General features: G+C 42.7%; 1 protein-coding gene and 1 long non-coding RNA gene across 9 annotated transcripts; both read right to left on the bottom strand.

The window, feature by feature from the left end:
- Positions 1–8,128: 8,128 nt before the first annotated feature.
- On the bottom strand, positions 8,129–17,295 carry LOC127300916 (uncharacterized). Of its 8 annotated transcripts, XR_011748599.1 has the most exons (12): positions 16,468–17,295; positions 16,146–16,359; positions 15,843–15,944; positions 14,914–15,180; positions 14,552–14,775; positions 14,122–14,208; positions 13,682–14,033; positions 13,532–13,592; positions 12,990–13,166; positions 11,657–11,901; positions 11,022–11,152; positions 8,130–10,251 (listed from the first exon to the last, which is right to left on the bottom strand). It is a non-coding gene; the product is annotated as an uncharacterized lncRNA (long non-coding RNA). The 8 variants fall into 8 exon arrangements; XR_011748598.1 differs by having other exon boundaries at positions 8,129–10,251; positions 12,990–13,592; XR_011748595.1 differs by having other exon boundaries at positions 11,657–11,747; positions 11,858–11,901; positions 12,990–14,033.
- Positions 17,296–17,563: 268 nt separating this feature from the next.
- LOC139833736 (uncharacterized) lies at positions 17,564–45,527 on the bottom strand. Its single transcript, XM_071824083.1, has 10 exons — positions 43,842–45,527; positions 43,506–43,694; positions 41,664–42,939; positions 41,038–41,129; positions 30,736–30,873; positions 30,400–30,582; positions 28,465–29,832; positions 28,209–28,383; positions 27,939–28,022; positions 17,564–17,793 (listed from the first exon to the last, which is right to left on the bottom strand). The coding sequence occupies exons 1-10, from the start codon at positions 45,525–45,527 to the stop codon at positions 17,564–17,566; spliced, it is 5,421 nt and encodes a 1,806-aa protein (XP_071680184.1).
- Between the last annotated feature and the right edge of the window lie 14,415 nt (positions 45,528–59,942).

Genomic DNA, 59,942 nt, shown 5'->3' with positions numbered 1-59,942 from the left:
AGCCGGCCAATCCTATTCATTGCTTATAGAGATGCCTATCTCGCGCTCCGCATACCCCTCTCGTCTATGGGCCTGGCCCAGGAAAAGTTCGGCTCCTTCTCCTCATGTACTGACACATGTTCCCGTTCCATTCCTTCCACATTTTCTTTCGGTTTTTATTGGCTCTGCTGGTTTTTTCTTCTAGTTTGCCAATCGGTTTTCTGAAGAAAAAATAAATTTTGAACTTTTTCGATTTTGAACATTTTTCAAGTTTGTACGTTTTCAGATTTGAACTATTTTCGAATTCAAACATTTTTCGAATATGCATTTTTTTAATGTGAAATTATTTTATTCTGAATAATTTTATGTTTGAACAATTTTCAGGTTTGAACATTTTTTAGATTTAAACATTTTTGGATTTGAACATTTTTTGAATTTGAACATTTTTCGAATTTAAACATTTTTCGAATTTGAACATTTTTAATCAGAACATTTTTCAAGTTTAAACAATTTTTCACATTTGAACTTTTTCGATTTAATTATTACATAAAAAATTTCTTGTTTCAAACATTGGCAAACCAACTTTTTTTGAGAATAACATTGTCAAACCAACTAAGGGACTGTTTGGTTCCCAGCCACACTTTGCCAAGCCAAAATTTGGCAATTTGGCATGTGTTTGGTTCTTGCCACACTTTAGAGCTGTCACATTTCACTATTCATATGGCCCACTTGTCATAGAGTGAATTTTTTGCCAACTTTTGCCACACTTTGTGGCTTCCAAAATCCTAGCCACACTTTTGTGGCTGCCACACTTGCCAAAGTTAGGCTTGGCAAAGTGTGGCTGGGAACCAAACAGGCCCTAAAACAAATAACTACGTACTAGTGTACTACTAACCTACTACTGCATTCATTCACGCACCGAACATGGGCCAAGCCCATTTTAATCCCAGACAGCGGATTCCCTAAGCGGGATACTTCGCAGTCATCGCTTAAAGCGTTCTATCGGAGCTCCCGGCGTAGCCTCATTATTTATCGTGCGTGCAAGCACCACCTGGGCTAGGCCCGATCTGAAATTAGACTAAACCTGTTGCAAAACGATTTCGACAAACTTAGACTAGGAATAGAAAAACTAGACGTGTACGTAAGAGGAAAACTAAAGTGACTTGACCAGGCCCAAATAGTATTCGTGGATGCTTTCCCAGATCGATGGACTTCGGACTTTTGGTCCTTTTTTACTTGCAAAATAGCACAAATAATATGAAACCGCTTCATGCTTCATAGTTTGCTTTTAATTGCACCAATCATCAGATACTGCCACGGAGTCCGAAACGTGGGCTTCACTTCTTGATGCAACACTATCTGAATAGCTTGTGCTCCTGCCGTTATACTTACTAGCAAGATGGGGCGCGGCGGCACGCCGCGCCGGTGAGAGGACGTTGACAGTTAAATGCATATGTGACATTGACTATGTATGGAAATTTTATCAATATATATATGGTGCACATAACTATGAGTGGGAACCTATAGTTCAGTGGTAGATAATAAAGCAGTTGATGTTGCTTATGCAAAGCAAAACAACACATGCTCGTGCGGTCCCACATTTTTAAGGCTTATATGGTCTATGATTCAGCCAGTATGTCTAAAGCAGACCGCATAGATCAGTACGCCAACCTTGTCAGCATCAAGACTCAATACCTATTGAAGCAATCACCTGTATCTTTATAGAAATCATTAGTAAATGCTATCCAGTGTGATGCGGGCTAAGCCCGAGGGTGTGCCCAATCTTCACGGTTTGACCCGGGTGAGTGTGATTGCGGAGGGGGATTCGCGGGGAAAGTGGATGAACGCGAAGAACACGATACAAACACACGCACACACACAAATAGGTTATCCTCGTTGGCCCGAACCACCAACCGATAGAATTGCGAGAGAAAGACCAAAGGTAGAATCTCTTGCAAAAGATCGACAAATCCAAATAGAAGTCCAAAGAGTAAAAGACCAACTAAGAATAGAGTTGCAAAGCAAGAGATTCTCAATTGATAGAATTACTAGAATGGAAAAGATCCGGATTAGGAGGGGTACAATAGATGATCACACCTAAGGTGGGGGTTTCCCAAATCCACAAAGGGATAATAGAGGCATAAGCCAATTCATCTAAACATCATCTCTCCCTCATGAAGGTGGGGGGTAGGTGTCTATTTATAGGCAAGGGGATGAAGGGGTAAGTTACAAGCCAAAGTGGGCCGAGATCTGGCTGAGGTTCGATGGGGCGGAAGTTCCGGCCGTCCTGGGCGGAAGTTCCGGTCCTGGACGGAAGTTCCGGCCATCAGGGGCGGAAGTTCCGGTCACAGCTCTGATGTGCGAGCATCTTCAGTCTTGACAGCATCTGGGCGGAAGTTCCGGCGATGTTGGGCGGAAGTTCCGGCCTGGAGCGTCCAGCGCTTCTTTCTCCTTCTCTTCCATGCTTCCGTGACATCGGTCTTGCGTCCTCGGGTCTCCATGGCATCCTCTCTTCTCCCCGTACTTGTCGTCGAGTTCCTATCATCAAGATATGACGGGGTATGAAGTAGTATATCGTCCCAAATAGGCGATTCGAGGCACGCGTAAAGGAGAAGATTCACCTTAGCGTGTCGTCTTGGCGATGAAGCACATGATGCGGTGAAGACCGAAGGTCGCCCCGTATCATCTCCCCCCACTTGAAAAAGAGTCGTCCTCGACGATAAATCTTCATGAATGTGTAGAGGAGGTAGATGACACCAACGCTTGAATGTTGCTTCACTTGTCAAGAGCCCTATCAATAGCACAAGAAAAGCCAAGCAACACTCAAAGCATAGCCAATGTTCCACGGGTTTAGCAAGAGAGCGCAAGTAGAAGGAGGTCACCTTTGCATAATGTCGGTGTGCTCTCATCGATAGATCTTGGGTCGTCGAAGTATGTGGGCGGAACCACTCATTGACGCTCATCCACAAGTCACATGTACCTTCACACAACAAAGGCCAAGCAAAGTATATGTGTGCGTGATAGAGGAGCATATCATCAATGACATGTCCATTCATGTTCACAACACCGTTAGAACAACACAAATTTATCAAGAATAATGCATGTGCAAGGTCAATGTGTAAGAACTCCGTATGAACATCTTCCAAATGTGGAAACACAAAAACTCCAAATTGTGAGACGACCGCGGTGTCCATCTCATGTAGAAAGTCATTGTCATTGTTGCTCTCAAGGCATCGGAAAGAGAAATTGTTCAACATCCTTGAAGCAACAAGTGGAGAATTTGGCAAAAACACATACGGAAGAGTGTCCAAAATATCATCAACATGTGTGCACACAAACCATTGGAAAGAGAAATTGGTCCTCATATTTGGTGCAACACACAACATATCTTCCAAAACATTCATCAAAACAACATTTACACAACCGTGCGTGCCAACAAACCAAAAGAAAGAGCAATTGGTCAACTTGTTTGAGGCAACACCAACGGTAAGAATCACATCATCATGCTTGCAAAAGAACCATAAGAAAGAGAAATTGTTCGGCATGTTCAATGCAAAGCATGGGAAAGGTATTAGAGCCGGGTTCGATCTTGAACTTACGTGTATTATGCTCTCTAGAGCTCTCTTTGTCAACTCGTGTTCAATCGAGGTTGACATTGGCATTCTTGTACCTACACACACAATAGGCAAAGCAAAGAACGTGTGTGCATGGTATATGAACACATCATCCATCATGATGGTCCATTTCTTTTGCACATCACCATTAGCGTTAAGCAAAGCATCATAATAGATATGGTGAATATGCGGGGTAAACACATGAACATTCTCATCATGGATATAGGCAAAGTCTCCAAAATTTGAGAGAGCTATGGGGGCAATCTCATTTACAAGCATATTAACATCATTGCAAACCAAGCATTGGAAAGAACAATTGTTCAACATTTTGGTTGCATTAATGGGAGAGTATTGCAAGCATCTAGCACAAAACATGTTCAACATTTTATCATTGTTGTCGACAAACCTAGGGAAAGAGCAATTGTTCGGCAAGGTTGTCACAACACAAGCATTATTATCATTATCATTGCAAGCAATACATGGGAAAGAGCAATTGTTCGACATATTGCAAGCAATAGGATAGAAATCGAAACACTCATAGCATGGCATGGACATATTATCATAAGCAACTACTTCCACATGATCAACAATGGTGGTATCACAAGTATCACAAGGGAAAGTGAAAGAAGCATATGACATGGCAATAGGATCATCCAACTCATGCATGCACTCACAAATCATCATGTCCACTAGTGGGATCATGGCATCATCAACACCTATGTTGGTACCTTTGTAGTCCGACTCCTTTGAAGTAGGTGTGGTGGAAGAGGTAGGCTCCATGTGGCCTCCATGTTCATCTTCAATCAAGCATGGTGTGATAGCATCATCTTCATGCACCATGTACATCTTCTCCATGATCGGGAACTCGTCCTCCATGGAACGTATTGCAACATGAGAAAACACACTAGAGGTAGAGGTTAAGTTGTTAGAATGTGAAATGGCCTCCATAGACCTATCAACTACCTCTCTCAACTCACTCGGTGTATCACTCATGTCCTCCAAATGGAAGCACTCAAACTCACATATGGGGTGGAAGTCACTCAACTCACTATCACTCTCACTCAAGTGGGCTAAGTGGCTCTCATGCTCACATGGGATTGGTACTATATCATCATTCAAGCATATAGGAGTAGGTTCGATTTTCTCATCTCCATGCGCCTCCATTGGTGAAGGGATCATCCCATGCTCACCATTCTCAACTCCATCGCCTCCCATGTTGACACCATTTGATGACGCTATGGTGTTGTTGAGAGCTAGGCTCGAATCATCGTCACTCTTGGCTTGGCCTTCTCGTGCTCCATCTTGAAGTGTGGTCTTCATAGTCGTCATCTTGTCCATTTCCTTGCACCATTCTTTGAAGATAATGGTATCTTGAAGTGTCTTGTTGGCGATTTCGGCATCCAATTGGGCGAAGTAGAGCTTGTGGGCTTGTGGTGTGTTGCATTCCCACGTCATGTGCTCGTTGGATGTGCACACATCACAATGGAGATTGGGGCATTCCCAAAGATGACCGTCTTGTTTGCAACGAAAGCATTGGGAGCTACTTGATCTTGTTGGATAACGCATTGTCATGTTGGCATAAAGATGGGTAGATCGTCCTTCATCTTGAAGTGTAGACTCCACGGTCTTCATCTTGGGGCTTGAGCTTCTTGTAGGCGCCATTATGGTGGTGGCGGTAGGAGGGGGAAGCACCATGATATGTGGTTCCTCTTTCTTCGTACTTGGCACCATCTTGCTTGTTGGTGTAGCGCCTTGTCTTGCACCATTGGAGATCTTCTCATGTGTAGGCGGTCTTGGAGATGCCATTTTGGTGGTGGCGCTAGGCTTTGTGGACACCATATGGTTGGTGTTGTTGTTCTTTGTAGCCTTGGCCGCTTCATGTCGAGGCTCTCGTCTTATCATCACCATGTCTTGTTGGGTGTCGTCGAAGATCCTTGGGAGGTGTTGGTCGATGGCGAACATGAGGTGACTTGTGTCGGCGAAGATCCTTGGGAGGTGTTGGTCGATGGCGAACATGAAGTGACTTGTGTCGGCGACGGTCATGTGGTGATGCATGTCGATGGTGGTCATGGGGTGGTGATGGTCGACGACGATCATGAGGCGACGTATGTTGATGACGATCCTCGGCATGCCTAGATGATGGTTCATGTGGCTTGGCACTTTGCTTGTGGCGCCTTCTTGAGCTCGGAGGAGAGTGTCGATGGCGATCATGGTGGTGGCGCTCTTGATGTTCCATATGATGAGCTCGATGTAGATGATCGTGTGCATAAGCACTCTCATGGTTGCGCCATCTTGAAGGTCCTCTATCTTCATATGTAGTTCCATTTGCCAAGATGGGGAACTTGTAGGCACCGGTCTTGTTCAAGGTGGAGTCGAAGCTAGGTTCCACCATGGTGTCGATGTCGTGCTCGAGGTAGTGCTCGGTGCCATGCTCCATCATGGTGTCGTAGTCGTAGTCGAGGTAGTGCTCCACCATTTCGGCATGGTCGTAGTCGTGGTCGAGGTAGTGCTCCACCATGTCGGCGTGGTCGTAGTCGTGGTCGAGGTAGTGCTCCACCATGTCGTCCATGTTGTAGTCGAGCTCGGAGTGGTGGTCCACCATGTTGTCCATGCTTGGCGAGTCATGGTCGGTGTAGAGATGCTCGATGTCGGTCACGTCGCCAATGCATGCGGAGCTATTGTCGGTGTTGAGCTCCACATGGTCCTCCATATCTTCGGTGCTTGCGGAGCTATCACCCTCATAGTACTCCATGTCGTCCTCCATAGGCTCATCCTCACTATACATGTTAGTCTCTCGGATTGGTGTATATATGGTGGAAGGAGAACTACCAAAAGGTCAAAACTCGCAAACCAAAATCGAGAAAATGGTTCAAGTTAGAGAATAACCGATATGTACTCACACACACACTCAAAGCACACGCAAAAGGCTAAGAACTCTATATGGTGGTAGGTGAGGAAGTGGATAGCAAACGAAAAGAACCAAAGAAAATGTCTATTGTCAAATGTGGGTAAGATCCAAAGTCAAATGTCAAAAGCGGTGATCTATGTCAAGGAAACACGGAAACACACACAAGGAAGAACAATGGGGTTAGCGCGACCAAGGAAGTGAGCAAGTAACAAAGATGGTCCTAACGAAGACTATTAGCTCGGTGTCGCGCCAACACAAGAGAGACCGTAGCTTGGTTGCATATGAGAGAAGCAACTAGATTTGCACAAATGTCACTCTTCTCTTTTCTCTCTTAGTGCTTACAAGCTTTGCACTCTTTTGTATCGGTGGACACACACTCTTTTTGTATTTCTTTTTCTTTTTTTTCTCTTTTTTTTCACTTTTTTTTTCTATGCTTAGAAGCTTTATTTTTCTCTATGTCACACGTTTTCTTCTTTTGTGTATCTTTCTCACCGAGCTTGCTTCGGAGCTTTGCTCAACACAACGCACACACACACCCTCTCACGGTCGTGACACTTGTGCAATGCTTCGCAACACTCGGAAAGCCACTCTCAATGGGATAGGTACACAAAGAAAGAAACGGGGCTACAAGGGGTGGGGCAAGTTATACCTATTGATGTTAGGCGGTGTCAAGCACACGAACTTGCGATGATCGAGGTGGTGTCGATGATGATGTTGAAGTTGCGCCGGAATCCGGGGTACCAAAGGTGTTGTCGCGGTGTTGGTGTAGGCGCGGAAGCGTAATAGACAACCAATGCACTCCAAATCGGAAACCGAACACAAAAGTCAATGCCCGAAAAGTTGGGTCAAAAGGAGTGGGCGAAGTGGTCAAAATTTTGGAGTCAAGATGGTGGTATTATGGTCAAAATTTGAAGTCAAACGGCCTCCGGAAAGTTGTCAAAAGTTGGGTCAAAGTTGGGGGTCAAAAGTTGCTGAAAACTGGGTCAAAAACTGCGCCGAGCGGAACTTCTGGTCAAGTTCCAGAAATTATCAGCGTGTATCCATGGGTTACTGCGAGCCAAATCGCGCAATTCCGGAAGTTGGGCGGAAGTTGGGCGGAAGTACCGCTGGGGCGGAAGTTCCGCTGATACTGGCCGGAACTTCCGGTCTGTGAAATTTTTCCTGCGATCTGGAGCGATTCTGGCTGTGGTTGCGTGCGAGCGCGTGGCCAGGGAGAGCGGAGCGGGATCTGGCGTTGACCAGGGAACGAGTCGTGCGGCGCGGGCGCGAGCGTGGTGGGGCCAAAGGCGCGGGGCGAGCGGCTGCAGGTGGCTCGCGTGCTGTGGCGAATTGGGCGGCGCGAGCGCAGCGATGAAGACGACGATGACCAGATGGGATAAAAAAGAAAAAAAAATTGGCCGGCCGGAAGTTCCGCTGCCTGACGCCGGAAGTACCGAAAATACCAAATTGTTTAGATCTGGATCTGGGCCGATGAACTGCACGAACGCGGGGCGAAAAATGGAGCAGAAATCGATGGATTTGGAGGGGCAAACGATGGAATTTGACGGAGAAAATTGGAGGGATGATAGATCAACACCAAAGACAACAGATCTGTGGACCAAAACCACAAACAACGCAACAAATCCTGAGATCCAAATTCGAGCTATTTTTTGGGGAAAATTTTTTGGGCAAATTTTTGGGCGAAATTGGTGGAATCGGAGGGTCAAATCCGTGGCAACCTTTGCTCTGATACCATATGATGCGGGCTAAGCCCGAGGGTGTGCCCAATCTTCACGGTTTGACCCGGGTGAGTGTGATTGCGGAGGGGGATTCGCGGGGAAAGTGGATGAACGCGAAGAACACGATACAAACACACGCACACACACAAATCGGTTATCCTCGTTGGCCCGAACCACCAACCGATAGAATTGCGAGAGAAAGACCAAAGGTAGAATCTCTTGCAAAAGATCGACAAATCCAAATAGAAGTCCAAAGAGTAAAAGACCAACTAAGAATAGAGTTGCAAAGCAAGAGATTCTCAATTGATAGAATTACTAGAATGGAAAAGATCCGGATTAGGAGGGGTACAATAGATGATCACACCTAAGGTGGGGGTTTCCCAAATCCACAAAGGGATAATAGAGGCATAAGCCAATTCATCTAAACATCATCTCTCCCTCATGAAGGTGGGGGTAGGTGTCTATTTATAGGCAAGGGGATGAAGGGGTAAGTTACAAGCCAAAGTGGGCTGAGATCTGGCTGAGGTTCGATGGGGCGGAAGTTCCGGCCGTCCTGGGCGGAAGTTCCGGTCCTGGACGGAAGTTCCGGCCATCAGGGGCGGAAGTTCCAGTCACAGCTCTGTTGTGCGAGCATCTTCAGTCTTGACAGCATCTGGGCGGAAGTTCCGGCGATGTTGGGCGGAAGTTCCGGCCTGGAGCGTCCAGCGCTTCTTTCTCCTTCTCTTCCATGCTTCCGTGACATCGGTCTTGCATCCTCGGGTCTCCATGGCATCCTCTCTTCTCCCCGTACTTGTCGTCGAGTTCCTATCATCAAGATATGACGGGGTATGAAGTAGTATATCGTCCCAAATAGGCGATTCGAGGCACGCGTAAAGGAGAAGATTCACCTTAGCGTGCCGTCTTGGCGATGAAGCACATGATGCGGTGAAGACCGAAGGTCGCCCCGTATCACAGTGTATGCATCCTTTGGAGCCAGCTATCAAACGAATGAATGACATGTTACCCTGGGGCGGCCATAACCGCCATCGCAATAACTATGAGGACTAATGTTTCCTTCGTCAGATGCTCAACATTTGTAACCGTCGGTGAAGCCGGCACTTAGTTGCCGTGGTAAGCTTCTAAGTTCTCGCCCGATCAGTGGCATCAATGACCCGTGTGATGGCAATGGCTCTATAACCCAAACAAATTAAGGATCGAATACCATCTCACTATTAACAACATAAGAAGAAACAGGCTCACAATTCTTCTGAGAAAAAAACCCAGAGACCATCAAGTTATATTACAGAATGGGCTACCATTGGCTAACGACTTGATACAGATGTGGCTAATTATTTGTTTTCAATCGTCATATACTCGTTATATAGGATAGCATCCATATATTCTCTCCAAGCTCTGGCACTTCCTGGACCGTCTGCTCTAGATTAGATGCTATTTTATCCCCCATCATAATAATGTTGACAAAGAAGTAATAAGTTTTGTGCGTTCTAAATGTATGAATGCAAAAAAGAAAATTATCAAACTCTCCGCCATGATCTTCCATCGTGTGCCTGAAGCTATAGCTTCCATCCTTACTATCTTGCCATATATGAACAGTCTGTAAAGTTTACAAACAAAGCAGTGAAACCCATAGTTGCGCACTTGCCTCATCTATGGTGGACTATTGTTGGTAATATCTAATGTGCACGTGATCAACTTCGGCAAGATACTATGGCAAAATAAAAGAAAAGCTGACTTTCTAAATATTCAGACTCTATCCGCGAGCACTTCAGGTGGAGCTCGTCAATATCCCTTTTATGTATCATCACTCTAGTTTTTTTTATAGGTTCAACTTTGTAAAACCGAATGGTGAAACATCATTGCATCTACAAATTAATTATCAGTATTGGTTTCCTATTTTACCATTAGAAGACATTTTGACTACCAAGGTAATGAAGGAAGTGAAACATACTGCGGAAACACTCTTAAGCAAACCCGCTTGGATGTCCTTCAAAAGTTCAGCAACCTTTTCAAGTCAATTGCATTTCTCAATATCCTGCAGAAGGAAGTGGATATATGAGACAATCTTACATATCAGATGAAGAAGAGATATATGCATAAGAACCAGAAATAATTAAGTTCAACTATATATTTGATTACATGTCCATCTCTTTACTAAGAAAATCACAACAACTATTGATTGTAGCACAAATTGAAAAGGACGATGATGAACATAGACTTCTCCACTTTTGGAACTACCTTCATAGACACATATATAGCTATGCACTATCATGTGAAGAAAGGAGTTGTTTCTTTTTAAATATCTTGTTTGGAATATGAACATCATACTTTGCTATTAAAAATTATTCACAACATTGAATATATTTGAGTGATTACTATGTCATTTAAATGGATCTAAGAATTAATTTCCCACAAAATAAAGGTAAGAGAACTGATTTCCTTTGTGCACCTAGGAAGTTGTTTCAGAAAAGCAAATACGCGGGAAAAAAGAGCAGCGCTTGATCAGGGAAACAACCATCCAAAACCTGTAAATGTCTAAATTTGTTCACTGTTCCTTTTCCTTTTAATCACAAATCGGTCAAGGCAGTAGTATCTTCATTTAATGTACCAAAATATTTCTAACATTTTTTCATTTGCTCTGCTGCTTCTTGGCTATAATGAAGTATAATTTCAAGTGTTGGCAGTATAAACAAAGGTTAAGTATTCCATTTTTATATGTATTATTGTAGTATTTAACATAGAAAGAACAAACAATTATGCATTTCCAAGCTATTCATATATACTGCATAGGTAAAATAATCATACATGGATATGGAGGTACTCCATATTATAGCATGTCTCGGGAACAATTACTTTGGTCATTTCAGCGACACATATACTTCTATTTGCTGTGGTTGAGCTAGCTTTACTTTGATGGAGATGGAATTAGGTGGTTGCTGCAAGAAAAATAGAAATTGAAATCAACATCTTTCTACAATGATATCTAGCTTATTGAAGTGACACTTTTCTCGGACATCCACCTAGTAAGGTGGAGCTTTTTTACTTAGGAGGAAATAAGTAAGCATGATAAAATCTAATAGTAGGCCTTATACTTAGGTGAAGCCTTGAACAGAGAATTATCCACTTAGAGTATGAAATCTTCGAGAGTATAATAAGAACAATAATCCCAACATCATAAAAAGGACATTACATCATGATAGGAAAATCTAACTTTGTTGTTTAGTTCCTTTAGCCGAGAGTTGGGACTTCTGCAATCATCTTGCTTACACATAAGTCATTAGGATTATTTTGCTGTAATATTGTTCGAGAGAGTGGAAGATTTTGAGAGGATAGTCAGGTTCACAACAAAAACAAAAGAAAGTGTTGGGAAATAGGCAGGAATCAGACGTGGCATTCAGTAAATTGTACATTTGTACATTACTACTAGGACTTGTACTTACCGACGGCCAGACGCCAAGGTGGAGTTCAGGACAAATAATTTTTCAGGATTGAAGGGTCACACAGGATAGGTAAAATAGTGTGTGAATGATCCTGCGGATAAATGCAGTTCATAGTGAATTTTGTACGCTACAGTTTCCTCTGTTATTTGAACAGGTCCCTCACTTATGTTATCCCACAAATTCAAGAGTCTTCTTCCATACCTTGATCTCCTACCAGTTATCATTCAATGATAAACCAATGAAACCTAGCAAAAAATGAAACAAGATCGAACCAATTACCTACATATATAGTCTAAAAAGGCAATTCTGGAACTTCCTTTGACCAAGAAAATAAGAGAATATTTTTGGTACTTCGTGTTTGAGTAGTTGGTGGCAGCGCTTAACAAAATAAATGGATCAAGGTCGGTACTGAAATATATAAGTTTCTTCTAAACCGAAAGCATCAGAATACACAAGTGCGAAGAAATTCTGCAATTAAGCATATATATGAAAATTCTCTTAATGTCCGCATTTGGAACATATAAAGCAAATAAGAAATTAGTAGTTCATCCATTAAACAAAAAGGTACAGAAAGCAAGGCACCAAGTTTAATTCCACAAACGGCTGTCATGCTACTTGCTCAAGGCAAACATAATGCACTATATGAGCATTCTAATTTTTAATAAAGGAATGTAATAAGCGAACAATTCAATGGCAGAGGTAAAAGAAGAGAACACGAAGTTCATGTGAGCACACATCATAAGGGTCCAGAAATTTCTCGTGATAAAAATGCCGCACCATGAAGACAGCAAAGCGAGGATGGGGAAAGCAGTCAGAACTATTCTCCTGTAAACAACCCGAGTGGTTGAGACTTCTCTTTCTCCCCCTTCCGATGAACTCGTGAGTTCATCTGGATTCGATCCTCCCGACAAGATGCTGGGGATTGTAACCTATGAATTCGTGAGAGCCCATCTATCTATCGAGCGGTCTGTGACATATTGGATACTAAAAAAAGAACAAACAATTTTACAGATTAAAAAAAATGCAATTTAACTTCCATGCCTGATCCAATAAAAAAAGAACCAGCAATAATGTCTGGCAAATAGTCCTACACCACTACGTGCTACAGAATACAGAAATTGGTTTTCAGGCATCAAACAACCTAATTTGGTAACAATTAATCTATCTGATTACACGTATCAGAAACATGCATCTCATCCTCTAAATTACCATGAATTGTATATGAAAAATAAAATTGGCGCACGGGAGTCTCCTTTTGGAGTTTCAAAAAATGGCTAAGGTTGAAGAGTCAATCTAGGGATACAAAGCAAGAACGCACATTAAAAGGACGTACCCAGTGCTGAGAGCTCCCGCACTGTGCGGGGTCTGGGGAAGGTGTTAGTGGCAAGCCTTACCCTCACGAAGTGCAATGTGAGGAGACCGCGACTCGAACCTGGGACCTCTCGGTCACAGGCGGTGAGGCTCTACCGCTGCACCAGGCCCGCCCTTCAAAGCAAGAACGCAGATTACCCTGCCAATTTAAGTGGATAAGACAAAGACGGTTATCTGGAAAAAAAATGTCATATATATGAAAGCGATAAAAAGACATGATAAGTTGTCTACACATTTTCTTGTTATGCAATCCCATCTTTTCAAACAGTGTTCATAGGTAATATTTGTTCCACCAATCCAATTCTTGTTTACCCAAGCAATATGCATTATGACCTTCACCCTATTTACTGATGACACATAGAGATTTCAGAAAAAGAAAGTGCATGCCGATTTATTCAAAATAGCAGAAGATTTCTTCGATAGTAACCCAATATCCAAAGCAAGAACTACAAACTTAAGGGAAGGCTAAACACTGTTGGATCGAAAACTGTATTGGTCCTGTACTTCTTTTTCTGTGCTGAATCTCGCCCTCACAGTAGGTCTTGTATGCCACTTGATAATTGACCTTTCAACTCAAACATTGAGGGCGTAGTGTGAGATCAAGTTGATAAGCAGTATAGTATCAATAGCATAGAGTCCCTTCCAAGAACATACATATTTATATGTGTACCCCATATTCAAATCTGAACCACGAGTGCATCAAGAAAGAGAACATGACAACACCCATTGTCTGATGTAGGACCTGAACCTGAAGAAGAGCAGCCTGAAAAAGGACAATAAACAGAGCCAGCCTGCAGATCCGAAGATTAATCAGTAGAATTACTAAGACCGATCACCTTTAAGAAAGACCAAAGAAATCCAATAAGCCAAGATGAATTGCAAGCCTCCAAGCGTCCATGTCAACAGAAAAATCACAGGCTAAACCAGCATGCTCTCGTCAAGAGAAAATGGCTCGACAACGGGCAGAAGTAGCAGCTGGACAAACGGTTCGAGCCAACAGAAGTAGCTGGGGACAGTTTGCTCACATAGTCAGAAATGTACATAACATGCAGATACCTAACACCCATTTTCATGAATGGATTTGGAGAAAATACCTGAGATAGCGGGTGACCTGTGCATGTGTATCCATCCATTACTAATCTACTGCCAGTAGGTGGTACTGCCCAAGTAAGAGCACCGACCTATGTATAAACAAAACAATTGCCAATTAGTTACTTGTGTTGTTTCGCACTCAGCTTTTTGAGGATCAGTTACTTCCGTGGTTTTAACTAAAACTGTATATGAGTAAGACTGTAAGAGTTTCAGTTAACAAAAAAAATTCAGTTTCAGGAAAATTATATATCCTTGATGCAAACCGAATAGTATGTGTTAAAGTTAAGATTCATCGACAGATAGTCCACACCATAGCTAGATAAACAAACTTGATAAATCAACAGCTTGGAACATACAATATTTTTTATGCGGTAGCACATCTCAACAGCTGCGTACATTCCTAGAATTTTGTTTAACAGGGCAATATCCTACCTGGTCCATCAAAGCAATTGCAGTCACAGCCAAACATGGCAAAAAAATTAGACCAATGCCAAAAGAAAAACAACTCCGTCCTCGTTTGAAATCCAAGTGCTAGTCAAGCCAAAATAAATTAAATATTTCAGAAAACCAACATTGGTATGTGTTCATGCCTCGACACTTAGATTAAACACATCAGATCAAGAACATCTCCAACTATCTAGAACAGCGGGAGCAGCCTGCAAACATAAAGAAATGACTGAAAATTAATTCATGAACACATGAGAATGGCAAAATAAATGCAATCTTGTCTACAGGTCAAACCAAGGCAACACGTTACAGAGAATTGATGGAAGAAGAAGGGGTCGGGTTATCACCATCAACGGAACAGCAAATGGAGAAGCCGTCGGTGGGGAAAGCAAGGACCAGTGGTGGGGAGAAGCCCTGGACAGAGAATCTAATAAGCGCAACTGCAGCATGCTCCTCCTGACGGCCTCACCCACGACCTGCTCCACCGGTTGACAATGTCCAGAAGGATGTATGCGCCCCTTGCCGCGGCCTCCAGGTACCAGGTCCCGGCTCGCCTTCTGCGCCTAGAAGAGGCCTAGCCACGCCGGCAACACCATCTAGAATGCCGCCAAGACCTGCAACCCGATGCACGCACCGATGATGGCCACGGCGGCGGGTAAGAATAGTAGAGGGTCACCCTAACTGCAGGAAGGAATCAATATACTTCTCAATTCACATATAGTGCAGCTGAATAAAGAAAAGGTCCATAAAGGCCAAACATTTTCATATTCACAGTTCACCAAAATTGCACCAGAGGGTAAAAATATCACTTATCAGTTGGTAGCTTTGCGAACAAATATTGGCGGGTATCTAAATCTGAAATAATCTGGAAACCTAACATGATTGGGAGGTGAACAGATTTCACTTTATTGCTGATAAGGTATCTATTTTAGTGTCCTCCCGTCATACAATTTCTTCTATCGTGAGCCTTCTTGATGCTAATAAAACAGAGATGATTAAATACGATTGTCGCCACTTGTGACGGCGTCATTTTTCATAGATAGTAATTCTCACATTAAAGAAAATTTGAATCATTAAGCACATGAGAGGTCACTCTGTGGCACATGGTGATTCAGAACTAAATGACCCACAAAACTATCCATAGCAGAGTACTAAGCATGAGTGCCAAGTTTTAAATAGTTGCAAGGTTGTGACATTGGCCATGATAAAATTACTATGCAAAGCTTGTCGTTTCTGGCCACATCCTGAAGCTAAGAGCAAGGAGAAATTGTAATACCTTCAAAGAAACACCTTGAAACTGTAAGAACTTATGGGTCAACCGGGCTGCACTAATGTTGGTGCCTTAAGCTTATGAACGTTAATTTTGAATGTTCAGTTCCTGGCAAAGCAAGATAACATATCAACCATCAATCATCATCGAAATTAACCATTACAATTCTATAGTACGTGCTGAATAGTGCAGTGAGCAAAATCTAGAGGAATAAACCCACTATATATATTGCCAAGCATTTGTTGCAAATCACCAAAATAGTGTAGTGAGAAAAAAAACATATGGAGAAAAATCTTCACGGCACCGTACCTCGAACACCCAGTTCAGTCCATGTTTGACTATACAGTGAGCTCCAATATGTAATTGCGGAATCTTACAGCGAAAAAAATTCAGATCATCAGACCACTCTCAGCAGCCATAATATATCCAGGCTAGCAAGAAGAAATCTCAGATGCACTGCATGCTAAGCATATGGGTTGTCCGTTGGATGAATTGCTTTAGGCCACACAGACCAAGTGAGAATCTGAAAATACACTGATTGAGTTCTTGTAGGCATACCAACAAACACTTCTAGGCACCAAAATCACAGAGCAGAGGCCTTAATCATCAGAAAATTCCCATCGGCACGTACCTCCTTCCCGCTTCCGGTCCTGAGCCAACAGGATCTGAGGGGCTCCCACGACAGCCAGGGAGAGAGGGAGAGAGGGGGGAGGGCGCCCGTGTCGGTGAGAGGAGGAGGCTTGAGCGCCGCCCCCACTCCAGTTCGTCTGCTCTGCCGGCGACCACCCACACGTCCTCCACTTGAGAGAGAATTGGCCACGGGGATGGCCGCACAGGTCAAGAAGAAGAGGAGGGCACCGGGCCATCATTCCTCAACCTCGCCGCCAGCCACCTCGAGAAGGAAAGGAGACGTTCGAGATCCTTCTCCACGCCACCAGCCGTCTCGGGAGAGAGAGAGAGAGGAGGGTGCAGCAAGCTGATAGCTGCGCACACGGCAGAGGGAGAGAAGTGGCCTCTGGCCCTAGCGGCACATCTTGATGATTGATGGTACCGCCATGGAGACAACCACAGGCGAGACGGCCAACTGAGAGAGGAGGCCCTCGTTTTGGAAAGAAGAGGCACCGCGCTACCTGCTGACTTCTGCGGCAGCCGCCGCTCGACGCATCCGGCCCAGCTGCATTCAGCAGCAGCTTGCTCCGTCCAAATTTCGGCCGACCTCGACAGCGGCGCCATTCACGGCCGCCTCTACATCGTCACCCAAGAAGCGGCACGACGTGGTGAAGGCGGGTTGGCGACCGAAAAAGAGGAAATGAGAGATGGTGGGCAAATTGGCAGCTCGGGAATCGACGCACCATTAAGCGGCGTGGCACCGCTTTCACTATTATAGCAAGGCTACATCCACACGCCCGGGGAACTGCATAGGTGTTTCTCAGCCTTCATAAAATTCTATGGAGCACCAAAGTATCTCTACTACTTATAAAGGCAAGTGCTGTAGGAAAATTCAATCTTGACCCTCCATCCACTCACATCACACGGTGTAGAATGCTCTATTCGCCCCACCCACCATTTCCGCTGCATTTACCATCTCCCCACGTCCCTTGCCTAAAAAAAAATCCTGCTTGAGACTTCCGCATCGCCCAAATTACGGAACAAAGCGGAAACGGTTCCGCTAAATCAGCCTCTTCCGAGCGAGTTCTCATCTCGAAGAGTCCCGCCGCCGCGCCCCATCAGCCATCCTTCTCTTCCGCTGCCTCCCAAGTCCCGATCACCTTCATTGTCGTCCGCCCACACGCCTCCTCCGAGCCGCCGTATGTGCCTCCTCGCGTGCCGCCCCAGTCGTACGCAGTAGAGGCGGAGACGCACGTCATGCCACCATCTCTAGGGATCGAGGGCAGGGGATCTGACATGGTGCTATACTCATGTGCAATGGAAGCGCGGCCTGCCTCCATGCCCCGTCCTGCATCAGATTTGATCAAGAGTAGGCCAACGATGCTCCCCTGGCTCTCCTCGCATGGCCTTTCAAGCCCCGGACATGGACTCATGGAGCAGCCAACAAGCCTATCCGTCCCTGGCGATCAGCCGCCGCGCTCGGAACAAGGAGAGGCACCTAGGTCGACGGCGCATGCACCACAAGTTGGCAACATCTGCTGTTGCCGCCGATTTTATTTGGGCTTGCAACAGGTACGTTTCCATCGAAATCCCCCGCAAAGTCACACGTCGTCTCGGTCTATGTCCAAAGGCTCAGCAACTCTTCGTTGGTCCCGTCGTCTCTGTGCATCCATCTCCATCGTTATATCCCTATAGGTTAATTTGTTTTTTTCAGAGTTGAGAGAACATGCAGAAAAAAAGTAGAGTTGTGATTGGGATTTACATTAGTTCACCTCAGGTTTTGATCATCTTCATGAGTCAAACATCACCATACACTTGAAAGTTATCATGTCAATTCTGGGAGATGAGCCGATTTACAACAGGTTATGAAGACTGTTGAAAATTTCATCATGGTTGAATAAATAGGCATTCAAATTTATTTTCATCATTGACGTTTTTTTTTCTGGAGCACTATTTTTGGCCTGGCAATATTTGAAAATGTAGATTAAATAGGCATGGAATTTCATTTTCTTCTGATATTAACCAAGCTGCAGAGATGGGTAAAAGTGCTGAAAAGCTACAAGTTTATTATCCTAATATATATGCAAATACATATCATTTTGCATGTTTTTTGTGGACCTTTTTCATCTCCTTTTACTACTAATCCTTTTATTATTTCTAATTTTTGTGCCTGCTCTACATCCAGTTCCTCTAAAGTCCACATGTCTTGGTGGAATCATGTATGATTTAGAGGTATAAAGTAAAACCTATAAGTACCTATGAGTTTGTGTTTCTAGCCCATGACGACCATCCGTCCCTGGTTGATGCCCGCCGCGGCTAATCCACAGGAAAGCTGGTACCATGGCCGCCCCTAGGCCCTATCCCTCCGCGCGCTGAACTCCGTTGAGGCCTGTGCCGGTTCGGAATCGCCATTGTCGCCTCAGCGGTTCATTTACCAATATCAAGACCATCCTCTGTTTGGATTCTACTTGCTTCTGTAAAGTAAGGTAAGGTCTAATCTTATTTCTAGCAAGAATTGCAACATCAAATCGTCATTTTCTTATCTGAAAGATAAACCCATTTTCGAACATAAAAGGCTACTACATGATATCACTGTAAAGGTTACACTCATGCTTCCTATGATATACTGACAAAATATGAATATAATTTTGTAAACATGATTTGCACCGTTTCTGGATGCACTCTTTTGAGTCAGTTTTTGGTTCTCTAACATCAATGTGACTCCAATAGAAGTTAACAAATTATATTTTTTGTGCTCAGGCGTGCAATTCAATGAAAATCATATGTTCAAAGAGCCAAGCACGTAATCAAGCATTTAGGAGAGAACCCCAAATTTGATACAGGTTGTACTCCAAAGTAATTGTGGTGTAATGATTTCAGAGTATCAGTAGAGATGCCCTAACCCATATTTATGCTAGCGTACATTGTTGCCACTGTCTTTGTTAGGTTCTTTATGGGATTTTTGAAGCTCTACTAAATATTTAGGTGATACACTATACCATATCAATTATGTACAATCATGCTAACTTTTTTTTTCTCATATCAGCGCTAATTTGAACAAAAATCGTTACTACGTGTGATTTAACTGTTTTCCGTATCGAATATGAATATGAATCATAAGTTTTAATCTAAGAATGATGTTTAACGCATTCCTGTTGAATCTATTTTCGTCGAGACAAAGATGCGCATAGCGCGTGCACGTTTACTAGTACACAGAAAATTCTCTTAGGAAATCAAACTATCTAAGCACTTACGTGTCAACATCACAGTAATTTGGAAATAGGCTCAAAATTATGAGAAAAAAGAAGTGCGTTACCCTTTAATATAGTAGTTATAGTTATGTCTTTTGGCACCTCATAACCGTCACTCTCTTTCTCCTTAGTGTGTTCAATAAATTCTTGACGCCTAGCCGGAACCACATACTTTGCAACCTTTACAGAATTATCAATATCAATTGATAGTCCCTCATCAATAGGTGTCCTAACAGATTTTGCATCATGCATATTAAAACGATGAAGAACTTTCTGAATGTAATTTTGCTGACTAAAAAATAACACACTAGATTTTATATCTCTTGTAATTTTCATACCTAGTATTTTCTTAGCAGCACCAAGATCCTTCATCTCAAACTCACTACTTAATTGTGACTTTAAAGTAGTGATCTCTTTCTTGCTCTTGGCAGCAATCAACATATCATCAACATATAACAACAAGTATATTGGTGATCTATTAACAAACTTGATATAAACATAACTATCATACTGAGATCTCTTAAACTCTTGTGCAAGCATAAATGAATCAAACCTTTTATACCACTGTATTGGACAACATAGCCACCATACCAAAGAATGCACGAATGAAACTATGCTTCACAACCGGAGAGAATACATCATTATAATCAATACCTGAAATTTGGCTAAAACATTTTGCTACTAACCTTACCTCAAACCTCAAAGGCTCATTAGGAGGCAAACCTTCCTTTCTTTTAAATATCCACTTGCAGCAGACATCCTTCTTTCGTTTAGGAAAGCGCACAACATCCCATGTGACATTCTTGTCGAGCGATTGCATCTCCTCTTGCATAGCAGAAATCCACTTCACACGGTGAACGGATGCAATGGCCTCAACATATGTAGCAAGTTCAGTATCATGCTCCACCTGTTCAGCACAACTCAAAGCATGATGAACAAGATTACACTCTTCAAGTAAACAAGGATGTTGACTTTTGTTACGCCTCGGTCTATCAGTAGCGATGGAACTATTTGTTTGCTGCAAAAGGTGGTGAGTGCTGAACAACAGTGTTCTCATTCTCAACAAAATCAATTTTTTTCTCCTCCACGTGTTCCACCTGCACGCTAATACTATGTTGCTCATCATCAGAAACATCAGAAAAATCAATAGCATCGAAACATCTCAGAGACGAACTCTTATAAAACATGATATCCTCATTAAAGACAACATTCATGCTATGCAAAACTTTATTAGTTTAAGGATTCCATAACTTATATGCCTTAACTCCTGAACCATAAGCAAGAAACACACACTTAACAACCCTAGGCTCTAGCTTTCCATTATCAACATGAGCATAAGCAGTGCAACCGAAAACTCTCAACTGTGAATAATCAGCAGGTGAACTAGACCATACCTCAATATGAGTTTTCTTATCAAGCGGAATGCAAGGTGACATGTTTATCAAGTAACAAGCGGTGGAGGTTACTTCAGCCCAAAAACGTCTATGCAAACCAGCATTGGACAACATGCAGCGAGCCTTAGAGATGATGATTCTGTTTGTGACATCCCAACTTTTGCAACCCTGTTTAGTTGTCCTTAGTGCAAAAATTAGGGGGAACACAAACTTTTTCTAAAGACTTACTAAGTGGAACTGTCTTGATCTGCTTGAGATAAATTGCCTTGATCTATTGGTAGATGAATTGTCTTGATCTGTTTGTTGAGCTTTGACTTGAGCTACCCAAAGAACAACACCTCTAGTGGTAAAACAAGCAACTCACCTAATAAAACACATTTCTGGCTTAGGAAAAGTTGTTTCCTTTTTACTACATCAAACCTTTCCACTTATGGCAACATGGGTGTGCCTACTTAGAATTCATCTTTGTGGTATAATCTAGCTCAACCCATCCTTGCTTCAAAACTTGGGATCATCTACCCCTTACTAGATCCTTCTCTTATACCCTAGTCAAAAACCCTAAAACTTCACAATTTTGACTAAGTCCTAAAATTGTTGCCAGATTCAATTTTGGAGCCTTTAGATTAAGTTATCCTTTTCCATCCAATGTACTTCACTTGGCATTAGACCTACCTTGTCGTGTGAGCTTCCCAACCATACCAATACCTTGGACCAGACCAATCATATAACCACTTTTCCTTGTTGGTTTTGTGGCCAAGTCATCAAATTGTTATGTCAGGCTTAAAAGATTCAAACTTTGGCAGTTGATCTCTAAGCACCCACAACAGTTTTTGGTGACCTCAACGCATGGATCTCATCTATGCAACACCTTCTACAACTTCCACGTCTTGCATGTCCCATTCAACCCTTGCAACTCCTATATTCAACTTGATCTTCTACCCTATCCAATGTTTCTGCACTAGATCACTTCTTCCTATTTTACCTTTTTTTATTCCAAGTTTAATCTTCACAAAACCAAGAGTGGGAATGATGGGTAAATTATGTAGCCACCATATACCCTTGAGATCAGTCCTTCCAAAATTAATTTACTTTTTCTTTCTAAAAAATTCTCAACACCCTATTATTTTTCTTCTCTAGTTTTAATCACAAAACTTTTTCATTTTATTTTCCCAAATAACTTAGGAAAGGTGGATGGTACTTCATACCATCCCTTTTCAACCCAAAAGTGTTTCTATAAAATCGTTTCACTTTATTTTTTTTCTTTCTTTTTAATCAAGATGCTAGTTTATGGTATTTATACCATTTCTTCCTTCTCTCTTGTTTAATTATCCAATTTGGGAAAAATCTACTATGCATGGATATGTAAGTAGACCTAAATTATTTAAAAAATATCTTCTTGTCTCCTCCAAAATTTTCAATGGCAAATTAAAAACAAAACCCTATCCTTTTGTTGATCAACTCTCATAGTGAGAAAGACCCATTCTTTCAAGTTCGAAATCTAGATAACAACTTTTATTCACCCACCACATCTCACTAATCTAGGGTTTACCATCATCACCGTGACCTCATAAATTGATAGTTTATGTCATCTTGCCTTTCCAAAAAAATTCAAAATGCTATTTTAATTGCTTTGCATCCAAAGTTGGATCTACTCTTGCGAAGTGATTTAAACCCGTGTAATAATTACAATATCTAGTATTATCTTCACCACTTCATCTTCACCTCTCTGATCTACCTCTCATCCTCCTCACTTAGCCAAATGTGGAGCATAAACAAATGCCATCACCATGATCAACATGGCAATAATCAACATTACCGCCTCCATCACCCTACCTACACTTTGGATCATCTTCCAATCACCTCTTTGACCTCTCCGTCGTGCACTTGATCTTGGTCATCTTGCATTGCTCCCATGCCCCTTCTCCTGAAATCTTTGTGCATAATAATGAATAGGTGACGGTCAAGGCGGCAATCGGGTCAGGTTTAACCGGGTCGACCTATCACAAACCCATGCCCTATTAACAAATTGGCGAGGATTTCTGCCCACGACTTCGCCCATGGGTCTGAGATGCGACCCATGCCCGAACCCGATGGGTCACCCGACCCGACAAGGAACCCATCGGGTTTCCCGAGTGCACTAATATAAAATTTTAATTTTCTTTCAAGCTGGCACCCTCGAACTATTACGTCTTCACGTCCCAAAGATAAAAAATATCATAACGCACACGTAAGTTACGTAACGACAGTACCATTGCCAGGAGATGGTCATCCCTCTTTTATAAGCTGAGACGCCCTTCTAACGGGCATGGCTGGGCGAGGTGGTACTAAAGAAGCTCTCGGCTTTGTTGTTCCTAGCGCTGAGAGCTGAGAAAGCCAAGCAACACGAGCTTCAGCCTTTACAGGCCCATCAGGCCAACGTGATTCACCGAGTGCCTAGTTTCCTTCTGCTAGTACTTATAACTTATAGTAGTATATGGGCCGGTCTTCACTCCAATAGTTATTTCATTTTTCCTACTACATCTGCACTTAGACTGAAGTAGTACATGTCCGTTATTACTTCTTAGTCCACACTTTCACAAAACGAAGTGTAGATGTTAGCCTGAAATAAAATTATATTTCATAATTAATACTAATCGGGCGACCCCATGGGTAACTCATGGGCATAAAAGCATACCCTACCCATTACTAATCGGGTCACCCATGGGTTTGACCCATGGGCGAAAACGGCGACCCATACCCAACCCATTTGGGTCGGGTGCCCATGGGCGGACGAACCCATGGGTCAAATTGCCGGCCTTAGGTAACGGTCATGCCATGCATGACATCTGAGAAGAAAATCTCTCCCTCTCTCTCTCTCTCCTATCCCACTCTACCTTGGGAAGCATGAGCCTGCACCTCTCCTACAAGACCTGCACCCCTCTAGCTCGACCACTCCTCCATCTCCCCTTTCTTTCTCCTCCCTTTCCCCTTCCCAATGCCATGAATGGCATATGCCTTTGACAAAAACTATAGATCTACACCCCTGCACCTCTAACCATGTCTAGGACCTAGCCTTGGATTCCTGGAGCCCATCAATGCCCTTCCCTCGTTTCCCGACGCCCCATGTGCGCATGTCGGTGCTCATCACATGCGTTCTCACCATGTCCGCAGTACACCACACCACGCCCAGACCCGAGCCAAACACTCGTCCCTAGACGAAGTCGCGCGCGTAACACCCTCCCGCAGCTAACACGAGCCCTAGGACATCAGGAGATCGCCATCCAAGGTGCCCCTGCAACGTCAGCCTCGATGTAGCATTCCATCGAACACCTTCTGAGCAGTGGTCCTCCCTCTCTCTCTTGGTCGTTCCCGCGTAGGGAACCCCTCCGAAAACCCTAGCGCGTGTTAGACACGCTTTCCCACCGCAGCGCTGGCCAATGCCCAAGCCCTGGACCGGTGCACCGCAACGCTGCACTCCATCCACCATGCACCCGCCCGAGGCTATAAAAGCTGCCCGAGCCCCTCCCTTTGCCACACATCACCACTCCCCTCTCCCACCTCCCAGAGCCCACGCAGAGAGCGCCAGAGCGCTCCCCTGGTTGCTGCTCGCCGGCAAGCGCGCCATGGCCATGGTTACCGCAAGGTGGCCGGTGAAGTCTGCAATCACCTCGGCCCCCTTCTTCCTTCCCCAACTCTAGCCATACCCTGCTGCTCCTAATCCACCTCTCTGCGCTATCCAGGGTCACCGATCGGGGCGAGGCTACTGTAGAAGGAGAAGCCCCTGGACGCACCCCTGACCGCCTCGACTCGCCGTTTCCACGCCCGACGTCACCGTCTAGGGCTGCTACTCGTCGGTAAACCCCTGGACCGCCCCCGTTCTTCCTCCAATCGTCTGCGCACGTGCGTGAATGAGGACGACGGCTTCTGGCCATCCGAACTGCATGGCCACATCGGCCCATGCATGCAGCGCCCAGCAGCCAGCCTCCCTTTTATTTTTTTCTCTATTCCCCCCTCTCCACCTGGAAACCCCCTTGGGCCAACCCAGCTCGTCCTGCACGGCCCCACTAGAAAACCAGCCCTTGTCCTTTTCTGAAAATAGTCCCGCAACCCATCTCAGTCACTTTTAATTCACCAAAAATTCACAAATAATTCAAATCAAGGGGTTCCAATTTTATAGCCTTGCTACATGAATTCCTCATAACCTTAGACAAGAATTAGACCAAGATCCATTCTGCATTTGCCTAGGAATTTAAAGTGGTAGACACATGCAGTAACCTTGTTAATTAAAATTTGAGACTTTCAAAAATAGTTTAAATCGAAATCTAAATTTGTAGTAACCTATATAGTAATTAACTTCTTTTGTCACTGGTTTGAGTATTTTATGTCAAAATATGAGATTGTGATATTTAGTACAAGTTTATTCAAAATCTGTGTTTGGGAATTTATTTCAGGAGCATAAAGTATTATTTTTGAGTATAACCAATTTTGTTGTGCTCAAATTACCTGTGTTAACAACATATCCAGAGATCAGATTTATTTGTGCAACTGATTTTTTTATGATAGTTTAAACTTTGAATTGGTCCCTGTGGCTAGTAAAATATTTATTAAAAATCTTTTAAAACTTCAAAATTGGTGAATCCTATTTTGTATGGATCTTTGTTCCGATAGCTATCTATAGGCTTAATTTTTGTTTGATTTACTTCTCTATTGTTTTCGGAGCAAACTAAAGTAGGAAAATGATGTATGCTTTTCTAAAAATGTTTAAAAATAAAATATAAAAGTTTTTGGTATAAAACCAATGCAAATGTCTTCTTTGTGATGTTTTCTACCAGGGGATATTAGGTTTAATCTCTGGTGATAAGCAGGGGGAAATTTGCTAATTTTTGAGGTTCTCATGCCTTTTTGAGAGGATTAAAATGGTTTTTCTTAAAGTAAATTTGTTAAAGTTGTTGGAACTAAGTCCCTAATAAACTCTATGGTATCCTATGGTTGAGTGGTTAGCTAATGATGGTTGTATGTTTGATTTGTTGGTGCAATGTGTTGATTGTGTTCCTCTTAATTTGCGGCGATAGATTCAGACATTATCGAGTTTGCAGGAGAGGAAGGATATGAAGAATTTGAAGAAGACCAGGGATAAATTAGCCATTCAAGGCAAGCCATCTTTTGATCTCTTGCTATTTATTATTCTGGTTGTTGTTCATTGTTCCATTACATCCTTGGTCCGTTGTTTTATCTTGCGTTATGTTGGTCCTCTACACTATGCATACTTATTCCCAAGTATGTTGAATCCTTTTTTTTTTTGAAGTAAAACAGTGGGCAAAAGCCCCCTGCGAATTTATTAAATAAATATAAAAAAGTCAAGGATTACATGAGGAGAGAGTGAGAAACTCTCAAGAAAGAAAGACCTAAAAAATCTAATATTAATTTAACGAATTGATCCATTCATTAAATGAATTGACATGCTTCTTTTTGATTCTATGCACTAGCAGCCTCAGTTCTTGAAGGAAGATTGCTTTCCAGGTATTGAATTCTGCATGTTGATCCTTAAAAATTCTGTTGTTTCGGACTATCCAAATGCCCCATGCTGACAAAACCATGACTTCCATGGCAAAAGGCTGTTTCATTTTTAATCTCATATCCTCAAATGCTTCAAGAATAGATAAATCTCTATCTCTTTGTGGACATATGAAATCCCAGCATTTCTTTGCAAAAGAGCAGGCCCGTAAAAGATGCACTAAAGTTTCTTCCTCATTACAATTTTCAATTACACACCGATATGATTGTATCACAAAGTTCTTCCTTCTCGGTAAGTTTCTTGTGTTTAGTCCGTCATGAAGTAGCAGCCGAAGAAGAATTTGTGTTTTGCTTGGCATGAAGATTTCCATAATATGGAGAAAATCTTAGGAGCTGGAGAGAAGCCTATCATAGCTTTATATGCTTTACGGGAAGAGAATTCTGCATTTCCCCAAATGTAGGACCAACTATCTCGCATTTCCTTCTGTACCACCGCAAGAGCATTCGACAGATTACTTCAAGGCTCGAAATTCTCCAAAAGCTTGTTGTGAAAGAGGTAAGTGAAAAAGATCCTCAAGATATTCAGTATGTATCACCCTTTCAACAGTCCAATCAGTATGTTTGGCATAAGTCACTAGATGTGGAAACTTTTGGTGCATGCAATTGTCTGCCCATAGGTCTGTCCAGAAATTAGCAGTTTTACCATTTCCAATATTACATCTAGCCATAGCCTTGTAAATGTCCAATAATTTAGTATGTGCTCTCCACCAGAAAGATGCTCCCATGTTATTTGTGGGTAAGTTACCACCCGAGTAATAAGACTCCCTGACCAGGTGAACCCAAGGAATGTCATGATTATTAAAATATTTGTGTAGATTCTTTAACATAAGGGCCTTATTCTGAACTTCCAAATTCAAAACTCCCAAACCACCTTGTTCTTTAGGTCTGCAGATTTTCTTCCATGCAACAAGAGCAGAGCCATTTGCCTGCACATCATTATTTTTTTCCTCCACAAACAGTGTCTCATATATTTTACAACTTGCTCCTTTATGGCCACTGGAACATCAAAGCAACACATGAAGAAAACTGGCATGGAAGCTAGAACAGATTTAACCAATTGTAACTTCCCTCCATAGTTTAAAAAATCAGCCATCCCTCCTAATCTTGCTTGTGTTCTTTGGACAATGGGTAAAAAATGTTCCATGGAAGGTTTTATAATACTGAGTGGCAGTCCCAGGATAAGTAAAAGGCAAGTGACCCCTTCTTACATTGCATTGTTTCAGACAAGTGAATAAGCCTTTCCTCACTTAGATTAATGGGTATCATGTTGGATTTATTATAATTCACTTTCAGACCAGTGGAGTCAGCAAAAGTTTGTAACAGAGCTTTAAGACATACCAAGTTTGCAGCATTTGCTTTCATGATTATCAGAGTATCATCTGCATATTGAACAATTGGGAAATCAGGACAGGCATTTGATGGTATAGGCCTTTCTATAATTCCTTGACTCATTGCTGAGTTTATCACTGATTGGAGTAAATCTGCTGCAAGCACAAAAAGAAGTGGAGAAAGAGGGTCTCCTTGTCTAACCCCTCTTCTGCAATAAAATCTCTTGCCTGGTGTACCATTGAGAAGGACTGCAGAGGTTCCAGTGCTAAGAATTAGGTGAATCCATTTAATCCATTTTTCTCCAAACCCCTTTGCTCTCAAGATTTCCAAAATTGTGCTATGTTCAATCTTATCAAAAGCTTTTTCAAAATCCAGTTTGAGAATGACTATTTCTTCTTTTGATTTGTGACACTGAAAAATGTATTCAAAAGCCCACCCCAAACAATCTTGAATTGATCTCTGCTTCAGAAAACCATATTGATTTTTGTGTACCAGCTGAAGAATAATTTTTTGCAACCTGTTTGCCAGAAGCTTGATAATGATTTTAATCACAGTGTTGAGAAGAGAAATAGGCCTGAAATCACCTGGTCTCATAGGGGAGTCAATTTTTGGAATTAAAGTGATATAGGAAGAATTAATGCTCTCCAAGTTGATACTTCCTTCATAAAATCCCCTAATCAAATCTTTGACATCTTTCCCAATAATATTCCAACAACTCTTGAAAAATTCATTGTTAAATCCATCAGGTCCTGGAGATTTATCATTAGGTAATTCCTTTATTATATCATCAATTTCTTTATCTGTAAAAGGAGACTCCAGTTGTGAACTTGTTTCTTCATCCATGCCATCTCCATAGAAATCATGCAAATTAAAATGCATAAATGGATTGTCAGACTTCCCCATTCTTTCTTTGAAAGCCTTCCATAGAATATCTGCTTTTCCATCATGATCTGCTATTTCAGCCAAACTATCATTCATTAGCACAGAGATGAAATTATGTCTGTAGTTTATTGTTGCTTTATTGTGAAAGAATCTTGTATTAGCATCTCCAAGCTTTACCCATTTTATTTTCCCTCTTTGTTTCCAGTAAGCCTTCTGATTCTGTAATAAGGTAATGACATGATCCTTGAGAAGATCTGTTAGGTTCCACTCTTCAAGAGAAAGAGTTCTTAATTCCTCAATATTATCTAGGAAAGTGATGACAGAGTTGACTTTTTCAATGAGCATCTTTAAGCATGGCAAATTCTTTGCCCAAAGCTTTATGCTTTTCCTTAAGTTTTTCAACTTGGCAGTAACTTTTTTGGCAGGGTCAGAGTGCCCAACTGGAGTATTCCAGCTTGCCTCCACTATATTCTTGAAGTCACTATGCTGCAACCAGTAATTCTCAAATCTGAACACATTTGCCTTTGGAATATTTGTGCCAATGGAAATAACACAGGGGACATGATCAGAAGTTGGTTTCACTAGGGGAAAAACCATGGATGAAGGGTACTTAATGGTCCATGAGGAAGAAGTAAAAAACCAATCTAATCTTTCAAGCAGAGGAGATTGTTGCATATTACTCCAAGTGTATTTTCTTCCTTTAAGAGGTAATTCCACCAAACCTAGGTTGCTGATTGCTTCATTAAAAAGAAGCATCCCATTTATGTCTCCTCCTGGTTTGTTCCTATCTGAGGGTTTCCTGATGAAATTAAAATCCCCCATAATTAACCAATCCATATCATCAGGCATGTCAACATTTGCAAACCAATCAATAAAATCAGCTTTTCTTTCTGCTTGACTTGGACCATAAACATTTGTTAAAATCCAAGTATTATTTGAGAGATTACTAGTGAACTGAACAGAAATGGAGAATTCATTCTGAAAGGCCAGAGTGCCATTAAACAGAGCACTACACCAAATGATAATAATTCCACCAGAAGCTCCTATGGAAGGGAGAAATTCAAATTTATCAAATCTTTTTGGACAGAATTTTCTTATATAATCCATAGCAAAGGTTTCCCTTTTTGTTTCTTGAAGGCAAATGAAGTCACAATTTGATTCCTCAATTTTACTAGCAAGAGCTACCCATTTCTTTTCAGAATTAATACCCCTCAAATTCCAGTTTAATATTTTCCATATTATGTTGTGATCCATGGGAAACTATGGGAATTTTTGTATACATGATAGCCAAGACTGAGGCTACTGCAAGATATTGCACCACCAATCATGAAAATAACAGCACTCCAGAATAAGCACAAGACACAAAGATATAGCGTAAACTATGGCATGAAACTGAGTGCAACAAGGTCTCCACAAAACCAACATTGTCAAGTACTGAAACACCACATAGTTATTACAAGCATTCATAAGATAAGCCCTTTCTGCCACAAAAGCATGTTTGTTGTCTATCATTGGGACACTCTATTTGTGAGGCCTTTTTTTAGCCTGAGATGCCACCCCATCAGTGACATTAGCACCTCTATCTTTGCTGCTCCCACTGGAGCTTGCTTGAGCTTTCCCCTTGGCTACCTTTGGTCCTGGAGCAGTAGATTCTGTTGCTGCTCCTGGAGCTTTTCTCTTAGTTTCCAGTTTATTCTTCCTTAGCAGTCTCTTTTCCAGGCCATCTTCCTGTACCTTATAGAAAGAAGAAGCCAAATTTTTTACCACTTTGGTATTAATTAAAGGAGGAGCAGCATTGCAAGTCAAGCAACTTTTGTCAACACAATTATCATGATTTCTGAATCCATCATTTAAAAGAACCAGTCTAGGGCTCCTCCTTACCTCTGATTCAACTAGAGGGACCCCTCCATCTCTCCTCTTCCTTCTTGGAGAAATGGGACCAGTTCCATCAATCAGCAAGCTATGCAGTGGACTCTCCTGACTCCCCTGTCCTTCTTCCAACAATTTGCACACAGGAGCCTGATTGGCAACACATTTATCAGGAATCACAAAAGAAATGGTGTTCTCATAAGCAACAGATTCCTTGATAATATTCCATAACTGAGAAGATAAGAAACCCTTGGCCCAATCAAATTTATCAGGAGTCATGAGCATTAAAGTGACAAAATTAAACCAACTTACAGGAACAAGGAGAGGCACCTAGGTCGACGGCGCATGCACCACAAGTTGGCAACATCTGCTGTTGCCGCCGATTTTATTTGGGCTTGCAACAGGTACGTTTCCATCGAAATCCCCCGCAAAGTCACACGTCGTCTCGGTCTATGTCCAAAGGCTCAGCAACTCTTCGTTGGTCCCGTCGTCTCTGTGCATCCATCTCCATCGTTATATCCCTATAGGTTAATTTGTTTTTTTCAGAGTTGAGAGAACATGCAGAAAAAAAGTAGAGTTGTGATTGGGATTTACATTAGTTCACCTCAGGTTTTGATCATCTTCATGAGTCAAACATCACCATACACTTGAAAGTTATCATGTCAATTCTGGGAGATGAGCCGATTTACAACAGGTTATGAAGACTGTTGAAAATTTCATCATGGTTGAATAAATAGGCATTCAAATTTATTTTCATCATTGACGTTTTTTTTTCTGGAGCACTATTTTTGGCCTGGCAATATTTGAAAATGTAGATTAAATAGGCATGGAATTTCATTTTCTTCTGATATTAACCAAGCTGCAGAGATGGGTAAAAGTGCTGAAAAGCTACAAGTTTATTATCCTAATATATATGCAAATACATATCATTTTGCATGTTTTTTGTGGACCTTTTTCATCTCCTTTTACTACTAATCCTTTTATTATTTCTAATTTTTGTGCCTGCTCTACATCCAGTTCCTCTAAAGTCCACATGTCTTGGTGGAATCATGTATGATTTAGAGGTATAAAGTAAAACCTATAAGTACCTATGAGTTTGTGTTTCTAGCCCATGACGACCATCCGTCCCTGGTTGATGCCCGCCGCGGCTAATCCACAGGAAAGCTGGTACCATGGCCGCCCCTAGGCCCTATCCCTCCGCGCGCTGAACTCCGTTGAGGCCTGTGCCGGTTCGGAATCGCCATTGTCGCCTCAGCGGTTCATTTACCAATATCAAGACCATCCTCTGTTTGGATTCTACTTGCTTCTGTAAAGTAAGGTAAGGTCTAATCTTATTTCTAGCAAGAATTGCAACATCAAATCGTCATTTTCTTATCTGAAAGATAAACCCATTTTCGAACATAAAAGGCTACTACATGATATCACTGTAAAGGTTACACTCATGCTTCCTATGATATACTGACAAAATATGAATATAATTTTGTAAACATGATTTGCACCGTTTCTGGATGCACTCTTTTGAGTCAGTTTTTGGTTCTCTAACATCAATGTGACTCCAATAGAAGTTAACAAATTATATTTTTTGTGCTCAGGCGTGCAATTCAATGAAAATCATATGTTCAAAGAGCCAAGCACGTAATCAAGCATTTAGGAGAGAACCCCAAATTTGATACAGGTTGTACTCCAAAGTAATTGTGGTGTAATGATTTCAGAGTATCAGTAGAGATGCCCTAACCCATATTTATGCTAGCGTACATTGTTGCCACTGTCTTTGTTAGGTTCTTTATGGGATTTTTGAAGCTCTACTAAATATTTAGGTGATACACTATACCATATCAATTATGTACAATCATGCTAACTTTTTTTTTCTCATATCAGCGCTAATTTGAACAAAAATCGTTACTACGTGTGATTTAACTGTTTTCCGTATCGAATATGAATATGAATCATAAGTTTTAATCTAAGAATGATGTTTAACGCATTCCTGTTGAATCTATTTTCGTCGAGACAAAGATGCGCATAGCGCGTGCACGTTTACTAGTACACAGAAAATTCTCTTAGGAAATCAAACTATCTAAGCACTTACGTGTCAACATCACAGTAATTTGGAAATAGGCTCAAAATTATGAGAAAAAAGAAGTGCGTTACCCTTTAATATAGTAGTTATAGTTATGTCTTTTGGCACCTCATAACCGTCACTCTCTTTCTCCTTAGTGTGTTCAATAAATTCTTGACGCCTAGCCGGAACCACATACTTTGCAACCTTTACAGAATTATCAATATCAATTGATAGTCCCTCATCAATAGGTGTCCTAACAGATTTTGCATCATGCATATTAAAACGATGAAGAACTTTCTGAATGTAATTTTGCTGACTAAAAAATAACACACTAGATTTTATATCTCTTGTAATTTTCATACCTAGTATTTTCTTAGCAGCACCAAGATCCTTCATCTCAAACTCACTACTTAATTGTGACTTTAAAGTAGTGATCTCTTTCTTGCTCTTGGCAGCAATCAACATATCATCAACATATAACAACAAGTATATTGGTGATCTATTAACAAACTTGATATAAACACAACTATCATACTGAGATCTCTTAAACTCTTGTGCAAGCATAAATGAATCAAACCTTTTATACCACTGTATTGGACAACATAGCCACCATACCAAAGAATGCACGAATGAAACTATGCTTCACAACCGGAGAGAATACATCATTATAATCAATACCTGAAATTTGGCTAAAACATTTTGCTACTAACCTTACCTCAAACCTCAAAGGCTCATTAGGAGGCAAACCTTCCTTTCTTTTAAATATCCACTTGCAGCAGACATCCTTCTTTCGTTTAGGAAAGCGCACAACATCCCATGTGACATTCTTGTCGAGCGATTGCATCTCCTCTTGCATAGCAGAAATCCACTTCACACGGTGAACGGATGCAATGGCCTCAACATATGTAGCAAGTTCAGTATCATGCTCCACCTGTTCAGCACAACTCAAAGCATGATGAACAAGATTACACTCTTCAAGTAAACAAGGATGTTGACTTTTGTTACGCCTCGGTCTATCAGTAGCGATGGAACTATTTGTTTGCTGCAAAAGGTGGTGAGTGCTGAACAACAGTGTTCTCATTCTCAACAAAATCAATTTTTTTCTCCTCCACGTGTTCCACCTGCACGCTAATACTATGTTGCTCATCATCAGAAACATCAGAAAAATCAATAGCATCAGAAACATCTGTAGACGAACTCTTATAAAACATGATATCCTCATTAAAGACAACATTCATGCTATGCAAAACTTTATTAGTTTAAGGATTCCATAACTTATATGCCTTAACTCCTGAACCATAAGCAAGAAACACACACTTAACAACCCTAGGCTCTAGCTTTCCATTATCAACATGAGCATAAGCAGTGCAACCGAAAACTCTCAACTGTGAATAATCAGCAGGTGAACTAGACCATACCTCAATATGAGTTTTCTTATCAAGCGGAATGCAAGGTGACATGTTTATCAAGTAACAAGCGGTGGAGGTTACTTCAGCCCAAAAACGTCTATGCAAACCAGCATTGGACAACATGCAGCGAGCCTTAGAGATGATGATTCTGTTTGTGACATCCCAACTTTTGCAACCCTGTTTAGTTGTCCTTAGTGCAAAAATTAGGGGGAACACAAACTTTTTCTAAAGACTTACTAAGTGGAACTGTCTTGATCTGCTTGAGATAAATTGCCTTGATCTATTGGTAGATGAATTGTCTTGATCTGTTTGTTGAGCTTTGACTTGAGCTACCCAAAGAACAACACCTCTAGTGGTAAAACAAGCAACTCACCTAATAAAACACATTTCTGGCTTAGGAAAAGTTGTTTCCTTTTTACTACATCAAACCTTTCCACTTATGGCAACATGGGTGTGCCTACTTAGAATTCATCTTTGTGGTATAATCTAGCTCAACCCATCCTTGCTTCAAAACTTGGGATCATCTACCCCTTACTAGATCCTTCTCTTATACCCTAGTCAAAAACCCTAAAACTTCACAATTTTGACTAAGTCCTAAAATTGTTGCCAGATTCAATTTTGGAGCCTTTAGATTAAGTTATCCTTTTCCATCCAATGTACTTCACTTGGCATTAGACCTACCTTGTCGTGTGAGCTTCCCAACCATACCAATACCTTGGACCAGACCAATCATATAACCACTTTTCCTTGTTGGTTTTGTGGCCAAGTCATCAAATTGTTATGTCAGGCTTAAAAGATTCAAACTTTGGCAGTTGATCTCTAAGCACCCACAACAGTTTTTGGTGACCTCAACGCATGGATCTCATCTATGCAACACCTTCTACAACTTCCACGTCTTGCATGTCCCATTCAACCCTTGCAACTCCTATATTCAACTTGATCTTCTACCCTATCCAATGTTTCTGCACTAGATCACTTCTTCCTATTTTACCTTTTTTTATTCCAAGTTTAATCTTCACAAAACCAAGAGTGGGAATGATGGGTAAATTATGTAGCCACCATATACCCTTGAGATCAGTCCTTCCAAAATTAATTTACTTTTTCTTTCTAAAAAATTCTCAACACCCTATTATTTTTCTTCTCTAGTTTTAATCACAAAACTTTTTCATTTTATTTTCCCAAATAACTTAGGAAAGGTGGATGGTACTTCATACCATCCCTTTTCAACCCAAAAGTGTTTCTATAAAATCGTTTCACTTTATTTTTTTTCTTTCTTTTTAATCAAGATGCTAGTTTATGGTATTTATACCATTTCTTCCTTCTCTCTTGTTTAATTATCCAATTTGGGAAAAATCTACTATGCATGGATATGTAAGTAGACCTAAATTATTTAAAAAATATCTTCTTGTCTCCTCCAAAATTTTCAATGGCAAATTAAAAACAAAACCCTATCCTTTTGTTGATCAACTCTCATAGTGAGAAAGACCCATTCTTTCAAGTTCGAAATCTAGATAACAACTTTTATTCACCCACCACATCTCACTAATCTAGGGTTTACCATCATCACCGTGACCTCATAAATTGATAGTTTATGTCATCTTGCCTTTCCAAAAAAATTCAAAATGCTATTTTAATTGCTTTGCATCCAAAGTTGGATCTACTCTTGCGAAGTGATTTAAACCCGTGTAATAATTACAATATCTAGTATTATCTTCACCACTTCATCTTCACCTCTCTGATCTACCTCTCATCCTCCTCACTTAGCCAAATGTGGAGCATAAACAAATGCCATCACCATGATCAACATGGCAATAATCAACATTACCGCCTCCATCACCCTACCTACACTTTGGATCATCTTCCAATCACCTCTTTGACCTCTCCGTCGTGCACTTGATCTTGGTCATCTTGCATTGCTCCCATGCCCCTTCTCCTGAAATCTTTGTGCATAATAATGAATAGGTGACGGTCAAGCTGGCAATCGGGTCAGGTTTAACCGGGTCGACCTATCACAAACCCATGCCCTATTAACAAATTGGCGAGGATTTCTGCCCACGACCCTGCCCATGGGTCTGAGATGCGACCCATGCCCGAACCCGATGGGTCACCCGACCCGACAAGGAACCCATCGGGTTTCCCGAGTGCACTAATATAAAATTTTAATTTTCTTTCAAGCTGGCACCCTCGAACTATTACGTCTTCACGTCCCAGTATAAAAAATATCATAACGCACACGTAAGTTACGTAACGACAGTACCATTGCCAGGAGATGGTCATCCCTCTTTTATAAGCTGAGACGCCCTTCTAACGGGCATGGCTGGGCGAGGTGGTACTAAAGAAGCTCTCGGCTTTGTTGTTCCTAGCGCTGAGAGCTGAGAAAGCCAAGCAACACGAGCTTCAGCCTTTACAGGCCCATCAGGCCAACGTGATTCACCGAGTGCCTAGTTTCCTTCTGCTAGTACTTATAACTTATAGTAGTATATGGGCCGGTCTTCACTCCAATAGTTATTTCATTTTTCCTACTACATCTGCACTTAGACTGAAGTAGTACATGTCCGTTATTACTTCTTAGTCCACACTTTCACAAAACGAAGTGTAGATGTTAGCCTGAAATAAAATTATATTTCATAATTAATACTAATCGGGCGACCCCATGGGTAACTCATGGGCATAAAAGCATACCCTACCCATTACTAATCGGGTCACCCATGGGTTTGACCCATGGGCGAAAACGGCGACCCATACCCAACCCATTTGGGTCGGGTGCCCATGGGCGGACGAACCCATGGGTCAAATTGCCGGCCTTAGGTAACGGTCATGCCATGCATGACATCTGAGAAGAAAATCTCTCCCTCTCTCTCTCCTATCCCACTCTACCTTGGGAAGCATGAGCCTGCACCTCTCCTACAAGACCTGCACCCCTCTAGCTCGACCACTCCTCCATCTCCCCTTTCTTTCTCCTCCCTTTCCCCTTCCCAATGCCATGAATGGCATATGCCTTTGACAAAAACTATAGATCTACACCCCTGCACCTCTAACCATGTCTAGGACCTAGCCTTGGATTCCTGGAGCCCATCAATGCCCTTCCCTCGTTTCCCGACGCCCCATGTGCGCATGTCGGTGCTCATCACATGCGTTCTCACCATGTCCGCAGTACACCACACCACGCCCAGACCCGAGCCAAACACTCGTCCCTAGACGAAGTCGCGCGCGTAACACCCTCCCGCAGCTAACACGAGCCCTAGGACATCAGGAGATCGCCATCCAAGGTGCCCCTGCAACGTCAGCCTCGATGTAGCATTCCATCGAACACCTTCTGAGCAGTGGTCCTCCCTCTCTCTCTTGGTCGTTCCCGCGTAGGGAACCCCTCCGAAAACCCTAGCGCGTGTTAGACACGCTTTCCCACCGCAGCGCTGGCCAATGCCCAAGCCCTGGACCGGTGCACCGCAACGCTGCACTCCATCCACCATGCACCCGCCCGAGGCTATAAAAGCTGCCCGAGCCCCTCCCTTTGCCACACATCACCACTCCCCTCTCCCACCTCCCAGAGCCCACGCAGAGAGCGCCAGAGCGCTCCCCTGGTTGCTGCTCGCCGGCAAGCGCGCCATGGCCATGGTTACCGCAAGGTGGCCGGTGAAGTCTGCAATCACCTCGGCCCCCTTCTTCCTTCCCCAACTCTAGCCATACCCTGCTGCTCCTAATCCACCTCTCTGCGCTATCCAGGGTCACCGATCGGGGCGAGGCTACTGTAGAAGGAGAAGCCCCTGGACGCACCCCTGACCGCCTCGACTCGCCGTTTCCACGCCCGACGTCACCGTCTAGGGCTGCTACTCGTCGGTAAACCCCTGGACCGCCCCCGTTCTTCCTCCAATCGTCTGCGCACGTGCGTGAATGAGGACGACGGCTTCTGGCCATCCGAACTGCATGGCCACATCGGCCCATGCATGCAGCGCCCAGCAGCCAGCCTCCCTTTTATTTTTTTCTCTATTCCCCCCTCTCCACCTGGAAACCCCCTTGGGCCAACCCAGCTCGTCCTGCACGGCCCAACTAGAAAACCAGCCCTTGTCCTTTTCTGAAAATAGTCCCGCAACCCATCTCAGTCACTTTTAATTCACCAAAAATTCACAAATAATTCAAATCAAGGGGTTCCAATTTTATAGCCTTGCTACATGAATTCCTCATAACCTTAGACAAGAATTAGACCAAGATCCATTCTGCATTTGCCTAGGAATTTAAAGTGGTAGACACATGCAGTAACCTTGTTAATTAAAATTTGAGACTTTCAAAAATAGTTTAAATCGAAATCTAAATTTGTAGTAACCTATATAGTAATTAACTTCTTTTGTCACTGGTTTGAGTATTTTATGTCAAAATATGAGATTGTGATATTTAGTACAAGTTTATTCAAAATCTTTGTTTGGGAATTTATTTCAGGAGCATAAAGTATTATTTTTGAGTATAACCAATTTTGTTGTGCTCAAATTACCTGTGTTAACAACATATCCAGAGATCAGATTTATTTGTGCAACTGATTTTTTTATGATAGTTTAAACTTTGAATTGGTCCCTGTGGCTAGTAAAATATTTATTAAAAATCTTTTAAAACTTCAAAATTGGTGAATCCTATTTTGTATGGATCTTTGTTCCGATAGCTATCTATAGGCTTAATTTTTGTTTGATTTACTTCTCTATTGTTTTCGGAGCAAACTAAAGTAGGAAAATGATGTATGCTTTTCTAAAAATGTTTAAAAATAAAATATAAAAGTTTTTGGTATAAAACCAATGCAAATGTCTTCTTTGTGATGTTTTCTACCAGGGGATATTAGGTTTAATCTCTGGTGATAAGCAGGGGGAAATTTGCTAATTTTTGAGGTTCTCATGCCTTTTTGAGAGGATTAAAATGGTTTTTCTTAAAGTAAATTTGTTAAAGTTGTTGGAACTAAGTCCCTAATAAACTCTATGGTATCCTATGGTTGAGTGGTTAGCTAATGATGGTTGTATGTTTGATTTGTTGGTGCAATGTGTTGATTGTGTTCCTCTTAATTTGCGGCGATAGATTCAGACATTATCGAGTTTGCAGGAGAGGAAGGATATGAAGAATTTGAAGAAGACCAGGGATAAATTAGCCATTCAAGGCAAGCCATCTTTTGATCTCTTGCTATTTATTATTCTGGTTGTTGTTCATTGTTCCATTACATCCTTGGTCCGTTGTTTTATCTTGCGTTATGTTGGTCCTCTACACTATGCATACTTATTCCCAAGTATGTTGAATCCTTTTTTTTTTTTGAAGTAAAACAGTGGGCAAAAGCCCCCTGCGAATTTATTAAATAAATATAAAAAAGTCAAGGATTACATGAGGAGAGAGTGAGAAACTCTCAAGAAAGAAAGACCTAAAAAATCTAATATTAATTTAACGAATTGATCCATTCATTAAATGAATTGACATGCTTCTTTTTGATTCTATGCACTAGCAGCCTCAGTTCTTGAAGGAAGATTGCTTTCCAGGTATTGAATTCTGCATGTTGATCCTTAAAAATTCTGTTGTTTCGGACTATCCAAATGCCCCATGCTGACAAAACCATGACTTCCATGGCAAAAGGCTGTTTCATTTTTAATCTCATATCCTCAAATGCTTCAAGAATAGATAAATCTCTATCTCTTTGTGGACATATGAAATCCCAGCATTTCTTTGCAAAAGAGCAGGCCCAGAAAAGATGCACTAAAGTTTCTTCCTCATTACAATTTTCAATTACACACTGATATGATTGTATCACAAAGTTCTTCCTTCTCAGTAAGTTTCTTGTGTTTAGTCTGTCATGAAGTAGCAGCCAGAAGAAGAATTTGTGTTTTGCTTGGCATGAAGATTTCCATAATATGGAGAAAATCTTAGGAGCTGGAGAGAAGCCTATCATAGCTTTATATGCTTTCTGGGAAGAGAATTCTGCATTTCCCCAAATGTAGGACCAACTATCTGCATTTCCTTCCTGTACCACTGCAAGAGCATTCTGACAGATTACTTCAAGGCTCTGAAATTCTCCAAAAGCTTGTTGTGAAAGAGGTAAGTGAAAAAGATCCTCAAGATATTCAGTATGTATCACCCTTTCAACAGTCCAATCAGTATGTTTGGCATAAGTCACTAGATGTGGAAACTTTTGGTGCATGCAATTGTCTCCCCATAGGTCTGTCCAGAAATTAGCAGTTTTACCATTTCCAATATTACATCTAGCCATAGCCTTGTAAATGTCCAATAATTTAGTATGTGCTCTCCACCAGAAAGATGCTCCCATGTTATTTGTGGGTAAGTTACCACCCGAGTAATAAGACTCCCTGACCAGGTGAACCCAAGGAATGTCATGATTATTAAAATATTTGTGTAGATTCTTTAACATAAGGGCCTTATTCTGAACTTCCAAATTCAAAACTCCCAAACCACCTTGTTCTTTAGGTCTGCAGATTTTCTTCCATGCAACAAGAGCAGAGCCATTTGCCTGCACATCATTATTTTTTTCCTCCACAAACAGTGTCTCATATATTTTACAACTTGCTCCTTTATGGCCACTGGAACATCAAAGCAACACATGAAGAAAACTGGCATGGAAGCTAGAACAGATTTAACCAATTGTAACTTCCCTCCATAGTTTAAAAAATCAGCCATCCCTCCTAATCTTGCTTGTGTTCTTTGGACAATGGGTAAAAAATGTTCCATGGAAGGTTTTATAATACTGAGTGGCAGTCCCAGATAAGTAAAAGGCAGTGACCCCTTCTTACATTGCATTGTTTCAGACAAGTGAATAAGCCTTTCCTCACTTAGATTAATGGGTATCATGTTGGATTTATTATAATTCACTTTCAGACCAGTGGAGTCAGCAAAAGTTTGTAACAGAGCTTTAAGACATACCAAGTTTGCAGCATTTGCTTTCATGATTATCAGAGTATCATCTGCATATTGAACAATTGGGAAATCAGGACAGGCATTTGATGGTATAGGCCTTTCTATAATTCCTTGACTCATTGCTGAGTTTATCACTGATTGGAGTAAATCTGCTGCAAGCACAAAAAGAAGTGGAGAAAGAGGGTCTCCTTGTCTAACCCCTCTTCTGCAATAAAATCTCTTGCCTGGTGTACCATTGAGAAGGACTGCAGAGGTTCCAGTGCTAAGAATTAGGTGAATCCATTTAATCCATTTTTCTCCAAACCCCCTTGCTCTCAAGATTTCCAAAATTGTGCTATGTTCAATCTTATCAAAAGCTTTTTCAAAATCCAGTTTGAGAATGACTATTTCTTCTTTTGATTTGTGACACTGAAAAATGTATTCAAAAGCCCACCCCAAACAATCTTGAATTGATCTCTGCTTCAGAAAACCATATTGATTTTTGTGTACCAGCTGAAGAATAATTTTTTGCAACCTGTTTGCCAGAAGCTTGATAATGATTTTAATCACAGTGTTGAGAAGAGAAATAGGCCTGAAATCACCTGGTCTCATAGGGGAGTCAATTTTTGGAATTAAAGTGATATAGGAAGAATTAATGCTCTCCAAGTTGATACTTCCTTCATAAAATCCCCTAATCAAATCTTTGACATCTTTCCCAATAATATTCCAACAACTCTTGAAAAATTCATTGTTAAATCCATCAGGTCCTGGAGATTTATCATTAGGTAATTCCTTTATTATATCATCAATTTCTTTATCTGTAAAAGGAGACTCCAGTTGTGAACTTGTTTCTTCATCCATGCCATCTCCATAGAAATCATGCAAATTAAAATGCATAAATGGATTGTCAGACTTCCCCATTCTTTCTTTGAAAGCCTTCCATAGAATATCTGCTTTTCCATCATGATCTGCTATTTCAGCCAAACTATCATTCATTAGCACAGAGATGAAATTATGTCTGTAGTTTATTGTTGCTTTATTGTGAAAGAATCTTGTATTAGCATCTCCAAGCTTTACCCATTTTATTTTCCCTCTTTGTTTCCAGTAAGCCTTCTGATTCTGTAATAAGGTAATGACATGATCCTTGAGAAGATCTGTTAGGTTCCACTCTTCAAGAGAAAGAGTTCTTAATTCCTCAATATTATCTAGGAAAGTGATGACAGAGTTGACTTTTTCAATGAGCATCTTTAAGCATGGCAAATTCTTTGCCCAAAGCTTTATGCTTTTCCTTAAGTTTTTCAACTTGGCAGTAACTTTTTTGGCAGGGTCAGAGTGCCCAACTGGAGTATTCCAGCTTGCCTCCACTATATTCTTGAAGTCACTATGCTGCAACCAGTAATTCTCAAATCTGAACACATTTGCCTTTGGAATATTTGTGCCAATGGAAATAACACAGGGGACATGATCAGAAGTTGGTTTCACTAGGGGAAAAACCATGGATGAAGGGTACTTAATGGTCCATGAGGAAGAAGTAAAAAACCAATCTAATCTTTCAAGCAGAGGAGATTGTTGCATATTACTCCAAGTGTATTTTCTTCCTTTAAGAGGTAATTCCACCAAACCTAGGTTGCTGATTGCTTCATTAAAAAGAAGCATCCCATTTATGTCTCCTCCTGGTTTGTTCCTATCTGAGGGTTTCCTGATGAAATTAAAATCCCCCATAATTAACCAATCCATATCATCAGGCATGTCAACATTTGCAAACCAATCAATAAAATCAGCTTTTCTTTCTGCTTGACTTGGACCATAAACATTTGTTAAAATCCAAGTATTATTTGAGAGATTACTAGTGAACTGAACAGAAATGGAGAATTCATTCTGAAAGGCCAGAGTGCCATTAAACAGAGCACTACACCAAATGATAATAATTCCACCAGAAGCTCCTATGGAAGGGAGAAATTCAAATTTATCAAATCTTTTTGGACAGAATTTTCTTATATAATCCATAGCAAAGGTTTCCCTTTTTGTTTCTTGAAGGCAAATGAAGTCACAATTTGATTCCTCAATTTTACTAGCAAGAGCTACCCATTTCTTTTCAGAATTAATACCCCTCAAATTCCAGTTTAATATTTTCCATATTATGTTGTGATCCATGGGAAACTATGGGAATTTTTGTATACATGATAGCCAAGACTGAGGCTACTGCAAGATATTGCACCACCAATCATGAAAATAACAACACTCCAGAATAAGCACAAGACACAGCATATAGCAGAAACTATGGCATGAAACTGAGTGCAACAAGGTCTCCACAAAACCAACATTGTCAAGTACTGAAACACCACATAGTTATTACAAGCATTCATAAGATAAGCCCTTTCTGCCACAAAAGCATGTTTGTTGTCTATCATTGGGACACTCTATTTGTGAGGCCTTTTTTTAGCCTGAGATGCCACCCCATCAGTGACATTAGCACCTCTATCTTTGCTGCTCCCACTGGAGCTTGCTTGAGCTTTCCCCTTGGCTACCTTTGGTCCTGGAGCAGTAGATTCTGTTGCTGCTCCTGGAGCTTTTCTCTTAGTTTCCAGTTTATTCTTCCTTAGCAGTCTCTTTTCCAGGCCATCTTCCTGTACCTTACAGAAAGAAGAAGCCAAATTTTTTACCACTTTGGTATTAATTAAAGGAGGAGCAGCATTGCAAGTCAAGCAACTTTTGTCAACACAATTATCATGATTTCTGAATCCATCATTTAAAAGAACCAGTCTAGGGCTCCTCCTTACCTCTGATTCAACTAGAGGGACCCCTCCATCTCTCCTCTTCCTTCTTGGAGAAATGGGACCAGTTCCATCAATCAGCAAGCTATGCAGTGGACTCTCCTGACTCCCCTGTCCTTCTTCCAACAATTTGCACACAGGAGCCTGATTGGCAACACATTTATCAGGAATCACAAAAGAAATGGTGTTCTCATAAGCAACAGATTCCTTGATAATATTCCATAACTGAGAAGATAAGAAACCCTTGGCCCAATCAAATTTATCAGGAGTCATGAGCATTAAAGTGACAAAATTAAACCAACTTACAGGAATTTCACAGAGAGGAGCACTTGCAGAGGAGTTGTGCAGGTTAGGAGCAAAGTAGGCCTCCCAAATTTTCATGCCTTGCTTGGAGAATCTCTTTGTAAGATCATGTTCATCTGGAATAGAGAAGAAAGATGTTTCCACCCTTCCAATGATGAGGTGAGCTTCATGGGGTGGCACCATATTAACATCCTCTAGAAGTTGGAAATTATTTTCATTATTGTCATCAGGAATATTCTCTGCATTTGCTTGCTGGATCATCCCATTGCCATTTTCATCATCAAAATCTGCTTCCTCTTCCTCTATATAAGCCAGAGCAATATTCTGAAGGCCTTCACCCATTTGGTGGAAAGGAATCAAACCTACTGGGGCACCAGCATGAACCACCAACTGCTGATTTACAGCACCAAGTGAAGAATTTGAGCTGCCAGAGGAATAAGTAATGTCACTGCTTGAGTCAGCCAGGGGTGGGTTGTCAAGGTTCATCTCTTCTGCTTGAATAGCATCCAAAAGGCCTTGAAAAGCAGCATTAGGAGCAAGGTCCACCTCCATATGGTTGACATCTTCTTGCTGAGGATTATTCCCCATTGCCCAGTGACCCCAACCATCATCTTCCCCTGCATCTTCCTCATTATCTTCAACTGGTGCTGGCAAGAAAGGAGCAGCAGGAGGAACCAAAGCATCTGGCAAAGGGTGTGGGTCCACTCCATCATCAGGAAGTGGGTCCTCATCTGGTGGGCCTCCTCCAATCAAATTATGCTGTAGCACTTCCACAGAAAAAGTCCAGGATTCAGCATCAGGTCTATTGCCTTCAGTGAACCTAATGCTTTTAGGAATTTCAGCCAGGTCAGTCACTCTTACTTTTGCTACCACCCTTCCCTTTTTATTAGGATCCCTTTCCCATAGAAGCAGAGTACCAATATCATGAAAACAAGCATTTAAATCCTCTGTACTCATGTGATCTAAAGGTGGCCCAACAATGAGCACCCATGCATCTCTATTAAAGTTTGCCGCACGCCAGTTAATTCCCTCATCATGCTTACAGAAAGAAATATCAACATCACCAAAGGGGTTAGGACTGGTATGAATCAACCGGTCCCTGTCACTGACATTTGCAAACTGAACATAGGCTGCGCCAAAGGGACACTCCTGTATACTCTGAAAGCCAACCTCGGCCACCTCATTCAAGAACTCTTCGAGCACATTTCTGACGTTAGGAAAATGTACCTGACCTTGGGGGAAGGGATTAATTGTGGCAATAGCATACTGTTCATGTGTCCTCGGCTTCCTTGCAACGACGACCCGCTTCACCCCAATCCTTCCTTCAATGTGCTGAATCTCGAAACCATGCGGCACAAACGGACGAGGGTCGATGGGGATATTGGCCATTGCCGCCGGCGATGATACCGGCGACCTCGGCGCAGAATCTGTCAGAGGGTTTTTACAGTGGAGAGAGAGTGGAGGAGAAGCCGAGGAGGCGAGGTGTGAGATTTTTTCTGTGTCCAAAGACTGGAAAAAGGTGAAGTCACCGAAATGGGAAGCTAGCTGCATTTGGGGCGCAGGCCCATGGGCCTTGAACCATATATGGTAAGACTCGTCGGGCCAGACCAAAGAAGGAAAGCTGGGGAAATTAAAAGAGGAAAGGAAGCCCGGCAATTTGGCGCCCACATTTAAAACTGTCGGTTGATAGGAAAATGATCGATCAAACCTTTGACTTGGCGGTGAAAACTCATTAAACTGACCATAATTTCCCTTGAATACCTCATTAAGCTGTCGAGGCATAGTAACCGTTGACTTGTCCGTTGCATGTACTAATCTCTCGAAGACCGACACTCTGGGATTAAAATCCGCCACCTTTTGAGCATATGATAATCTTGAGAAAACTGACGTTTTATTTTGAATTTTTGACTTGACTTCAGTCCATTCCTCTCTTTGTTCAAGGTAAAATTTTCTCTCTTCAGCAATCCAATTAGGCCCACCTTGACCCCATAGATTGAAAAAAACCTTGAAAGAAGACTGTGATTTTGAACCCAAATTGTATATTTGAAAGCCAACAGCGCTTGATGAAACCGAAAACCTGAAAGTTCGATCCCGAAGTAATTTGACATTGTATAGAGCTGCAAAGCCACCAAAGCAAGCTTGAAGAGCAATGGCCACAGTGTGAATATCCAATCTGAAGCATGCACGACCAAAAGAACAGACCATGAAGAAAGGTTTTCTGGCAGAGAATTTATCCATATTCACTTTTTGTCTGAACTTCTTTAAACAATCCAGAGCAAAATCTTGACCTTGTTTGAAATCCACACTCTTGAAAACATCATCTTGAGGTACAGAAAAATCTTCTTGGCTTCGAGGAGAATTAGTCACAACCTCCACAAAGGATCTAGGTACAGAAGATGTTCTATCCCTTTGCAAAGCTAGCTGTATAGAATCCGAGATAACACGCTCCCCCACTAAGACAGAGAACACATTAAGATCCAAGGTTTGCCCAGACTGAACTTTTTCATTAAGAAGCAAGAACCTAGCATCCAAAACTTGTTCTTTTGACTCCAACAGAACAAGCCTTTTGGCATGAGGTTTGAGAATAAGGAAGGCAGATCTAGAGAAAAAAGGCTTAGAATCCTTGGTATTGGGTGGTGGAACCAAATCTGCGTATGTAACTCTCCATCTAACAGGAGGTGCTTCCGGGAACGAGGAGAAACCAGGTGGTGAAAGCAAACAAGCCTCTAGAACTGCCACATGGGACTCAAATCTGACTGTGGATCCAGAATAAAAAACTTCCCCGGGATTGAGATGTTTACCAACTACATGAGCATCCTTATGGTTCACCAAGACTAACCAATTCCTCGGCCAAAGCAGGAGAAAACCAGGGGAAGACTTGCTCTTACCAGAGACCAGGAGAACTTCAAAGGTAACCTTCCAACGGCCAAGAGGAGAAGGAGCCATACGGTATCACCTTGAAGAGGAGGAGACGCCGGTGAAGATGGTTGGATTGGAAGGAGGAGATCACCAGTGATCAGGGAGATCGCCGGCGAAGAAGGTGGCTAGGGCTTGGGGGCGAGAGGGGGACGTGGGAGAGCCATGCTCTGTTATGTTGAATCCTTTTTGACACTCATTTATGCTCCCTTATTAGTGGTATGATGATTAGCATCTTGCCTCCTTGATAATCCTTGAGAAATAGAACCATAGGTTGGGAAACCCGATGTTTTATGTTTTTGGAAAGGCTTTGAAAACCTTGGGAAGATGTGGTCTTGCCCAAGTGTAGTTTTAAGATAAAAGTTTTGTTGTTTATGGGAAAGTGACAATGTGGTTGTGGTGGAAAGGCAAAATGGTTATAACTTGGGTTTTTGAAAAACAACACATGGTTCTATGTATTCGCCCGGAACAACCAACCCGCGCAACCACAATACCCCAACATGGGCACGGGGCTTAGCTCGTAGTTTATTCTTCTTAACTTGGGATATCTCACAACTATATAAGGGTGATGACACCCCGGAATCCGGATTGTCGTAGGTGGAGACAATCGTATAACGAGATGCCATCGGGGCTACTCGTCCGGAAGACACTATGGGTCTCCCGCCGTGGCAATGGAGTCACGCTCAAAGTGAGGTGAGATGTCATGGTTTGCCGAGGAGGTATACTCCATAGGGTAGGTTCCCATGTTAAGACGAATAGGTGAAAGGCTATGTCCGAGTTTTTGTCATGGCATAGTTGATATGCAGGGATGATGCCCACATGATAGACTCGCGGATCTTGTGGGGAAAGTGCGCAAACTCTACAAAGTATAATCTATTCGAATAGCCGCATCTGCGGTCATGGACAGTTGGGATGGCCGTTGCTTAGCTGTGTTGACTTTGTGTTTGTGTTGCGGTCAGAAACCCACCGGCGAGCAGCGACGGGCAACACGGTAGAGCCGGGAGGCTCCCAGGACTGCGGCTGGCCCTGGTACCTCCGAGCGACGGCCCGCAAAGACTCGGCACGCACGTCCGATGCTGGTGCAAGGGCGTGCCACCTGACCTATACCTGGTCAGGAAGGTGATGGAGGTGCCTCGCTTAGTTTCCTGCATGGCATACACGTAAACATTAAATACGAGCCTCGATCGGCTCTCAGGTTGTCCTGTGAATCGGCTCAAAGAGCCAATCCACCCATGATCCGTACGAGGTGTACGAATATATGGTGGTCCTGCTTGATCAAAATAAAGCTAAAACGACCTACTACGATCTAGGGTTTTCACCACATAATCGGAACATCCTACTCGTGATTGAGCCTGGCGGCCACGCACGGTGATCGTAAACCGACCCTAGACAAGGCCTAAAAACCAACACGAGGTTGATCCCCAGAACATCCTGTCTAGGGCTAGCAAACTACACCCTACGCGCCACTGGATCCTTCAACCCGTTTGTAAGGCCTAACTATGCAGATATTAAACTAATCCTTGAAGAACAAGGAGCAATCATAACGGATCAGATCTACTAAATAATGATCAAGCGGGGTGCCGCCCTTACACCTAAGATAGGCGTAAGGGCGGCTAGACGTCTCAAGGTTGCACGACGACAACATATGATACGATGAACAATGCTAACCCTAACACGTCTAAGATAACTACGTTGCTCGCCATCAAAAAGGCTTCAGTACGAGCAACGCATGAACAGCGGATGAACGTGTACTGCCTAGATCGCAAGATGCGATCTAGGCAGCATGATGCTTACCCGGAAGAAACCCTCGAGACAAGGGAGTTGGCGATGCGCCTAGATTGGTTTGTGGTGAACGTGATTGTTGTTTATTTCATAAACCCTAGATACATATTTATAGTCCGTAGACTTTCTAACGTGGGAATAATCCCAACCGTGCACGGGCCAAACTCTAACTAACCGACACGTATCCTATCATATTTACAGATACAAGGGCAAACTAGCCCAAACTTTGCATATAAGGCCGATTCATGTATTTCTTCCATGTATATCCTTCAAGCCCATCTTGATCGCGGCCCACCTCTGATCCGGTCAAATTCTGGTGATAACAGTTTGAAACACTTTGCAAAGCAAAAGAAAGTTGATCTTGTAGTACCGGAAGGGTACATGAAAGTTTTGATGACCATGTGAAGGTGGTCGGAAAAGGATTAAATAGGGTTACCCCCATCCTAGCGGTTTTATGTCGTCGAATTCTTTTGAAGTATCTTCTTCAGCAAAGATATAGAGATGTCATAGGGCCTCTTTTGAAGTGTCTTCTTCAACAAAGATATAGAGATGTCATAGAACCCCTTTGAAGTATCCCCTTCAACAAAGATGTAGGGATGCTATATCCACAAGAGAAATTGCTTCTCTTGTACATACTATATCAACAAGAGAAACTACTTCTCTTTTTCATGCTATATCCACAAGAGAAACTAGTTTTTCCCTCTTGTCATCTTAGATTAGCACTTGTTGTCTTGCACTCTTGCAAAGTACCTTCATGATGGTTTGCGAGTACGATTCCAATGTACTCACGGCTTTGTCCCTGGCTATTTACTTGGCCAGACTTGGAGGAATTCGACAAACGAAGAAGGATTGGACGACATCTCTGCGAGCTACGAACGCTCTCCAGTCAGTTGCCTGTAGGGTTATGGCAGATGACTTGGGCTTTGCGCTGTTGAAGTGATTCCGCTAATCTAGAGATTAAGTTAGGCCCTTCGAGGCTATTATGTAAAGAGCGGTCATGTGACCTTATTGTAATTTTCTTATTCCGTTTTGCAATGGATGATGTAACTTTGATATCAGTTCGGTTATGTGTTCACGGCACACTGATCATGGGATCATGAACTGTATACATAACGGGTATTTCAGACAGCTAGTCCGGGGTCCCCACAGAGCTGGTATCAGAGCCATACTGACTGTAGGAGACCTTAGTTAGCATGGACGTTAGGTAGGAAAAAGTACTTGGGAAAAACTATTTACGAAATAAATTCTTTCTTTAGTCGGAAGCATGGCTTCTACTCCTCTTGTTTCTTCAAAACTTCTAAATTCTTATCTCTCTGCTTTATAAAAATGTTTGAAAATTCTTACTCTCTTGTCTCATCCACTTCAAACATATTGGACGATGTCCCCAACTTAGACGGGAGACTCGAACTCAAAGATGAATCAATCCCTCAGGAAGACTCATGTATCTCCAATAGCAGCTATTGATGTCGACTTAGCCAAACACCTATAGGGATCTTAAGATCATGTCTTTGGTTGTCACCAAAGTATGTCAAGGAGCTGACCTTGTTCATCCATGGACTTGCACTTTTGCAGTCGTCAAGGATCAAGTCCTCAGTTCTTGACTAGTATTTTTTTAAAGCCATCCACAAACAGTTGTCGATTTTGGGAGTACCTCAACAGCTACCCCTCTGAAGACCTCACGTTCCCAGAATGTTGAGACTAGGAGTCCTACGCAGTTTTTTCCTCCGCCTCAACATCGACGACTCAACACCCAGCCTGCGGCAACTGCTCCGAAAATCCATGTTGAAGTCAACAAAAACAAAATGAAGGCATCAACATATGTGACCAACCCCAAACCTATAGGATGGATAGGACGAACTCAGTCACTTTGATTGAGCTACCCCCACGCATTAGGCAGACCTGGGTACTTAGAGTGCCACGTTTGGTTTAGTGATTGCTTGTAGCTCCCTAAGTGCGTTGCCTTGAATGCTTTTATCTGTTTGTCGTATGTTTTGGTGTTTCAGTCTGAAAAGCACTCTTAGTGTGATAACCCAGCGTAGGAAGCCTCCCTAAGATGTTTTCACCCTCATCTACCTGCCGATAAAATGCTAACTGCTAGTTATTGGATAAGTTAACCCTGTTAACAGTTGTTTTTCAAATGTCAAAAAAACTAACCCAGACCCCTATCTACGCTAACTACTTTCAAGATCAGCCGAAGTGTCTCTACTATGCCAAGAAAGCAGAAGCCCATACCTTCAAGATTGGCTGCACCTCTGCGAGAAGCTATACTAATTTGATCTAACTTAGAGCAAAATCGTGCCAACCTGGAGGATATCGTCTTAAAACCACCCTCTGACACACCATATTACAAGCTGAGTGACATAGGCATCCCCAATGGGCCTGCCGAAGATAGTACCCGGGGTTTACTCAAGGCCCACAGGTCGAAGAATACGAAGTTCGGAAGCCCAATTAGTTTTAAGGAAAGATAGAGTTGTATTAGAAAATATAGAGATTTGTAACTTTACGGGTTGAACTCAGAGAGTCTCCCGGAAATTGTAAACTTGTCTAACACGGTATCCTCGGCTCCGCCTCCTATATAAGGGGGAGTCGAGGGACAAAGAGAAGACTGAATCCATTGTTAACATAACCCTAGTTTCTTAATCGTCGAGTACTTTTCGGCTGAAACCCTCGAGATCTACTTGCCCTCTACTTCCAACTAAACCCTAGTCTACAATCCTTAGGCATTGATAAGTTAATCCCTTGTCAATTGGCGCCGACTGTGTGGATTAGAGGCGACAAGGAGCTGATCTCGATGGCACGTTCAAGATCGTCGATTTCATCGGTAGCAAGCAACACGATGGATAGAGGTAAATGGATCGAAACTGATCTAGTCGATTTTGTTCCTCACCCGCCCTCCCGTTTGGATGCATATGCGTACTTGGAGGAGCCTATGGAGATGACGTTCGGAAGGTTCCACTTCCGTGTCGAAAAAAACGATCGTATCGTCTCGAGGTTCCGGTTTCGTCGGGATCGTCGGCGGTTGATTCCGATTTTTCGGATTCGTCATCACCGTGCGAGACGAGCGACGAGGAAATTTAGTCACCACGTGATACGTCTCCAACGTATCTCTAATTTCTGATGTTTCATGCTTGTTTTATGTATCATTGTCACATGTTTTATATGCATTATATATCATTATTATACATTTTCTAGGACTAACCTATTAACAAGATGCCACAGTGCCAGTTCCTGTTTTCTGCTGTTTTTGGTTCCAGAAAAGCTGTTCGGGCAATAGTCTCGGAATTTGACGAAACAAAAGCCAAACCTCCTATTTTCCGAGGGACACACGGAGCCAGAAGGGCAAGCCAGGGGGAGGCCCACGGCCTCCTCCCCATGTAGCCGCGCGGCCGGGCCCATAGACGCACCGGCGTGTGGGGAGCCCACCTCGGGACTCCACCGACATCGACCCTTTGCCTATTTATTCCCTCGCGACGCGAAAACCCGAGATATATCGGTCATACTCCAGAAAGACTCCCGGAGCGCCGCCGCCATCGCGAAACCTAGTTTCGGGGGGTCAGAAGTTCCTGTTTCGGCACCCTGCCGGGACGGGGATCGACCCCCGGAGCCTTCTCCATCGACGCCACCGCCTCCATCATGCTCCGTGAGTAGTTCCCCCATGGACTACGGGTTCTAGCAGTAGCTAGTTGGTACTCTCTCTCCCATGTACTTCAATACAATGATCTCATGAGCTGCCTTACATGATTGAGATCCATCTGATGTAATCGGTGTTGTGTTTGTTGGGATCCGATGAATTGTTACATTATGATCAGTCTATATAAATTTTGTGAAGTTATTGTTGCTGCAATCTTGTTGTGTTTAATGCTTGTCACTAGTGCACGAGTTGCATGATCTTAGATTTAAGCTCTATAATTATTGCTTAGATTGTATCTACAAGTTGTTTGCACATGTCTATGTCCGGAACCCGAGGCCCCAGAGTGAAAACAACTGGGATAACTGGAGGGGATGGCTTAGATATGAGGATCACATGTTTTCACCAAGTGTTAATGCTTTGCTCCGGTGCTCTATTAAAAGGAGTACCTTAATTACCAGTAGTTTCCCTAGAGGCCCGGCTGCCACCGGCTGGTAGGACAAAAGATGTTATGCAAGTTTCTCATTGCGAGCACGTATGACTATATATGGAAAACATGCCTACATGATTAATAAACTGGCTGTTCTGTCTCAATGCTATAATAATTATGTAAATTGCCCAACCGTAATTTGTTCACCCAACACTTGTTATTGGAGAGTTACCACTAGTGTAGATAGTTGGGAACCCCGGTCCATCTTTCATCATAAAATACTCACTCGGTCCTATATGCCATTAGAAGTAGTATCAACTATTTTCTGGTGCCATTGCCACTGTGTTACTGCTACTGCTGCTGTGTTACTTTTACTATTGCTCTCATATTACTGCTGCTTTCACATCACCCTTGTTACTAGTGCTTTTCCAGGTGCAGCTGAATTGACAACTCATTTGTTAAGGCTTATAAGTATTCTTTGTCTCCCCTTGTGTCGAATCAATACATTTGGGTTTTACTTCCCTCGAAGACTGTTGCGATCCCCTATACTTGTGGGTTATCACCATGCTTCATCGAGTCTACGGCAAGTGAGAAGCTCATCAAGATCTTTGGCGATATGTCCTTCGAGTCGTCTGCGGACTCCAATATAAGCAGCGACTCTGACATCATCGACAGCTTCGGCTTCATCGACAGATCCACTATTGTTGGAGAGGTCTTCACCGATCTATATGACGGTGTCACTAATCCCGAACAAGGTCGAAGTTCAAGATATCATCAGATCTATGCAACAGGAGACACAAGCCGACCATAGGAGGAGACATCAGAGAACTTCGACGACGCAGGAAACCCATATGTCAATCCCGCCGATCTCACGCGAGGTTTGGGAACCAAATATGTCGGGCCTGGAACGCGAGAGATGGTGCAATTTCCGCAAGCAGTGTGGGACATAGTTGCAAGAGCCATAGACGGTACATATCCAATGACTGTAACTGCGACAGCTCAAGAATTACAAGCATATCAATATAGGCTCGCCCGTGCCAGACGGCAACTTGAAAAACAGAAAATCGAGTTGGACAAGAGACAAGCCGCGGCTTCTGCGTCAAGTAGGCGAAGAGCTGAGTTGAGCCGACAATCAGGAACTTCGGGAAGCAGTCACAGAGAAGCTCGAAACAGGGCAAGATCTCGATTGCAAAATATACCCGAGGCTGAAAGGGAGAACCTAGTTCAAAACCTCGACATGTCCTTTATATCAATAGATACAAGGAGAAATATTATTCCCAAAACACCGGAAGCTGGATACATGGCGACGCAAGCTTTCATCTTGGCGTCCAGACCACCTCCTGGAGACCCAAGGGAACCATTGTATAACATGGCCATGGCAGAAGTTGGAGTGATGGGAACAGCGTTTGCAAGCACGCCTCCCAAAGGATCAGCAAGACAAAATAGTCCACGACCCACTGCAGCGGTACAAGATCCCGCAAGAACGAGTGGGGCAAGAGATGCGGCAACTCAAGCAAGAGTGGATAGAGCGCGACAAGATAGAAGGGAACGTCGGCACTCACTAGAGGTTGATGAAGAGGATTTGTGTGGACTCCCGTGCTTTACAAGACGAGTCCGCAAAACTCGAGTTCCATCAGGGTTTAAGCTACCCGATAATTACAAAAAATTCGACGGCCTGCAAGATCCCGAGGATTGGTTAGTTGATTATCTCGAGACGGTGAAGCTGATGGGTGGAACTAGAGCAACAGCCATGCAGAGCATTCAAGTACACTTAAGTGGAGCCACACGATCATGGATAAAGAAGCTGCCTACTGGGTCTGTCGACAGCTTGGAAAGTTTTGAGGACATATTCGTGAAGAATTTTCGATCCACATTCAAGAAACCTGCATCGCTGGAGCAGTTGAGGGCCTGCAGACAGAAGTACGATGATTCAATGAGAACGTATATCCAGAGAATTAACATCATAAAAAACTCGGCAGAGAATATATCTGACGAGCGAGCTATAGATGCATTTGTTGCTGGTATTTGAAGGAGGGACTTTGTCAAGGATCTGGGAAGAACTAACCCCAAAACACTATCAGCACTTATGGAGATAGCGAATCGGTGGGCAGATGGAGAAGATGCTGTTCACAACAAGCAGCACAGGTCGCCGGAGGAGGATCACAGTCGAAACGTTCAAAATAGGCGACGATTTCCTCGGCAGTTCTCAAATTATGACGCTCCTGGCCAAATATCGGCTGGATTTCGAGGAAACAGTGGAGGAAACAATCGAGACGATCTTCAGAGAAGTGGCGAGCAGCGTAGCGAGTACAAGGACGATTCCCGTCCTAACAGACAAAATAGTGGACCAAGGTTTCAGAGGCCGTACGTCTCACCCAAGGACCTCTTAAACGGACCATGCCAAATGCACTTTTATCTCGATAATAATGGAAAGAGGTAGTCATGGAACCTGCAGAAGGACTGTCGAACTTTTCAGGCAATGCAGAGATATGCAGGGCACGCCAACACGCAAGCAACACCTAGAAACCATCAGGGGCCAAGAATTGAGATCCACCTTCCATCTCCACCCGCAATTACAGATGAAAATCAACATCAGTTACAAATAGCGGCAGCTCCAAACCCACCTCCATATATCGACACCAATGGCGCGGTTTCGATGATTCAGAAGGCCATGCCATCTAATAGAGCTCAGAAAGTAATTTCGCGACAAGTGTTCATGGCAGAAAAGATGCCTCCGCCAACAATTGAGTACCTAAATTGGTCGGGGCAGGAGATTGGCTTCACCATGGCAAATCACCCGCAGCAAGTTCCTCGACCAGGGCAATCAGCATTGATTTTGCCAGCGGTGATCGCAGGATTCAACGTTTCACGAGTATTCATAGATGGAGGTAGCAGTCTAAATCTTATGTACGCGGATACATTGAGGAAAATGAACATCTCCTTAGCAAATCTGAAGCCAACTGACACACGCTTCCATGGGATCACACCGGACAAGCCGAGCTATCCACTGGGGAAGATCAATCTCGATGTTCAGTTTGGAACCCGAGAGAATTACATGATCGAAAGGCTGGAGTTTGAGTTTATCGATTTCCCGTCACAATACCACGCTTTGTTGGGACGACCAGCTTACGCCAGGTTTATGGCGGTACCACATTACACATACTTGTTATGGAGGCTCCCTGGACCTAAGGGACCAATTACAGTAAAAGGCAGTTTTGCGCTAGCTGATAAGTGCGACAAGGATTTTCATCGACTGTCGGAAACCTTCGGGATGCAAGCAGAGTATATGGAATCAAGGCTAACAACTGACTATGATGTGTTTCCAGATGTGGGGAGGCCACTCAAGGAACCAACCTTTAGCACTACCAAGAATTCTAAGGAGGTATAGATCCACCCGACAGATCCCAAGAAAACAACATCCATCACATCAAACATGGACCTCACATAGGAAAGCGCGCTCGTCGAGTTCCTCCGTGAGCACTGGGAAATCTTCGCATGGTGTCCAGATGACATGCCAGGAGTACCCAGGGAACTTGCCGAGCACCACCTCAACTTGGATCTAGTGGCGAGGCCAATAAAACAACCTTTGCGGCGTTTTTCGGAACCAAACCGCAAAGCTATGCTGTCAGAAATCAATCGACTCAGAGAGGCTGGCTTTATCAAAGAGTTACATACAAAGGCCACGTGGGTAGCTAACCCCGTACTGGTCCCGAAGAAAAACACGAAAGTCCTTCGCATGTGCGTCGACTTCACGTGTCTCAATAAACATTGTCCAAAGGATCACTTTCCCCTCCCAAGGATCGATCAAATTATCGATTCCACGGCAGGCTGTGAACGTCTTTCCTTCCTAGACGCTTATTCTGGTTATAACCAGATCAGATTAAAAGAAGATGACGAGGTCAAAACAGCTTTCATAACACCTTACGACGTGTTCTGTTGCAGAACAATGCCCTTTGGATTGAAAAACGCGGGAGCAACATATCAGCGGATGATGCAGAAGTGTCTGGCCACACAGATTGGCAAGAACGTACAAGTGTACATAGACGATGTCGTCATAACAACAAAGAAAGGGTTAACGCTGATCGAGGATCTGAAGGAAACCTTCGACAACCTTGACAAGTTCTGCCTCAAGCTGAACCCGACAAAGTGCTCTTTTGGCGTCCCTAAAGGGGAACTTCTCGGGTTCCTAGTGTCAGCAAGATGAACTGAAGCTAATCCAGAGAAAATCCAAGCCATCGTAACAATGCAAAAGCCAACAAAGCTGAAGGAAATACAACAGCTGACTGGGCGAGTCGCAGCTCTAAGCAGACTCATCGCCAGGCTAGGAGAAAAGGCGTTGCCATTTTACGCTTTAATCAAACAAGGCGACAAATTTCAGTGGAACGAAGAAGCAGACAGAGCTTTCGAGGACCTTAACCACATAATCTCGACACCACCAATCCTGGTGGCACCTAAGGAGAAGGAGCCTCTCCTGTTATATATAGCAGCCACACCTCAGGTGGTCAGCACAGTCCTTGTGGTTGAAAGAGAAGAAGAAGGAAAACTTTACGGAGTGCAGCGGCCGGTATACTTCATCAACGAAGTTTTACCGCCTTCAAAACAGCGGTACCCGCAGTATCAGAAGTTGGCATATGGAGTGTTTACAACGGCAAGAAAACTACGACACTATTTTTCGGCACACCCGATAATAGTGATCAATGAGGCGCCTCTATCCAACATAGTAAACAATCTAGAAGCTACGGGTCGTGTCTCCCTTTGGGGAATAGAACTTTCCCCTCGGGACATCACATATGAGAAGAGAAAAGCAATAAAGTCACAAATCTTACCAGACTTCATCGCAGAGTGGATGGAGCTACAAAACACGGGACCTCCAGATTTGTCAAGAACCTGGACTATGAACTTCGACGGATCCAAGAGATTAGAAGGAGCAGGAGCAGGCGTGATATTAGTATCACCTCAAGGCAACAAGTTGAAGTATGTGTTGCGGATGAGTTTTCCAAACGCATCCAATAATGAAGCAGAGTATGAAGCACTCATACACGGGATGAAGATGGCGAAATCTTGTGGAGCAACCCGACTAAAAATCTTTGGCGACTCACAGTTGGTGGTTCAACAAGTAATGAATCAATGCGACGCAGTCAATGATAGCATGATAGCATATAAAGAAGTGTATAACGAGCTCGAGAAGTTATTCGACATGTGTGATGTAAATCACATCAGCCAGCTCAGCAACGATGAAGACGATGTTCTCGCAAACATCGGGTTTGCAATGTCTCGTAATTCCACCTGGCGTGTTTTGGGAGGAGATAGCTGAAAGATCAACCAAGCCGAAGAAACAACAGAGGAAGGAGAAGGATGAGAAATCCTCGGGAGCTAAAATAGTACCATTGGAAGAAGAGGAGGAACCATACGTAGTAATGATGGTACAAATTCCTTGGATGCAGGCATACAAAGAAATACCCAACGATCCAGTTGAAGCAAGGCGAGTTATCAGACGTTCTAAAGCCTTTACTGTGGTCAAAGGAGAGCTATACAAACGAAGTATTTCGGGAGTGCTACAAAGATGCGTTACACCCGAGGAAGGAAGGCTAATCTTGAAAGATGTACACGAAGGAGTGTGCGGACATCATGCAAGCAGTCGAGCTATAGCAGCCAACGTTTTCAGAGCAGGGTTTTATTGGCTAACAACAGTCGAAGATGCAAAGGACATAGTACGTACTTGTGACGCGTGCCAAAGGTTTGCCGCAAAACCGCACTCTCCGGCAGCAGAGTTGATGCCAATACCATTGTCATGGCCCTTTGCTCAATGGGGTCTCGATATGGTAGGAAAATTGCACAAGGCTTGGCCAGGAGGATACGAGTACATGCTCGTAGCTGTCGACAAGTTCACAAAATGGATAGAAGCGAAACCGATAAATTCACCGGACGCAGCATTTGCAATCAAGTTCGTGAAGAGTATCGTTTTTCGATTTGGAGTCCCTCATAGCATTGTCACATACAACGACAACAATTTCACGTGAATTCAAAGCTTATTGCACAGAAGTAGGCATCAAACTATACTATGCATCAGTTGCGCACCCGCAGACCAATGGTCAAGTCGAGAAAGCAAACGGCATCATCTGCAACGACATCAAGAAACGTCTGCTAACACCATTGGAAAAAGCTCGACACACATGGCCAGAAGAGTTGCCCAGCGTGCTATGGAGTATTCGAACAACACCAAATACAACGACACAGGAAACTCCGTTTTTCCTGGTCCATGGAGCTGAGGCAGTGCTGCCGATAGAAATAGAACACAATTCTCCAAGAGTGGCAGAATATGACGAAGAAGCGTCAAGAAAGGCATTGGAGGACGATGTCGATGCGCTCGATGAAGCTCGAGATGAAGTACTGTCAAGAGTCACTAAGTACCAGCAAGATCTGAAAAACTACCACAGTCAACGTTTGCGACCAAGATCTTTCCAAGTAGGCGATCTAGTTCTTCGACTTACACAAAATAGCCACGAGAAACTTGAGTCACCATGGATTGGCCCTTACATCGTCACAAAAGTAATTGAAGGACGAGCATACCGAATAAAAGACAAGAAGACGGGAGTTGCAGAGCCAAACCCCTGGAACGTGGCGCAACTTAGGCGTTTTTACGCCTGAAGTCGAAATATAGTCTCCTCTGTAAACATACAATGTACTGAAACGCCCGCGAGTTTTCAGACGCACTCTTTTCCTTTTAGGGCACCGAGTGGGGCTGAAACGTTTTTAATGAGGCGGGCTCGCGGTGCTGCAATATAATAAAGATATTGGTAATATAATCTTTTTTCGTCGACAGACTCGGGGGCTCGTAACCCGCAAAAACAATATATATATAGACCTCAGCGCAAAACAGTTATTCGCCTTGGCGTAAAAATAGTTCGCAAGATAGCAAAGATATAAGCACCGGCCAACAAAAAGCTTGGGGGCTTGGTACAAGAAAAAACATACAATATATTCTACAATATACATTATGCTTACAAGATACATATTCTTACTATCAAAGAAAACTCGACAAAGGAAA

This window comes from Lolium perenne, chromosome 7, assembly GCF_019359855.2.
Source record: "Lolium perenne isolate Kyuss_39 chromosome 7, Kyuss_2.0, whole genome shotgun sequence".
In the NCBI taxonomy this organism is placed as follows: Eukaryota; Viridiplantae; Streptophyta; class Magnoliopsida; order Poales; family Poaceae; genus Lolium; species Lolium perenne.
The sequence above is the reverse complement of the archived record's forward strand: the minus strand, read 5'-3'. Positions and strand labels throughout refer to the sequence as shown.

Coding starts and splice junctions, on each gene's coding strand:
- LOC139833736 (XM_071824083.1), bottom strand. CDS start 45,527: ATGGCCAATATCCCCATCGACCCTCGTCCGTTTGTGCCGCATGGTTTC. Junction 41,130..41,663: donor TGACTCCCCTATGAGACCAG/GTGATTTCAGGC, acceptor TTCAATATGCAG/ATGATACTCTGATAATCATG. Junction 28,023..28,208: donor CTCTGCAGTCCTTCTCAATG/GTACACCAGGCA, acceptor TTCAATATGCAG/ATGATACTCTGATAATCATG.